The following is a 55,983-nucleotide window of genomic DNA, read 5'->3' as shown; positions in this document are numbered from 1 at the left end:
TATCTTATAGTCTACTTCTCCCTCTGGGAGAAACTGACAAGCTTCTGAGAGTTTCCTGCCCACATGGGACAGCCTTACAAGCTTCCCATGGTGTATTCATATACTAAATCCAGTAATAAGCTGGATCTCATTCCCCTGACCCTGAAAGAGCCTCCAGTGCGACATCGTTGGGAGAGCCAAGTCGAGAGAGACTTCTAAGATCTCAGGGAAAGGACGAATGGAGAGGTTACTGAGCCTGCTCGAGAAATCGACGATTAACGGGATTTTGTGATTCATGATTCTCCCATCAGATGTCACGTATACATGTGAATTGAAGGTCATCAGTCCATCAGCATCCCAAGTGATGTCCAATGTCATCCCTACACCCCTATTCTCTGGTCACTTCATTTCCTTATCCCTCAGTATAATCACATAGGATTGAGGGAGTAAGTGTCCCTATCTAAGGGATAAGATATTTTTTGTAGTATTGCTTGTAAAATAAAACAGTATATGATATATAGAAAGAAAACTGTATGGGTAGCTATTTTTATACTGAATTTATCATTTTTCAGATCTTTTTATAAAATAGTTTAGATCTAGAGTCAGACATTCTTATTCTGTTTCTAGCTTTCATCTACATTAGAAGGATATCCCAGTATTTAGGACCAAAGTATCAAACTCTTAGGAGTTTTTGGATTCATTCAATGAATGCAAATTAAGTGCTTCTGACATACTGTACCTACAGTAGAATATTTTAAATGTTACTCTCATTCCAGATGTTTGAGAGAGTGACTCCAAACGAATGAGCAACTGGCTTGAAATTCATTTAATTAATGCTAAAATTTAAAGGTTGAAAGATTTCTAAGATAATAAATGCTGTTACTGGTTCAATTTCAGTTAATGATAGACATATTTAATTTTTGAGAATAGACCATACCTACGATTAGTAGAAAACCCTGACTCAAAAACCTTTACCCCTGAAAATTTATAAGAACCGACTCCCATTCTATAAGAATAACCAGATTGTCACTTGAGATATAATATATGAAGTCTAACACCAAACGCCTCTGGTGGCCAAAGGTATAAGTCTCCAGGTGGAATTGTTTGTAATGGGTTGATAGAATTAAAACCCCAAAACTCTATAGCATAAGTTTAAAATTAAATTCACCAGACAATGCGAACCTACTCCTAAATCTCACAACTTAAATATCAATCATAAAACTATAGCTTTATTAAATGACCAAAGAAAAACTATAAAAGAATGCATATAAGAGTAAAGCATGCATTTTGAAAAGATGAAAAGGAGGAAAGAAGGAAGGGAGGGAGGAAGGAAAGGATAGAAAATAGAAAACTGCCTTTATGATAATTGATCAAAATAATTACAAGTACAGAATATGTGAAGTATAAAAAATACATTATTTTGGCAAACTAGCAAGGGGAAATACTGGACACTCCCTTGACATCCACCCATTACCTAGCATGAGATTATTTAAGACTCCCAAGAAATAACTGACGGTAACTTTGTCCGGCTCACTTTCATTGAAACCATCAATGAATAAAAAGAGTAATAGGCCTGAAGCACTCTCCCCAAATCCCCCCATATCTTACACCCCAGAAATGTGGACCACTTGGGTTAACACCTTCCGCAAAGCCAACTTCACATCTTTGTTCCTCAAGGTATAAATCAAAGGATTGAGGGAAGGAGTGACTATATTGTTCAACACCTGAACCACAGAATCCAGCCACGGGCTGGAGGTGGGTCTGAGATAGATGAGCATCACAGGCCCGTAGAACAGGAGGATTGAAATCAGGTGAGCGCTGCAGGTGGAGAAGGCTCGGCGCCGGCCCTCGGCGGAACTGATTTTCAGGATGGAAAAGACAATGCGGGCATAGGAAGTAAGGATCAGGAAAAAGCACGACAGAGTCACGACATCCACTTGGGTGAAACTCACTGTCTGCGCCAGCGTGGTGTCTGCCCGGGCCAGCGGCAGCACCACCGGGATGTCGCAGAAGAAGTTGTGCACCTCGCCGATGCCACAGTAGGGCAGCGTGAAGACGAGAGCGCTCAGCACGCTTCCGTGCAGACACCCTCCCAGCCACGTGCTCACGGTCAGGGCGGCGCACACCCTGGGGCTCATGATGACCGTGTAGCGCAAGGGGTGGCAGATGGCTGCAAAGCGGTCGTAGGCCATCACAGTGTACAGGAAGCACTCGGTGCACCCCAAGAAATGGTAGAAGAAGAGCTGGGAGGCGCAGCCCTGGAAAGAGACCGTCCGGCTTTGTCCCAGGAGGTACAGCATCATTTTGGGGGAACTCACTGAAGGGAAGAAGATGTCAAAGACGGAGAGGTTCGCCAGGAAGAAGTACATGGGGGTGTGGAGCTGGGAGGAAGCCAGGATTGTGAGGAAGATGAGCAGGTTTCCCAGCAAGGTAAAGAGGTAGAAGGCAAAGAACAGGACAAAGAGCATGACCTCCAGCCCCTCGCTGTTAGGGATGCCCATCAGGACGAACTCTGGCACAGAAGTGCAGTTCTGCATCAGGCAGCCCTAGAAAAGCAAGACAAGAGGGACGATGTCAGGCCTTGGGCAAGTGAGAAGGACTCTTCCTAGCACACCCCACCACCTTATTCCCCAGAAGTGTGGTATACACAAAGTTGTGTCTCCTGATGTCAGATGATTTGACCTAAAGGTCAGCACCAAACAGGAAGCCAGGAATAAATCTGGCCCCATTATCATTAGTTCACGGAAATGCTTCTCCCCAGTGCTGGGATGGAATTGAGCCTTAGCAGCAATTTTCAGTAGCTTCTCCCCAGCTGGCTCATCGTCACCTAAAACTGGCACATTTCAGAACCACTTTCTCTGTAGAAAATGTGTCACAGGTGACACATATCTGAATATCACACGAGTTCTAATTAGTTGATAAGTAGGACAACTATCCAAACACACATGTATCCCAAAACATGTAAGACATACACTTTAACAGAGAAGATGTGCAATTACTGATTTATTTTTACTTTCATTCTTCAGAATTTTTGTTCAAAAAATATAGTATACAACTAATGCTTGTAACCTTGTACACATTACATAGTAATGGGACTGACATAGAAGAAAATAGTGCAAACGTAATAGTAATTACTACTGCATCCCATTAATTCTCCTCAGCTAGATCTTGTTGATATCACAGATCTCACAAATGTACATTTCAATAACCTGAATATTCTTTGCTTTATAATAGTATCAATCATGTATAAATATGAAAGACAACCCTATATTATATCTTCAGATTAACCTATTTCTCCTATTTGCTAGAATTTCATTTTGTTCAGCCCCATATGACTTACCTGGCCAAAGTGGAATTCCCTCTGGTTATAAGTATTTGTTCATAGGAAATAATCCAATAAACCCATCCAATTTACAGATTGACAATCTGTGACTATTTCTTACTTTTTTAAAGTACTTCTTTCTAAGACAACGACTTGTGGCAAAGAGAAAATTCTAACACACTGAAGAAGAGAGGAAAAGATGTAATGAGTGACAAAAATAACTGATAAGCTAAACTTTAGAAACGTTTTTTGCAAAGACACTGTCAAGGGGTTAATATCCGCCACAATTCTACTGGGAGAAAATATTTCTTTTTCTTTTCTTTTTAAAAAAATTTTTAATGAGTCACCTTGAGATACAGTTACAGACTTACAAACTTTCATGATTACATTTCAATCATACAATGATCGAGTATCCATCTACCCATCCCTCCACCAGTGCCCATTCTCCACCACCAATGTTCCCAGTATCCCTCCCGCCACCCCCACCCCATCCCCCCACCCCACCCTGCCTCTGTGACAGGCACATTCCTTTTTACTCTCTCTCTTATTGGGTGTTTGCAATACAGATACTAAGTGGCCATCATGTTTGGTCTATAGTCTACTTTCAGCACACATTTCCCATCCCAAGCGAGCCCTCCAACCATCATTTACTTAGTGGTCCTTTCTCTATCCCAGCTGCCTTTCCCCCGAGCATGTGAGGCCAGCTTCCAAGCCTTGAAGTGATATTCCGGGCCCTTATCTCTATTATCCTAGGGTGTTAGTCTCCCATTCTGTTACTTTATATTCCACAAACAAGTGAAGTCATTCTATGTCTGTCTCTCTCTCTTTCTCTGACTCATTTAGCATGATACTCTCTATGTTTATCCACTTACATGCAAATTTTATGATTTCATCTTTTCTAACAGCTGCATAGTATTCCATTATACAAAGCAGTAATAATTAAAACAGCATGGTATTGGAACAAAGACAGATCCACAGACCAATGGAATAGGGTTGAATATCCTTACACATACCCTCAAATGTATTATCATCTAATCTTTGATAAGTGAGCAAGAAATAAAGTGGAGCAAGGAAAGCCTCTTTAACAAATGGTGCTGGCAAAACTGAACAGCTATATAAAAAAATAAAATATGAGCTCAGGCCTCTACCTAACACCATGCACAAAAGTCAGATCAAAATGGATTAAAGACCTCAACATCAGACCAGAATCCATAAGGTACATTGAAGAAAATGTCAGCAAAACCCTCTATGACATTGAAGCTAAAGGTATCTTCAAAGACGAAATGCCACTGACCACGCAAGTGGAAACAGAGATATACAAATGGGACTATCTTAAATTAAGAAGCTTCTGCACCTCAAAAGAAACAGTGACCAAAATACAAAGACAGTCTACAAAATGGGAAAGGATATTCACCCAATACCCTTCTGATGAGGGATTAATATCAAGGATATACAAGGAACTGGTTGAACTCTACAAGAAGAAAACTTTCAATTCCATCAGGAAAGGGGGAGATGAAATGAACAGAAACTTTCTCAAAGAAGAAATCTGAATGGCCAAAAGCCACATGAAAAAATGCTCTTCATCACTAATCATCAGGGAGATGCAGATCAAAACAACAATGAGTTATCGTCTCACACCACAGAGACTGGCCCACATCCAAAAGAAAAAAGCAACCGGTGTTGGCATGGATGGGGGGAAGGGAACTCTTCTTCACTGTTGGTGGGAATGCTGACTGGTTCAGCCTTTTTGGAAAACAATATGGACATTACTCAAAAAACTAGAAATTGAATTCCCATTTGACCCAGCAATACCACTTCTAGAATATATCCTGGATATACCAAAAGAAATGCAGTAGAAATGACATCTGCACTTGTATGTTTATTGGGAGAAAATATTTCTAAACACTACATCTTATAAGAGCCATTATACAAAATATACAAAGCCTGTTTTATTATCAAGTGTTGAGTACCTCATTTGAAAAAAAAAAACTTCAATAAAAATTATACCAGTGACCTTAAAAGACACAAAAGAAAGTACACAGATGGCAAATAAGCATAAGGAAAGTTGTTCCATGTCTCCAAGAAAAACAAATGTAAAATATCTCCAAGACTTCTCCCGAGTTTCTTTCTCTGAGCTAACCTTGCGCATCAATCACTGAACTTAGCTGGGAATGCCCAAGTTCCACACAACTCTTTATTCAGTTAAGATGGGGAAATGACAAGAAAATTGGGGAGTAGTAAGAGGACAGAGAGAAAGGAAGGGAAAAGAGTAGACAAAACAGAGTTCATTAGAAGCAGCTGGGTTTCCAAATGCATACCAGCTAATGGAAAACACAGGCTCAAAGAGGCTTCTAAGGTCTCCAAGCAAGAAGAATGTGATCCTACAGCCAAAAGTCCACTTTGCATAAAATATTGTGGCATAGAGCCAGGATTCTGCACTTCCTTCTCTTGAATCTAAGGCACATAGATTATCCTACTCAGCCCTGGACTCAAACCTCCAAATTTATAACTGTTTTCAAATTGCAGGGTTTCCTTTGAGATGCTGCTCCCAGAGCTCAATCCCCACATTAATGAAGCATGAATGAGCAAAGGGAGCAATTAAAGTCTTCCTCTCTTTCCTTCACATTGCATGTCCCTAGTATGTCATGATATAGCAGGGATACTATACATTTTACGTTGTAAATGTCATCCCTTTGATTTTTTTTAACTCTATAAATATTTTTCCCATATTATTCCTGAGCCATCACAAACCATCATTCTTAATGGTAGCATTTATTCCACTGAGAAAATATACCTGTACTTTCCAGTTCTCTTGGTTTTTCTGGGTGTTTCATTCTTTATAAAGTTTTTTTCCTATTTTCCCCAAATAAACAACTGCTGATAGAAAATAACAAAGCATCATAACCCTCTTAATTCTATAATTATCCACATTTGAGACTTTATAAAGTCTACCATAGAGATTATGAGTATTAAATTATATTTTTAAATATAAAGGTTTTGAAGATTGGAGTCAATTATCTGTTATGTCAGAACTGATGAACTGGTAATTTTAACAGTATTGTGTGCTGATATTTATAAGCCTTACTCTATGCTGTGTCCCTTTACTGCTGCTGCTGCCCTGATTGTGTGTGTGTGTGTGTGTGTGTGTGTGTGTGTCGGGGTGGGGTGATGCTGCCCTGAGTTGGGGGACTGCTTAAGCTGCCCTGACAGTGGGAGATGCTCACGCTGCCTTGCAGAACCTTCACTCATCATCATCGACTTCAGTCAGCTTTCCCAACTCTCACTTGTTTTAGGGTGGGGACGCCCGATTTTTTGCATGCTGGGGCTAATGGCTTTTCTGACTTGGAAGAACAATGAAGATATAAAGAAGTAACTTGTTATCAAGGAAATTCAACACATTATGTTTATAAATTAAAAAATTGAGGCCTGCTGCACAAGCGTGAATCCAGACCCAGCAAAACCCCTTTCGGCATGGGCAACTCCTCGCAGAATGTCTCCAGCCTGAGAACTAAGCCTCGGCCCTGTGCCCGCCCAGGAGGGGAAAGGTATTTCTCTCGCGCGCCTCTTTCTCTCTGGGGATGAAGGGCGAGGTGGCCGCCATATTAAGACGACCACAGATTGGGTTTTCAAGCCTGCAATTATCTAATATCTGGAAGAAATCTCCCTGGACTTCTTGTTAAAGTACAGAAATTCAAAACCACGCGGCCGCTACTGCGGCCGTGCGACCTTATTTGTCTTCACAGTAGGTCTGAATCTAGTGGGGTACTCCTAACAACAATAGTGAGGTTTGTGTTGAAATATTGAATGTAACCAAAGTAAACAGAATGTAAAATGAAACTTATCAGTTACAAGGTGGGGAGGGGGGCGGGATGGGAGGTGTACTGTGTGGGGTTTTTTGGGGGTTTTTTTGGTGGTGGTATATGGGCACTGGTGAAGGGATGGTTGTTTCAGCATTGTATAACTGAGACCTAAGCCTGAAAGCATTGTAATCTTCCACACGGTGATTTAATAAAATAAAATTTTTTAAAAAAATTGAGGCCTAGCACAAGTTAGAGAATTCCTAATGCATAATAACACATATTCTAGGCTTATAAGCAACCATATGTAATGGTAATAATGCTGGTACCTCATGCAGAACTAATATTGTCCTGAATAAGTTTAGAAATATTTCTGTGCTCTATATCTCAATTCCCCATCTGTAAGAGGCACTCTATCCAAGGACTACTGTAAGGAGTAAATGAGCTAATACAACAAATTATCAGATGCTTCCTTTTCAGCAAGTCCGACTTTAGGGGGGGGAGAAATTCCAAATAATAATAGTGAGGGGTTTTTTTGTTGAAATATTGAATGTAATCAAAGTAAAGTGAAATAAAAGTGAAATTTATCAGTTACACACAGGTGGGGTGGGGGGCTAGGGAGGTGAGGCTGTGGGGAGGAGGTAATACTGTGATTCTTGGTGGTGAAATATGTGCACTGGTGAAGGGATGGCTGTTCAAGCATTGTATAACTGGGACTTAAACCTGAAAGCTTTGTAACTTTCCACATGGTGATTCAATAAAAGAATAAATTTTTTAAAAAATGAGCTAAGGTGACCTGAGTGCTTGAAAACGTATCATTTAAAACCCAAATCTGTCTCAGAATAATTATTTTAGAAATCATTTTAATGATTCTCTACCATTGTCAGTTGTGCTTTTCTTTAAATCCCTTGTAACTAATTACTATGACTAAATAACACCATTATTAACAAACATACTCATTCATAAAACATTTTGATGAATAAGATTGGTGTTCCCATACTTAGTAGTTTTCAGAGTTTTTCTATAATACCTGAAACATACAGAATTACACTATTCTAGAATAAGTGACAGCACAGCAAGTCAGACATTTGCCTTGCACGCGGCTGACCCGGGTTTGATTCCTCCATCCCTCTCGAAGAACCCAGCAAGCTACTGAGAGTATCCTGCCCACACAGCAGAACCTGGCAAGCTACGCATGACATATTTGATATGCCAAAAACTGTAACAACAAGTCTCACAATGGAAATGTTGCTGGTGCCCGCTCGAGCAAGTTGAAGAACAACAGGAGGACAGTGCTATGGAATAAGCCAGAAGTAAAGCCAGTAGCTGATTTACTGAGTTCTTTACCAGAATCATTTCAGCTAAACGTTTATAAGATCCCATGAGATGGGTGCAGCTATTACATAAATGAGACTATGAAATAGAAAGGCAGGCTGCAGACCCTTTCCTTTTGAGGGACTCAATTTCTGATCCATTTTCCTAAGATAAGGTAGTTCCCTTCCCTGCTTTTTCTTTTGCCTGTTCCTCCCATTCAAGTTAACAACTTGGGTCCATTGGTCATCTCCATTTAGCAACAGGGCTTTGTATGTTTTACTTTGTATACATCAGCTTTGTATGTTTGAAACAAAGACTTCTTCCTTTGTCAATTTGTCTCTTAGACTGTGGCTGACCATTAAAAGCCCCCCCAAAGTTGTAGGGTCTGTCCATAATGGTTCCTCATGTAGTTTTTCTTTGCACAGTTGAAAAAGGGCTAAGACCCAATCATGCACAACCTTGTGACTATGCATCTCACTGTGATTCAATTAAAAAAAAATTAAGAAGAAGAAAAAGAGCTAAGAGAACTGTAAAGATGAAAGACCTAGGATGACATGAGAGTAGCAAGACTTGGAAAATAAAAATAATGGTTAATTATTAATACTTCAACAGTGAATCCTTGACCTGATTAAACAATTGGAAAGTCTATAATGTCATTGTGTCATTGCTAAGTAAGAGCTGTTAGCACTGTATGCAAAAGGGGAAAACAAAGAAATAAAACAATTTGCAGTCCACATAGGGAATAATGAAATCTGAGCAAATCTTGCATCACAGTGGGCCACATTTTGATCTATTCTCTTGCGTTACTCCTGGAACTAGTAACTCTGGAATACTGAACTCGTCAACCGACGCTAGTTGAATTGGGCTTAAAGTAACTATAATAAACAGCTTATTTTTAAGAAACTTGAATATGTAGGGACACCCATGCTTCAGTTATCACGTATCACTGTACCACTGTCATTCTGTTGCTCATGGATTTGCTTGCGCGGGCATCAGTAACGTCACCATTGTGAGACTTGTTATTACTGTTTTTGGCATATCAAATACACCACAGGTAGCTTGCCAGGCTCTGCCATGCAGGCAAGATACTCTCAGTAGCTTGCTAGGCTCTCTGAGAGGAACAGAGGAGCTGCGTGCAAGGCAAATGCCCCACTCGCTTCTATTATAGAGGACTGTAAATTCACTGAAATGAGGATCTGTGTTGAACCTTTTTACTCAGTGTATGCCACACCACCTCTCGACCATATTTGCTTATTTCTTTGATAATGAGTGGATTCGAGCAGGATTCCACTAAAGGAAAAAGAAAATATAAACTGAAAACAAAAGTTAAAAAATATATTGGGCCAGGGATATGACTTGAGGGGTTAGCGGCCATGCTTTGTGCACACAGGGACCTGGGTTTGATCCCTGGCATTGTTGGAACATCTTCCCCAACATTCCTGGTATTGTCCAATGGCCCCTGAACCATAAGTATCCCTTGACCCTTGAGCAATGCCCACTATGTCCCATAATAGAAAATTAATTAGCCAACATTAGCCAACTCAGTTTGTCTAGCAAATAACAGATGGCTGCTTTATTTAATGGTCATACCAGGTACCCTACAGGTATTAGTGGTAGTGAATACACAAATCTGCAGAGCTGTTAAAACCAGACACCACCTCACATGCATGCAGACCCATAATTGTAAATACAAGTAAAATTAGTAAAATCAGAATGGGATTTGTGAGGGAAACTGAGAGAGGAACCCAAGGGGCCTTTCTGTATTATTTCTTATAGATGAATGTGACTTCACAAGTACATCAATAAAATTTTCAATGAATAGAACTAATATTTGGCTCACCTATCATTGTTATAAAAAATACAAATGACATTGAGCAGGATTTTGTTTCATCCATATTGTCAATAATCTTTGGGATTTTCCAGAACATTGCCACGTTAAAACTAATCATGGGTCCCTCCCAAGCACCCCCTACACTTACACAATCATCCCTGACACTGCAGTACAGAGACCTCTGTGAATGCAGATGCCTCCACGTCCTGTTTGAAGACATGCCCGTGTCTCCTGATGTCCCTTTAACACCCAGTAAATGTCCACAGTATTTGGTGCAATGTTAAGGTAAGTGAGATAGTGATGTTATCAAAACCTGGAAAGAAAATGAACTGAACCCTGGTCTTGTCCGATGGCCCCTGAACCAGAAGTATCCCTTAGCCCCTGAGCAATGCCCACTATGTCCCATAATAGAAAACTAATTAACCAACTCAGAGTAGGTCTAGCAGAACTGATTCAGCATCATGCTGTGCTTGGGCCTGGGATTTTTCTTCCACAGAGTTTTCCAGCTCTTCTGGAGTACTCTATGGTCCTTGAGACCCCATTTCATAGGATTAATGGCCACTACGTGTTCCCTGATGGGGACTGGAAGGGAGTCTTGCCTCTGGTCAACAGCTGCTATTCCGGGATCCTGAGCAGATATATCCCATAGCTCTCTCCAGCCTTCTCTCTTCTTGGAATACCAGGCGGAATGGACAGAAATTACACCAATGGGATGCAAGTGACATTCAACTTCTGCATTTGAGAAGACTTCGTTTACATTTTGAATTTATGCTTCTATTTGACTGACTGCCCACCTGTGATTCCTGGCCCAAACTGAGCTGGCACAGATGCTGTCTGCAGCCCATGTCACACACTCGGTCACAGACATGACATGATGGCAGAGGTCAGTCACTCACAAAGTCGAAAACTGGGAAACACTCTCAGCATTTTGGGATGGGATCTTTTTAAAGGTGGTTTTTATCCCCCAGGTTTTGTTTGTTTGTTTGTTTGTTTGTTTGTGGCAGGGGGTCAGACCAATGTGGTGCTCATTTCCAGCTCTGTACAGCTCAGGGACCACTTCTGGCTATGCCCATGGGACCATACGTGGTGCTGGGGACTGAACTCAAGTCATACGGCCACATGCAATGCAAATGCTTCACCCCTGAACTCGCTCTCCAGCTCCACAGAGAGAGAAAAGGGGTAATTGTTAACTTACAAAAATAATTTAGGGATGTTAAAAAAATTTTTCCCTTTAGGCTGAAACTAAGAGACCTGTAAATATACTGGGGATATCTAAGTGGTTAGATCAGCAAAGCAATCCATTTAATATAATATAAACAGTGCCCGTGGTACATATGCACACCAATGTTTAGTTTCAAAGACTTTGGCACCTAGGGTGAAAAAAAGAAATGTACACATTACACAATTTTCATTTGAATAAAGACACTCTTCTTGAAAATCAAGCATTTTTCATCAGGCCCTTCCCAATGCCAAAATTTCATCAGATGAATAAGTTACATAATAGATTTTAAATATCATAAGAGACTTTTTCAAAAAATATTTAAAGATGGGAGGAAAGAGCTTTATATAAAACTTTGATTTAAATTGCAGAAGATTCTGGGAGCACCTTGGAAACTGTTTATACTGGGAATAAAGTAAGAGACTTTCCTGAGAACGTCTTTGGTAGAACATCAAGAAGAAAGCTACTCTGTCCTTTACTTGCCACAAGATGGGAGTTAAAACTGGGCTTTTGACCACTACTGTATATGAAAAAATAAATTCATTTCTATTAGAGAATTAGGATCACAGATTGCACCATTCCTAAAATGTATACTGTTCAAGCCAATGGTACTGTGAAATTATAAATACAGAAGAAATAAATCACAAGGGACTTTTCTGGATTATTTCCTGGAAGCAGATTTTTTAAAATTATTTTTATTTTATAAAGTAAATCACAATATTTTATTACATTTAATATTTTAACACCAATCCCACCACCATTAACCTTCCTACCACTATATTTCAGATGTTTCCATCCCAAACCCCAGCCCCTGCCCCAAAGTAGAACTGAAGTAATATATTTTGTATTGCTTGTTATGAAAAACCACTGAAAATGCTACAAAAAATATTTTCTTAGAGGAAAGAATGTGAAGATTGCTGTATTTCACCCAGGGGCCATTAAGACCTTCTTTAAGAGATTACTAACATGTTGTTAAAGATTGAGCCTTGTGTGCTTATATATATACATATATATATACACATATATGCATATATATACACATATATTACACATATATTTATACATATATATTTTACATATATGCACATGTAAAAAAATTATATGCACATATATGTAAAATATATTTATATCTATATGCACATATATGTAAAATATATTTCCTTCTAAGATTGTTTGCCTCCTACTTTGAACCCTATCAAATTTGGTGCGGTATTCTTGGAGTATGGGTAGGGTCCAGGATTTACTCGTGGGTGAAGCTCGGCCCAAGCATGTGGAGAGCGGCCATGAGCATGGTGATGGTTGAGTTCCAGAAGTTTTTGACTGTCCATTGGGGCGGGGTCTCACCCGCCCCCCTTTGGGGCACCCCAAATGAAACAGGCTGGCACGGGGTCTGAAGACATGGTGATGGCAAGCGTCATGTTAAGTGGGAGCAGATTTTGAACCTGAGCACGGCTGGCTTCACTTCCTTGTTCCACAGGGTGTAGGTGCTGGGGTTGAGCAGGGGCATGAGCACTGTGTAGAAGATGGCCACCACCTGGTCCACAGCATCCTGCAAGCCTGGCCATAGTCAGATGAAGATGCAAGGTCCAAAGAAGCAGATGCAATGCGAGGCGCAGATCTCCATGGCCCTGCACTGGGCAGCAGCCATGTGCATCTTCAGGATGGAGTGCACGATGGACATGTAGGTCAGTGCAATGAGGAGGAAGCAGCCCGTGGCCACCACCCCAATGTTGATCAAGATGACCATCTCATTGGCTGAGGTGTTGGTGCAGGCCAGCCTGAGGAGAGGCAGCACATCATGGAAGTAATGTTGGACATGGCAGGGCCAGAGTAGGGCAGCTGGAAGGTCAGAGCTGTCTGGACAGCAGAGTGCAGGGTACTGCTGAACCACGTGCTGGCCATCAGCAGGAATGGGGAGCTGATGGCCAGGTAGTGGTCACAGGCCATGACTGTGAAGAGAAAGCACTTGGTGCTGCCCAAGAAGTGGAAGGCATAGAGCTGGGCCACACAGCCCGAGAAGGAGATGGCCCCGCCACCCAGGGAGACCAAGGTCATGATCTTGGGCACAGTGATGGTGGAGAACCATAGATTGATGAAGGACAGGTTTGTCAGGAAATAGTACATGGGGGTGCAGAGCCAGGGATCCCCCACCATCACCCCAGCACAGTGAGCACGTAAATGGCCAGAAAGGTCCCAAAGAAAGGGGTGTCCAGGGCTGGGGCATGGGGAAGGCCAACCAGGATAAATGTGGTCACCAGGCTCAGGCTCATCATTCCTGGATACCCTTTGTCCCTTTTCCTATGGAGATAGGAGGGCAGCCAGCACTGACCTGAGAATGTCCCTTCTCCATAAGGCAACTGCATCATTCACAGGAGTTGCCTCCAGTCTTACTGACCACTGAATTAGTAAAGACATCTCTAGTAAAGGTGGTAGAATGATTCCACCTCTCTCTCTCTCTCTCTCTCTCTCTCTCTCTCTCTCTCTCTCTCTCTCTCTGCACACATAAAGACACATAGAGCACACTCATTTCTGTTACTGTATCCCTGGCTACTGGGAGAATGAAACAACTCAAACTGACCGTCTTACACTTTCTGTGGGCCAGTTCCTCTGTGTCTCAGCTTCAGGTCCCGCCAACTTGAAATCAAAGCGTCTGCTGGGTCTGTTCTCTCATCTGAGGCTCGAAATCCTCCTCCCAGTCTACAGAGGCTGTTAGCAAACTCAGCTCCTTGCATCTTTAAGGACAGAGACTCCTTGTTCATGCTGGCTGCTGGCCAGGGCATCACCCTCTGCCTCCAGAGGTCACCCTAGGCTTGTACCCAGCAGAGACTCTGAGGACAAGGTTGCTTATTCCTTCTAAACCCTTGCAGTTAAGTCTCTCCAGATTACAGGGACACTGTGTAAATGAGACAAAATGGACCTAAGATTGATCTCCCATCACACCCACAGCCCCACCCACACTCTAGGTGAGGCAATCGGAAAAGGGTACCCACTGAAGGCAGGAATATTGGGAGCTATGTCTGTATTCTGGTTTTTTTCCAGAGTTCAATGGAGACTAGATTCAAGAATTTCTTTGTGGGCAGAAATCAGCGTTTCAAACATCTGTATAAGTCCAAATCATTCTCTTGAACTTGGTAGTAATGACACAACCCACCTCACTGAGAAGCGGCTAACTCACTATGGAACACACATCTCCCTATAGCAGACTGATCTTTTACAAGGCTCTAGAACACAAGATCCATGGTAAGCATAGAAACATATTGGATCTGGGGGTTCCTAACACACATCCTTCTATCTTAAACAGCTAATGCATTTACCAGCATTATCTTGTTCAAGTATATCCCACCCTCCTCACCATCTTCTACTTTTTCTATGTAGAGATCCGGGCAATGTCCCTATGACAAGTGCATCATTCTTATTTAAAACATACTATCTGAGACAGGTAAAGCAAACCTGGATCAGGAGAAAGATCCTCTGTCAGCTTGATATCAAGAAAAGTTGGGATTCGGCACAATAAAAAATAAGGCAGCAAATGAATCTATTGATTAGATCCAAAATATTGTCAATTTCCAGGTCTCTTTTAACTGGATCTTTGAGAAGAAGCTATGAAACCAGCACACAAGAATGAGATAAATTGGGATCTCTGCTTAACCAAAGCCCAGATCTCTTCTCCAGGCAATGTGGCTTAAGCTAAAGTCTTTTTTTTTTTCAAATAAGAGTGAAAATGGCAGAGACTAAATTCCCACAAGTCACCTACAGGGCTGTGGGGACTAACACCATGACCCAGGTGAATCTCTGAAATTTCTGCTGGGCCAGCAGGATCCCATCAGCAATCTCCTATCCAGAATTGATGCGACTGAAAAACTGCACAACTGAACTGCAAGGTAGCCTGACAAGTCCAGTGTCTCTGCAAGTTCAAGTCCATGCAGTGGCAACTGAATATTTGCTAGTTATTTCTATTTAATGACATAACTAGTTAGGTGCTAGGAAATGAATTAACATGGCTATATAGGTAAAAGCGTAACTTGATTTAGCACCCCCAGGGATGACTATCACTCTTGAATTTTTAGTTGTCTTGAAGAACAGAAATACAACAGAAAGAGATTAATGAAAGGTTTTTTAATAGACAAGCATATATTTCCCCTATGAAAAGTTCATGTTATTCTGGAACTATATTCTTTATGCCTCAGAGGAAAGAGAAATTCAGTTTCCATACTCCCCCACCAATGGTCCAGAGATACTCACATCTGTTTTCTCTCAACTCGTTTCCCATAATTCAGTGCGATTCCTGTTCCTAGTCCACATGAAGAAGTCAACTAAGATCCATGCGTCCTCCACACAGTGTTTAGATATGTGCAACAATGTCAGTACTTCTTATAACACAATGAATCTTTATTCCTGAAGTCCGTTCCCTCTCCAGAAGAGCCATTCCTGTGTTCATTGTGGCCCTATTCATAATAGTCAAAGTCTGGAAACAATCTAAGTGCCCAAGAACAGATGAGTGGATAAAATAGTTATACTACGTCTACACGGTGGAATACTACACAGCCATTAGGAAAAAGATGAAGTCATGAACTTTACTAATACATGGATGGACATGGATAATATGCTGAGTGAAATAGGTCAGAAGGAGAGAGACAGGCATAGAATTATTGCACACATTTGATATATATATAGAAATACATAGTATGAGCATCATACCAAAGATAAATAATACCAAATAATATCTACCAAGCAATATCCAAAGAAAAAAAAGGCCAGGAGGGCAGATCCATCATAGGAAGCTTGCCACAGTAGAGAAGGGACCACTATGACAATGATAGTGGGAAGTGATCACCTTGACAAGAACTGTGTGATAAAAGAAGGTGAAGGATATCCTTTCAATAACAGTATTACAAACCACAGTGCCTAATGGAAAAATCTAAAAGTGTCTGCCAAGGAAAAGGCTGGGGGTTGAGAGGGAAAGTGGGGACACTGGTGGAGGGAAGTGAAGGGGTGGGTGCTGGAACAATGTATGTCTAAACCTACATCATGAACAAGTTAGTAGCTTTGTATCTCACAGAGATTTCATTTTTAAAATAGAATTTTTAAGGCCATTCCAATATAATGCCATTTGGAGCATCTAAATCCAAGTCTGGAATCTCTTGAGTGCTGGCAATACCATCTGTTTTTGAGGTATTCTACCTTAACATCTTAGAATCTAAGGACAACGTGGAAAATCATCATGAGCACATGCCTTAGAGAAAATGAGTACAAGAAAATAAACACATGCCAAAACAATGCAGGAAAAGTGCCCAAAACAATCCAGTACTCTCTGCAAGAGGCCGTAAGTCAAAGCTGATGTTAATGAGCCTTGGATGCATTCTCTGCTGCCTGCTTTGAAAACTGTTGTGTGTGTTAGGATATTTTTCCCTCCACTCCTCCCCTCTTCTCTCCTCCCTTCCCTTCTCTCACCACTTTCTTTTTCTTCTCCCCTACAACATATACCCCTGGGCAAGTTAGGGTGGGTGGTGGGTGGGGGATATAAAATTTGAACATCCTGAGAAAAAAGAGTTCTGGCGCAAGTTCCCTGTGCATGAATATTGGCAGAAACAACAACTATCTCTTCAGTACAATTAGAGCCATAGGATAGCGAGGAAGGCACTTACCTTGCACCTGGCCTACCGGGGTTTGATCTTGGCATCCCATATGGTCCCCAAATTTGCCAGGAGTGACTCCTGAGTGCCAAGCCAGGTATAAGCTCTGAGCATCTCTAGGTGTAACTCCAAAATAAACAAAACAAAACAGCCACCAATACAATTAGGGATGCAGACCCTTCTCCTATGACCTTACAGTTTTTCTCCAAGGAGCCCACCTACAGTGTTCTTCATTTGAATCATCATGATTTGAGTCTCACACTCTCCCTTCCAGTTGCTACTGATCTTCCAGAGCTTAACAGAGCATTCAATGGGGGCTGAACACATGCTTTACAGGTGGTGGGGGGCAGATTTGATTCCTCGCACTGAATATGGTCCCCTGAGTGTAAAAAACTAAAGCTCGCCGAGGGGCGAGTGCACTTGCGGGCTCTCCAGGCGGCTCTGTCTCACCGCCCGCGTCCAGTGCCCCAGAACCGCTGTGTGTGCTGTCAGTCGAGGGCAGGCGATGGAAGGAAGAAGGAAGAAGGCCAAACTGGTTGCTCCATCCGTTTATTTCATTCTCTCCCTCCGCTTCTCTCCCGCTCTCCTGGATTTCTCCCCGTGGATCTGCCCCCGTGGATCTGGCCCCCCAACCCACTCTTACAGCCTAGTTAAATCTCCACAGCATGGGGGGGTTGGGGCGTACACATAGGTGTGGTCACCATCAATAGGGTAAGGTCCTTTTCCCTTAGGGGATGCTTCTCCTAGGACTTAATTCTCTTTCAGCAGGAGGATCCACCCAAGGGTGGAGTCCCATGAGTGTGTTTCTCTTCTCCTCAGCCAGCAAACATACAAGAATTCATAATATTATTTTGTATGGACACAAAAAGAGATGCATTAAAGCTTATAGAATTGCTCCCCTGGGGCCATCTCAATCTCAGACTACAGTGCTCAGGCCAGATCAGTCTTTCCTATCCCTGGCAGGGTCCCAATCTCATAATTACTATTGGATCATGACAGCATTTGTCTATGATCAAGCTCTTAACTTATAGTTAAGAATTAGGCACTTTGGCCAGGCCCATCTCGATGCCAGGGTAGCACATAACTCACCGCTTGCCCTGGATCCTTCCCGTCCCACGTCGGGGACCCTACTTTGGGGTGCTAGGAACTGAGGGCAACTGAGGCTTAAGTGGAGAAAGCAGAGGCCCGGGAGGGAATAATATTCGAGGCCAATTAATTCCCAAGTTATAAAAACATAATATTGTCTTCTTGTGTCTATACAAAACATAGCTTTAAAGTAAATTATTCAAAAGGCACAAGAAGAGGAGAAAGGCAATATTAACTTATATAATATAAATTCAGTATCCTAGGAAGGTCTGACCTTGCAAATTAGCAGTCAGATTAAGGGAAAGCCGCGGATTAACTGTTTTGGGTAAGAGAACATGGAGAAGTGATTATAGCTAAACAAAGGGATGGGAGAGATTTGGGAACACCTTGATGGGTGAGACTGGGGTAAGCCTAAACTCTGGGTAAAACCGGGACAAGCTACTTGTGGCAAGGAGGGAAAGGGCAAAGTAATGTCATCCTACACCTGAGCACCCATGAGGAGCAACTTGCAGGCACAGTGCTGGCAGTTGTCCAAGAGCCCGGGGAGCCCCAGAGCACTGGCAGGTGTGGCCCAAAATCCAAAGAGTTGGGGGAAGGAAGTAAAAGAAATCTTTATCCCAGAAAATGTTTCAAACTATGCTCACATTAAAAAAAAAACAAATGAAAAGCAAAGACAGATCTACAGTATAAAACAAAACAACCTGGGGCCAGAATGCTATTACAGAGGGTAGGGCGATTGCCTTACATGCTGCTGACCTGGGTTCAATCCCTGGCATCCCATATGGTCCCCCAAGCACCACCAGGAGTGATTCCTGAGTGCTGAGCTAGGAGTAACTGCTGAGCATCTCTGGGCATGACCCAAAAATCAAAATGTAAATAAATAAAAAATAAAATAAAACAAAATAACCAACCAGTCTCACTAATATTGAAGTAAGATCTTTGCTATTTCACAAGATGAAGGACTCCTACTAGAACTTCCAAGTTTCATTTCCTATGGGATTTCACATTCCCAGAGTGGAACTGAGTATGCCTTGGCATTGTGTGACTGTAGAAAATCTTACTCCCCATCAGGGATGTCACAGTCAGGGAAACTTTCTGGGGGGAATCAGGCATCAGGGGTCTGAACTTCCTTCTGGCTTCCTTTTCCAGAAGCCCCTAAGTCTGACAGAAACCCAGTCCCATGAGTACTGGGAATCTATGTCCTTGAGGCAGGGAATGCTCTTAGACACAGACACTGAAGTGCTGGAGCCAACCTTTCTGCTTCCTTCAGTCCATATGGCGATGCAGGATCACACACTACACAGGCCACCAGCAATCCTGCAAAGGGAATCAGGACACTTTCAAACGGCAAATATTTTAATGAACATTTGCCGATCCGTACTTTCTGAACTTCCTCTGTTCTCAGAGCTCTGAGTGTCCATGTCATTTTCTGCATAGACCACGTGAGACAGGGTCCTCCAACAAAAGCAGGGGAGAGTTCACCTTTGGGAAAGTCCTTTTCCTCTCCAGAACTCAAATTTCACCAAAGGTCAAGTGAGGGCACGCTCAAGATCATTCCTGACGAGCCTCCCTACCTCCTCTGCCTGCTTAGCCTTCTCGACATGCCCATTGGACAGCCCTGCCCGGTGGGGCTTTGTCCCTTGTGAGTTCTAAAGACCATCCCAGAAATTTCCTCCTTCAATCTGTGCTCAATGCAAAAGACAGTTAAAATAGTTAATACTTCATAGTCCACCTTTAGCATTATCATTATTTCCAGTTCTATCCCAGTACCTTCATGGGGTGAGTAAATAAAGAGCCATTATCTTTTACATGTTAGTGAGGAATGGAAGGAGTGAGCCTTCCAATCCCCCATCAAGGGTAAACTCTCTATAGTTCCTGGTGCTGTGGGGCCAAAGAGCAGTGATGTCACCTTCCTGCAGTAGCTCCAAAGCCCACTTCAACTTATTTCCGAGTGAGCTAATTGCCCCCAGTGGGAGGCAGAAGTGACTGATGTCAGCCCCCATCTCCACCCTAGGGAAGCTCTCAGGAGGATCTGCCGATTGCCAGGAAACAATGCTCCAGAGGTCCCAGTCTAGGGACAGCCCCACCGACAGTTTCCTAAGGCCTAAATAGCAGAGGGATACGCCCAGGGATGTGTACAGAGAAAGCACAGCCACCAAGCCAGCAGGGCATGTCACTGAGCCTTCATAGAGGGACCTCCACGAGAAACTTGAGCAACTGAGAAACAAGCAGAAGTCAGCTCAGCAGATTCCTCTCCAGGTAATGGCCACCAGCAGAGAAGATTCCAGAAGGGAGGTGCAGAGAGTAGCCACAGGGAGTCTCCTGAATGTTAGAGTCCCAGGAACAGAGGAAACAGCTGAGTCCTCTCAATGGCATGACACTTGACAAATCAGAAGTAGGGAAGGGAAGACAGGCCACATGGCCACCCCATTTCCTGACCTTCATGGGGCTCAGCGTTGGCCTTCAGGCAAGTTCATCTAGTCAGAGTTTGAAATGGCCACTAAAGCTGGCCCAGGGCTATTGATGTCCTTCGCCCCACGACTACTGGTAAAAACTGCTTCTTCCCTTGATCTCAGTGAATCTGACCTGTGTGGTATTAATGAAAGCATGTACATTAAATAACTGAAGCAGTTACTTTTTTTACTGTTTTTTTATTTTATTTTTTATTGAATCACTGAGATACAGTTACAAAGTTTTCATATTTGATCCACCACCAAACCCCCACACACCCCCCTCCCATTTCCCCTCTGCCTGTGTGGCAGACATTTTTCACTTTACTCTTTCCTTCTTTGATCACAATCAATTTTCAACAGGGATCTCACTACCATTATTTGGAGGTTTTCTTCCAACAGGCAGACATGTTGGATGGCATCAAAAGATTGTATGTTTTCATTTTTCAGAAAAGGTCGTGCGGTCACTATCGCGGCCACGCGGTTCGGAGCTGTCCCAGTCCTGCATCCCGGAGCCGTGTTAGTTGCTGCTCAGTGTCGCCGGGGCTCCGTCTGGAGAAGGTGTACCGGCTGTACCTCCTCCATCTGGATCCCCGGTGTCGCTGGCCCGGGCTCAGGTCCGGAGCATTCTCTGGCCGCGTGGCTTACCGGAACGCCCAGCTTCTTCTCTCGCAGTTACATTTTTTAATTATTATTGAAGCCCATGAGATACACAGTTACAAAGTTGTTCATGATCATGTTTCAGTCACACAGTGTTCCATCACCCATCCCTTTGCCATGCACATTTCCCACCACCAATGTCCCCAGCTTCCCTCTGGCTTCCCTCCACCCATTCTGCCTCTGACAAACACTTCCCTTGCCCACCCCCATCTCACTCATTGAAGTAGTTCTTAATGGGAAAACTTGCAATGTTATACCTTTCTAAGGGAAGACAAATTTTATTATGGGCAGAGAGATTAAGAAAAATGAATGAAATTTGATAGAATAAATATATATATATACATTATATGTGTATATATGATATTATATAGTTCAGAAGAGAATGAGAAAAAAGAAAATTTGATTATCTGGGACATACAAAATTAAAATATGAGACTGGTATCAATGCAGAAGTAACATAGTTTTGGTGGTAGTGGGCATCTTTACCAACTCTTCCTTCACCCTCTTATTTTTATTTCTACAAATGAAAAAACTGAGATTAGAGAGAGCAGTGCAGGATGCTGCAGCTGGTAATGAGAGTCTTGGTCTCACATTAGGTCACGGGTGTTCCCAAAGGTTATGCCAGTAAGTTCAGCATTTTCTTTAGGCAATGATGCACAACAAAGGTCAGTAACCAAGGAAGTACCAAGGGCACTACTATACCACAGTGCCTAAAATAAAATTGAAAAAATAATAAAACTCAGGCGGGGCAGGGGGAAAGAATATCCTCTGAAACTCTCTCGGTATAATCTATAACTACAGAGACTAGTTTTCATTGTTTTGTTTTGTTTTTTAATTTCTGGATCTCACTTGGCAGTGCTCAGAGGTCCCTCTTATTAGCACTCCGTAGACCAAATGGGATGGCAGAGATTGAACCCAGGCAAGGGCCTTGCCCCGCTGTACTATCATCTCTCCAGCCCCCAGACTACTTAGTTTCTATCTGGCCTGCACTGTGACTTGGGGGTTCAGAACTCAGGAAATTGCTATGTCCATAGAAAACCTATTTCCATGGTAACAGAGAGGAAGTGGAGAGGGGAAAGGTCCTGGCCATGTGATGTGCGGAGTGGAAGGAGCAGATGACACAGGTGGCTCTCAGAGCCTCGGGCCGCCTAAAGCCTGGCTGCAGTTCCATTCCATCCTCACCCCCTGCCTTCTGAGTGGTTCCAAGTGGTCCCGAGTCCTTGAGAAAGTGACTCACCATTTGGAACGTCTGATGCCACTTCATCCTTCAGGCTGTTCATGAAACATGGCTGGGGGAGGGGGGTGATGCCTGGGTGGGCTTCACCATGCCAGCCCCTGAGAGGTCTGGAAGAGCTTTGACACTCCCCTAGTCTAATCCAGATCTTCTCTTTTCTCTGTGGCCGACACTGGTCACTGACAGTGCTGCGAGGACTCTCTGTGACACCGTGTCAGATGGAAAGGCTTCACTAACAGATCAGAAGCACAACCAAGGTGCAGAAACAGTGATTCAGTCTAGTAACAGCCGCACATACAGTGGATGGGAAACAATAGCTAACATTGCCATGTGTTACTGTGACCCGTCTGAATTTATTTCATCCTTACAACAATCTCATTAAGTAGGGATGAATGATGCATGTCCCTACTTAGAGAAAAAGACAGAGAAAAGCGGTTTTTCCAAGGTGGCACATGAGTATACTGGTAGGGTTTTAGCATCCGGTCTGAGGCAGAGTTCATACTCTTCAGACACAAAATATCTAGATGGAGGATGGGCGTTGAACAGGTGGGTGGGAGGGTAGGTATACGGGTGGGGAGATGGATGGAGAAGCAGACGAATGCACTTAACCCAAAGCAGAGAAAAGGACTTTCTCTGGGGCTGATATTTTGACTTGCTAAAGGATTTTACATGCCATGGACATTTTTAATTAGAATTAATTTTTAATAGATATTTCAAGTTATTTAACATATTTAAAGATGTTTGAAAATTCTGAATATTTCATATTCATTGTAGAGCCCAGGTAGTACTGTCGCACTGTAGCACTGTCGTCTCATTGTTCATCAATTTACTTGAGTGGGGACCAGTAAATCTCTCTCCATTGTGAGACTTGTTGTTTCTGTTTTTGGCATATCAAATATGCCACGGGTAGCTTGCCAGGCTCTGCCGTGTGGCGGGACACTCTCGGTAGCTTCCCGCCTCTCTGAGAGGGACGAAGGAATCGAACTTGGGTCAGCCAGGTAGTACTAGCTTTTAAAAACCCAGCTAAATAATTATGGAGCACACTTATATTAGGAACTATAACTTGATCTCTGGTCTTCTTTTAGGAAGATAATCTGTAACCTACCTCTCTGTAAAACGGTCAGAGATCAAAGTGAAGGGAAACTAGAGTTCGTGTGTCTACAGATTCATCAGGCCTGAAGGAAATGAATCTCTTTTTCCTGACATAGAAAGCTCTCTGTGCCATTCTTCCTCCCTGCTCCTGAAATGTCCACATATAACTTGCTACATAAATCTCAGCCTGAACAGAACAATTGCTCCCTGGAGCCAAGCAGAATCTCAAAATCAGAACATAAGGAGGAGTGAGGGAGAAAGAAGGGCTGGACGGAAGCAAAATCTCTGATCTCTCCTCTCTCTTTCTGAGATCTCCTTCTGGGACCCTTTCCCATCTGTACTTGGGAATCACACAGAACCTACTAACGATGTCTGGAGACCCCGAGGAGCACTGAGTATCCCCTTCCTCTTGGCAGATGTGAACAGCGGGAAATGCAAAGTGGAAACCTAACCTCGGTGTCTTACTTCTACCTGGTGGGCCTGCACCACCCACCGGAGCTGGGCGTGCCACTCTTCCTCATCTTCCTTGTCATCTTCCTCCTCACCGTCTCCGGCAATGGCATCATCATCCTCACTGTCCTGGTGGACGTCCGACTCCATCGTCCCATGTATTGGTTCCTCTGTCACCTCTCCTTTCTGGACATGACCATTTCCTGTGCAATTGTCCCCAAGATGCTGGCTGGGTTTCTCCTGGACAGCAGGGTCATCTCCTTTGGGGGCTGTGTGATCCAACTTTTCTCCTTTCACTTCCTGGGCTGCACGGAGTGTTTCCTATACACGCTCATGGCTTATGACCGTTTCCTGGCCATTTGTAAGCCTCTGCACTATGCCACCATTATGACGCGGAGCGTCTGTAACTACCTGGCCTTTGGCACCTGGATGGGAGGCACCATCCATTCGCTTTTCCAAACGAGCTTCATATTCCGACTGCCTTTTTGTGGGCCCAATCGGGTCGACTATTTCTTCTGTGATATTCCGGCCATGCTGCGGCTGGTCTGCGCTGACACCAGCATCAATGAGCTGGTCACCTTTGTGGACATCGGCTTCCTAGCGCTCACCTGCTTCGGGCTAATTCTCACTTCCTACGGCTACATCGTGGCCGCCATCCTGCGCATCCGTTCTGCCGATGGGCGCCGCAACGCCTTCTCCACCTGTGCGGCCCATCTAACTGTCGTCATTGTTTACTATGTGCCCTGCACCTTCATCTACCTGCGCCCGGGGTCCCAGGAACCCCTGGATGGGGTGGTGGCTGTCTTCTACACTGTCATCACTCCCTTGCTCAACCCCATCATCTACACGCTCCGGAATAAAGAAATGAAGGCAGCACTATTGAGACTGGGTGGGCGCAGGGACACACAATCTCAGTGACTCCCCCAAGTGGCAGATGTGAATCACACATGGGATTTAGGGGCCCGAGAAGGATATCAGATGACTGGGGAGGTCAAAAACCAAAAAAGGGAAAGGATTCATCCAGAAAGAAGATGACTCCTAGGTCCAGAGAGGGCAAAGCATGAAAGTTCCACTTTGCACCTGGCTTTTGCTCATGATTTTGTCTATTTCTCCCCAGATGCCATAGGAAAACCAAACAAAGTAAATCAGCAAGGGGAATATCCAAAAAAAAGAGCCAAGCAAAAATATCCAACATGGCGCCGGAATGAGAGTAAAGCATTTTGCCTTGCACATGATTGACCCTGATTCGATCCCCAGATGGTCCCCTCTGCACAGCCAGGAGTGATTCTGAGTGTAGACCCAGGAATAACCCTTGGGCATCACCAGGTGTGGCCCAAAAAACAAACAACAGACACACACACACACACACACACACATATCCAACATGAATATTGTTGCTTCTAATCCCAGAGTTGATGCAGTATCTTTTCTGACAGATTACAAATTACCTTCAAGTGAATCATGATTTACCCCTCACCATTAATCAGGTGAGAGAAATAATATTATTCCTGTGAGGCCAAGGGATTCAGAAGTTTATTCATACTCCCCTTGTTCATACTGCCTTTTATTCTGACAAAAAAAATGTCAGTAGAACTTGAAGGGGAGAGGGCCGATACAATATGGTACTCACATTGTACCACAATGTGAGACTTGAGTACCTCCAATCTCCTGAGCTTACCTAGGACCTGCTTTACTAATTCTGAGGGAGGTATGCCAAGGAGAAGCTACCTGGAACTAAGAGGAGACTTGCTTGATACTTCCATGGGCGAGGTGGAACAGATCCCAGAGATGACATGAGAACACGTGCCAGCACACTCACATGTGCCCATGACTGTTGGTATGAACATGGAGCAGCGGCATGGGCACGACGACCCAACACCCCTTTCAGTCTATTTGTGGGAGTGTTGTCAGACCTAAGCAGGGGCCTTCACTCCTGGGTGATGGTCCTTAGGACAGTGTGGCTTCTGCTGATGTTTCAAATGAACGTGGACTTCCTGGAAGTAAAGAGCCCATGAAGGGCCTGTACACTCTGCAAATATGATTTCACTTGCTCAAGACACTGGGATAATGAAACATGACTAATTTCTACAGATCAAAAACTTCCTAAGATAAAATATGAGTGGTCATTGAATTCTACAGCTGTCTGCTCTCACAGCAAAGACACAAGGCTAAACATCAAAATATGCATAAATAAACCAACCGACTAAAAATATATTCATCATAACTCCAAAACTACAATATTGTAGTCTACTTAAAATGAATTTACAAAATTATGAATGAGTATATTTACCACAGGAGGTAGAAAGATAAAAAGTATCTGACATAAAAGTGATTGGGGGCCAGAGAGACAGCAGAGTGGGTGGGGTGATTGTCTGTCATGCAGCCTTCAAGTGTTCCATCCCGGTCATCTCACATGGTACCCGGAAGAAAGCACCACCAGGAGAAAGTGCAGAGCCAGGAATAAACCCTGAGCTTCATGGGTGGGTGGGGTAAAAAAACAAACAAAAAAAATGACTGAGATATTTAATATACAAATATTGTTGTAGTACACAGAATGGAGAAAAGGATTATGAGACCTAAGATTTGGAAATCTAACTCCCGGCAATTATAAAATAATCTATAGCTTGATGTTCCCGCAAAATCTAGTGAGAGGGAAGAAATAAACAGAATTTTGCTTGTGACATAAACTATGTAAATACCTAGGTATAAACCTGAGAAAATGCTCCAGAGAGGTCTAATTAACTATCTCTTTTTCAATATTAAGTATCCCTCAGAGATCGAACTTATAAGAAAACAAAGTTCAGTGTATAAGAACTAAAAGAATTTTTCCTACATCTGTCCTCAGTTTGACTAAAAAAAAATCTAGAAATGGACACACCAGCCAATGATGAGTACCACAATAAGCTAAAGGCAAATGCTAATTTTTAAATTACATAATGTACACATAAAATTGACAATGTGTAATGAAGGGTAAGGTATGTATGTAACAAATATGTATCACGATAAAGTGAATATAAGACAAGGTTTTTGAAAAGCAGGAAAAATTTTTGAATCTCTTAATGTTATTTATGAACAGTAAATAACCATTACAATATACTGAAAAATACCTGATACATCTGTCACTGTCACTGTCATCCCATTGCTCATCGATTTGTTCGAGCGGGTACCAGTAACGTCTCTCATTGTGAGACTTGTTACTGTTTTTGGCATATCCAATGCACCATGTGTAGCTTGCCAGGCTCTGCCGTGTGGGCGCAATATTCTCGGTAGCTTGCCAGGCTCTCCGAGAGGGGCAGAGGAATCGAACATGAGTCGGCCACATGAAAGGCAAATGCCTTACCGCTGTGCTATCGCTCCAGCCCACCTGAAACATCTAACAGTAAAAAATAAAACAGTCATAGTTAAAGCAGATAAAGACAGAACAAATAAAAATATTATGGACAAATAGAACTTATAACTGAAATTTAAAACACAAAGTATTTTCTTTTTTTGTTTTTAATTTTTTATTAATGAATCACCATGGGGGGTACAGATACAGGTTTACATATTCTCATGCTTGTGTTCCAGTCATATACAGCTTGAGTATCTATCCCTCCACCAGTACCCATTCTCCACTGTTGACACCATCATCCCTCCCACCCCCTCCCACCCCATTCCCTTCCCCACCTTGCTTATTGGCAGAGCATTCCCCTCTGTTCCCTCTCTCCCTTTGGGCATTGTGGTTAGTAATGGAGGTCTTGGGTGGCCAATGTGTTAGGTCTATGGTCTGCTCCGTGCATGCCTCTCCCATCCCGAACGGGTCCTCCCACCACATTTTTGCTTGGTATTCCCTTCTCTGTCTGAGCTGCCCTTTCCCCCAGCATGTGAGGCTGGTCTCCAAGCCATGGAGCAAATCTGGTACTTATTTCTGTTATTCTTGGGTGTTAGGCCTCCATTCTGTTGTTTTATATTCCGCAGGTGAGTGCAATTCTTCTATGTCTGTCTCTCTCTTTATGACTCATTTCACTTAGCATGACACTTTCCATGTTGATCCACTTATATGCAAAGTTCATGACTTCATCTTTTCTGACAGCTGCATAGTATTCTATTGTGTAGATGTACCAAAGTTTCTTTAGCCAGTCATCTGTTCTTGGGCATTCGGTTTTTTTCCAGATTTTGGCTATCATAAATAGTGCTGCGATGAACATACATGTGCAGATGTCATTTTGGCTATATCTTTTTGCCTCTCTGGAGTATATTTCCAGAAGTTGTATTGCTGGGTCAAATGGGAGCTCGATTTCTAATTTTTTGAGGAGCGACCATATTGTTTTCCAGAAGGGTTAAGCCAGTCGGCATTCCCACCAGCAGTGTAGGAGGGTCCCTTTCTCCCCACATCCTCTCCAACAGAGGTTGTTTTTGTTCTTTTGGATGAAAACACAAAGTATTTTCAAACAGTATCTGTGATCATAAATTAATGTGTTGTAACCAAATGAAATGTATTGCAGAACTTGGATATTTATCTCTGAATGACACATGCCATAGTAATAAATGCAAAATAAGTAAAACCAGAAATATTTCCAGATACAATAAAAGTCTGTTTACATCAAAATTCAAAATGAGGTGGGGAAAATATAAGAAACTCCAGGAACACCTTTTTGTGTTAGAAAATAAGAAAATGTGTGAAAAAGCTGGAGCATCTCAGTGAGGTCCAAGGACAAGCTGAAGGTGCTCCAAGAGGTCAAAGCTCGTACAATCTGAGCAACAAAACAATTATAACTTGTAAAATAAAATATACATCCATGAAGACCTACTAATAACCAGAGAAAAAAGTTTTCCTTACAGAGAATTTCAATTAATAACATAAAGGATTGAGGGAATTAAAAAAAAAAACACCTTCAGGTACACAAAAAAGTAATAAAGCTTGAAGTAAAAACACCCAATTTATTCTAAAAGATGATGAACGTGGGACCAGAGAGATCATATGGTGGACAGGGTGCTTGCCTTGCACATGGCCAAACCGGATTCACTCCCCTACACCCCAGATGGTCCCCCAAGTCCCAACAGCAGTGAGCCCTGAGTATTTCCATTGTATAAACTATCTTCAATACAGTCAGGAGCAAGCCCTGAGCATTGCTGGTGTGCCCCAAAGCCAAAAGAAAAATAAATAATAGAAATAAAATCATGATAAATGTGTGAGATACATAATAATGCATTTCTCAAAGCATCTTTCCCAAAGGCACTGGTCATAACTAATAACAGGGCACCCTGATATCAAACCTACCCTCTAATAATGGCAGAAAAGGAAACTACATCACTTCCGGGGATGTCCTGCCTAAGCAATCTTCTCAGGAGAAAGCATCAGATCTGCACTGAAAGATGTTCTGAAAACAAAGGGGTAGAACTCACCAAAATAATCAAGGTCAGGGACTCAAGGAAAGAATGAGGGTCACAGCTTTGAGATGATGGTGGTCCTGTGTTGGATTCTGAAATAGGAAGTGGAGATTGGGGGAGACTGGTGACATTTCCATCTGGTCTCTAACTGGGCTGACATTCAAGTTCTATGGCTGAAGTCCTGATTTCAATAATGGCACCATGCCTAATGTTAGCATTAAGGGAATGCACACATGCACACGTGTGCACACACACATACATATATATACACATATATAACATATATACATATAATACAATGTATATGCAGTCTCTGCTCTTTTAAATGTTTCTATTTAAAGTTCATCATTCCAAGATCCTAAAAGCTTTTAAAAATATAAGGTCTCTGAAACCATGAAGTCATTGAACAAGCAATATTTTTACATTTTTTAAATCATGCTTTGCATTACTACATTTCCTTTAAAATCTCTTACAGTTTATTAGAGTATGCACTGCAAACCATAAAATCTGCCTGCTCCTGTAAACAAGAACGATCACTAGTACATTTCCAAAAATTGAGTGACTGTCATCACGTTCTAATTTTAAGATGGCCCGGAACCACTTAGAGTCATTCCCTACTCTCATTGCACACCCAGGGACCCATTTCTCCACATTCTCCTTCATAGATTTGTCTTTACAGGAAATTTTATCAAAAGTGAAAGCAATATTATGTGACTTTTACTTCTGACTCATTAGAGTCATATAATTTGGTGGATCTACTTTATATTCTTATTAATTTTTTATTACAATAGTACAATGCTATCGTTTGATACATACAGTGTTTCTATGCCATGCCCACCAGCATTGCCAGATCCCTCCACTTCTATCCCAAAGTCCCCTCCCCTCACCCCAGCACCCTCAGATCACAGTTCTGTTGAGTTAGCCTACTGCTTTTCAGGTCCATCCATTGTATAAACCATCTTCACAACAGAATGCCACAGCATTTATGGATCTACTTGCTCACTGGTCACAGAACAGAGAGTATGAATGTTCAACAGATTTGGCTATTATGAATAATTATGCAATAAACATTTATGACTATATGAACATAGGTTTTCATTTCTATATTCTAGAATTTTAGAGAACATTAGATCACAAGGTAAATTCCTATTTATTTTTCTGAGAAACTGACAAAGTATTTCCCAAAGTGTGCTTAACCATAAGATTCCATCTTAGAAACGTTTCAAATTTTTCAACATGCAATAATGCTAATGTTTTAATTTAAAAAATCATATCTGGCTGGGTGATGTGTCTCAGTGACAGAGTGCATGTGTGAAGAAATCATATCCGTCTTACAGAGTGTAAAGAAGCAAACCTCAACCTGATTAGTAGGAATACTGCAATACATCTACACAATCAATGCAAGGGGTACTATATTGTACTGATGAACTAAACATTAGAATGGATATTTTTGCAAAATAGGGATTGCACCATCATTATATTTGTTCAAGATGAATTTTTACCAGAAACATCACAAGATTTATTGTACAGTTGAAAAAGCTATAGAATATAAACAAACTTTGGCTAATCTTTCCATAGCTGAATCATCCCAGGAAAGCAGGGGCTCTGGTCTGATATCTCTGGAGCCTTCTCAGGGTGAGAGCAATGAGTTCCCGCCCTGTCAATGTCCCCCACACCCAACATGCTCCAGCATATAAGTGGCCCAGCTTCACACGTCAACAACAAATCTTGAAGAGGCATTGATAAAATGCTGATTTGTCCCAGTTCCAGAGGTTCTGGATTTTATGGCCACATATATGGCCACGTGATACCTCCTAACTTCACAGCTCTGACAGCCCAGTAGGAGCACAGCAAACTAGCTGGGAAAGTTGCACAGAAGCCCACCAAGCTCAATGAGCACAATCAATAACACAGAAGACTCAACTAGCACCAAACAGCTTAGCAAATCCTCCATTATTTTAGTAACATATTTGTGAGACATATGTTGTAACAAGCAATAAAAATAGATGATTTTGTGCCTGCTAAGGGAGCAGGCTTGGCAGGGGTGGGAAATTGGGGGCAATGGTAGGAAAAGGACACACTAATGGTGGGGTTGGTGTTGGAACACTAAATATCTAAGACATGTATACTATTAACAATTGTGTAAAACATGGTGTTTAAATAAAGTTTCAAACATTAAAATGAAAGAAATTAAAGATTATCAGCTATGTGCTCTAGTCTACCTTAAGCAAAACAATAGCTACCACAAGTGATAAATTCTCATTTTAAATTCAATGAATGGAAAAAAGAAAAATTAGCAACTGATTCCTGTCTTATGGTCATAAGCGGCTGACTAGGTATTTGAACTAATTTATAGGAAAACAAATAAACTTGGACCTGTGCTATTTCTATTTTATCACCAAAATGTTTATAGGAACTAGAGAACTCATGAGAGATCTTTACTGAGTTCTTCTCAGGGAGATAAGACATAAATGTGTAGGGCATTAAGGCAGCACATGTCAATTATTTGGGACAAATTTCTATTTAAAATGCCACAGCTTTGGAAATGAATCAGTGTAAGACAAATAATTTCTAGAGAGCACGTAGCACTGTAGCACTGTCGTCTCATTGTTCATCGATTTGCTCAAGCGAGCACCAGTAACATCTCCATTGTGAGACTTGTTGTTACTGTTTTTGGCATAACAAATATGCCATGGATAGCTTGCCAGACTCTGTCATATGGACAGGATACTCTCGGTAGCTTGCCGGCTCTCCGAGAAGGACGGAGGAATCGAACCCGGGTCAGCCACATGTAAAGCAAACAACGTACCTGCTGTGCTATTGCTCCAGCCCTAGAAAGCATGTAGAGGAAATAATGTTTAAATTTAATCATAGAAAGCAGAAGAAGTGTATAGGGGGAATTCGTTTCATGGTCAAAACAGGATGCTATGATGGGTTCAAAGAAAGCAGTAAACTGATGAAAAGAAGTTGCAAAGAGCTTCCTGGGTGAAAGGAATTTCTCTGGGGACTGACTGTAACAGTGATGGAAAATGGTTTACAGTGAATCTGCATATTTGATGTAGATATACTCTCTGCCTCAACAATGAGAATAGTAGAGAGGAGAAATTAAATTCATGTATAGATTCAGTAAGACTTACAAAAAAGCTTCTAGCATCATTTGCCACAGGCCAGGAGTTCTCGGACATAGACTACCAATGTGAAAATATAGATTTAGCTTATACAGAGTCAAGAAAAGATTATATCCATGGAAAGTGAAAAGCAAAGAGGCAGCAGAAGTTACACAACACACACACACAGCACACACATGAGAAAAAAAAATCTTTCACAAAAATCCATGATATCTAACAGGCTTCACAGGTAAAGGATTGCAGAGTCAAAATTAAAGCTTCCCTCAGGCCACCATGATAAAGGAGATAAAGGGCAGGCAACCATCTCCCAAAGGCATGAAACACAAGGCTTCACAGGAAGAGTAAGAAGTACTGAGCAATTTGTCTGGTAATTACACAATCAACCCCCAAGGACTTCAAGCACTGGAGGGTTGTCTGCTAGGAGGTGAAATTCTAAAGAACTCCCTGAAGGTGAAAAAGAAATGGGATGGCAGGTTCCTGGCTGATGTAACAGCTCAAAGCTCCAGACAAGGCTCCCCTTAAGGTAAGAGATAAATCCCATGTTACAGCAATAAAACCTGCCTGGCCCCATCTGCAGAATGGCACAGCAAAGAAAAGAGAAGTGTTGCAGCTGGGGAATTCATGCACAAAAACCTAGATATTCCAAGAGAGTAAGATTCATAATCCATACTCATCTTGCCATTACTTAGGCCTTGCATTCCTCCAACAAACCCGTCTGGTCCTTTCTGTGTCTCACAAAGATTTATAGATTCCAGACTGATAGGATCCATTTGAAGAAGCAGGAAGGAAAACTAGAATGGACCACACCAATACCTGGAACCTGTTTGTCTTTCTCCTACTTCTGGGACAAGATCAAAATGACGTGCTCCAATAGCTCAGGTTTACTAACTAGCGGTGTTGGTCTTGTGCAAAGGCACTAACTAGCCTCGGTGTGTGAGGATGGCCATAAAGACAGAGGATCCCAACCAGACGGTGGTGAGCTACTTCCTGCTGGAGAGTCTGATGTACACCTCAGAGCATCCTGGCCTCTTCTTCCTCCTCTTCCTCATCACCTACAGCATCACAGTGATTGGAAATCTCCTCATTCTCCTAACCGTAAGCTCTGACCCTCGCCTCTCCTCCCCCATGTACCACTTTCTGGGGCACCTCTCCTTCCTGGATGCATGCCTGTCCACAGTGACAGTGCCCAAGGTCATGGCGGGTCTCATCACTCCGGAGGAGATGGTCATCTCCTTCCATGGCTGTGCAGTCCAGCTTTACTGTTTCCACTTCCTGGCCAGCACCGAGTGCTTCCTGTACACAGTCATGGCCTATGACCGCTACCTGGCCATCTGCCAACCCCTGCATTATTCAGTGGCCATGAACAGGCGCATATGCACGGGGCTGGCAGGGGCCACTTGGGCCACTGGCGCCGTTCACTCTGCCATCCACACCTCCCTGACCTTCCGCCTGCCCTACTGTGGACCTCACCACATCGCCTACTTCTTCTGTGACATCCCTCCTGTGCTGCAGCTGGCCTGTGTAGACACCACCGTGAATGAGCTGGTGGTGCTGGCCAACATTGGTGTGGTAGGTACAGGCTGCCTGATCCTCATTATCACGTCCTACGTCTTCATCGTGGGGGCCGTGCTGAGAATCCGCACAGCAGAGGGTCGCCGGCGAGCCTTCTCCACCTGCTCCTCCCACCTCACCGTGGTGCTGCTCTACTACCTGCCACCCATCTGCATCTACCTGCAGCCTAGCACCAGTGGGCCGGGGGCCGGGGGCCCAGCCGTGTTTTACACAATCATCACACCCATGCTGAACCCTTTCATCTACACTCTGCGCAACAAGGAGGTCAAGCGGGCTCTGAGAAGACTCGTGTGTCGGGGCTCCCCGGGCTCCCCAGCACATAGCCCAGCCCCCTGATCATCTGGGGCAGCCTCTCCACTGTCTGTGGGAAAGCATCTGCCCCAGATCAAAACCACAGGGGAACTCTATCCCTTCAGTCGGGAGCAAATCCGTTTCACCCAATTTCAGCTCTGCCAGGGACGATTCCCTCTCCCTTTATCCAGTGACCTCCCTTGATGTCTTGGTCAACTCTTGTTCTATAAAATCTCAGGACTAGTAATGCGAGACAAAAGATCGATGGCTCAGAGGTATGTAAACTGCTCTTCATAGACTCTTTTATTTTAGTAACTTATTATTTTTACAAAATAACTTGCCTCACATATATAATAATGTTAACAGAAGACTGATAAAGAAATTGAGATACAGACTAAGAATGAAGTTGGCATATTTATCATCCAGCATAAGAGATAAAACTATAACTTTAGGAGGCTACAAAAAACAGACTAAAAGTTTCTCTCAAGAGGTCATTTGAAAAGTGTCATTATCCTTGTTTTGATTTTTTTTCACTTTTTGTGGCTATACCCACAAAGCTGTTTGTCCAAAAAGTTTGTAAAAATGTATGCAGCAAAATTGGAGCAACGGGATGACAGTGACAGTGACAGTGATTCAAAAACCATCTTTACTAGTCTTTGGTAGAAAAATGACAGGAAACATCTCAAAAGTTTACAATATTTCCTGTATTTCTAACTATGAGGTTTTTTAAAAATACTAATGCATATAGTCTGGGGTCATTGTGTTTTCATTTAAAAAAAGAAAAACTTCTGGGGTCTCCAGAGCTATACTGGACAATACTTGGGGTGCAGTACATGTGTTCAGATCAAACATAGGGTCTTATATATTCCAGGTATATGCTTCTCACCTTTAAGTATGCTTCAGATCCCAACAGCAAAAATATTAAACAGTAATAAAACCTAATTTATTATTTTTTTCTCTGTGGATTCTGATTTTTATCTTTTTTGTGGGTAGGGGGTGCTGGGAATTGGGACTGCACCCAGGAACACTCAGAAAATATTCCTAGCAGTGTTCTGTCAACTGTATGTAGCACCAGGAACTAAACCAGGGCCAGCTGTATAGAGCTGTCTTACCTCCTATTCTATCTCTCAGACCCCTGCTGAATGTGAAATATTTGCCTAAAATACTTTCTTTAGATAATATATTTCAGAGGCCAGCGCCATACTATACAGGTAGGAAACTTGCTCTTCATGCAGCCAACTGGGGCTCAGTCCCTGGTAGCCCATTTGGTCCCCCAAGCCCACCAAGACTGAGCCCCAAGGACAGAGCCAGGAGTAAACAAATATCTTGGCAGGTACACTTAGGGTCTGATACACAAACATTCAAAATATAAGAAAATCCAGCAACACCTTACATTAGAAAATAAGAAAATGTGGGAGAAAGCTGGAGCAACTCACTGACGACCTAGGAGAAGTTGAAGGTGCTCCAAGTGGTCAAAGCTAGCACTATCTGAGCAACAATACAATTCTATGATAACTTGCAGAATAAAATTTACATCCATGAGCAGCTAGTTATGTAAATAACTGAATATACAAATAAATGACAAAGAAACATAGTTATAAAGCATTTCAATTTGTAACATAAAGGATTGAGGGAAATACCTAAAAATCATCTTTAGAAATACAAAGTAAAAATGCTTGGAGATAAAACACCCAATATGTTCTAAAATCAAGATGAATGTGGGGTTGGAGAGACAGTATTGTGGACAGGGCGCTTCGCCTGCAGTGGTAGACTTGGATTCAATCCCCAGAACCCCAGAGGTACCCCAGGTCCCATCAGAGGTGATCGCTGAGTACAAAGCCAAGAACAAGCCCTGAATATTGCCAGGTACAGCCCCCCGCCCAAAAAAATAATGCAAATAAAAGAAATCTTAGAAAATTTAAGAGATACATAATAAGCATTTGACCAAGCATATCACCCAAAGGCATGAATCATAACCATAATAAGACTCCCTGACATCATACCTACCCTCTAATAACGGCCAGATAAGAAAACTACATCACTTCCAGGATGTCCTGCCTAAACAATCTTTTCAGGAGAAAGCATCAGATCCAAACTAAAAAATGTTTTGAAAACAAAGAGGTATCATTCACCAAAATAATTCGGACTTGAGGAAAGAATGAGGGTTACAGCTTTGAGATGATGGTGCTCCTGTGCTGGATCCTGAAATAGAAAATGGAAATTGGAGGAAACCGGTGACATTTCCATATGGCCTAGCTGGGCTGACATTCAAGTTCTATGGCTGAGGTCCTGCTTTCAATAATCTTACCATGCCTAATGTTAACACTAAGGGAATGCATATATTCGCATATATATACGCAATACAAAGTATATGCAGACTCTGCTCTTTAAAACTTGTCTAATACGTTTATCATTCTTAGATCTTAAAAGCTTTTAAAAATATAAGGACTCTGAAATCATGAAGTCATTGAACAAGCAGTATTTTTCCATTTTTTAAAAAATTATGCTTTGCATCACTCCACTCCCTTTAAAATCTCTAAAAACTAATTAGAGTATGCACTGCAAACCATAAAATCTGCCTGCCCATGTAAACAAGAATGATCACTAGTACCTTTCCAAAAACTGAGCAACTATCATCACATTCCATTGTTAAGATGGCACAGAACCACTTAGAGTCATTTCCTAGTCTCACCCCACACCCAGGGATCCTTTCCTCCACATATTCCTTCCATAGATTTACCTTTACAAAGACTTTTTTTTGCTTTTTGGGTCACACCCGGCAACACGCAGGGGTTACTCCTGGTTCATGCACTCAGGAATTACTCCTGGCAGTGCTCAGGGGATCATATGGGATGTTGGGAATCAAACCTGGGTTGGCCGTGTGCAAGGCAAACACCCTCCCCATTGTGCTATTGCTCCAGTTCCCCTGTCTTTACAAACATTTTATCAAAACTGAAAGATATGTGCTTCTTTTTGCATGACTCCCTTGATTTCACCTAATTTGGCGGGTTTATTTTATATCTTATTAATTTTTTCATTACAATAGTATACTATATTATGTTTTATACGGACTGGAGCAATAGCACAGCAGTAGGGCATTTGCCTTCCATGTGTCCAACTGGGGTTCGATTCCTCCGTCGCTCTCAGAGAGCCCAGCAAGCTACCGAGAGTATCCTGCCCACAGGGCAAAGCCTGGAAAGCTACCCATAGCGTATTCGATATGCCAAAAACAGTAACAAGTCTCCCAATGGAGACATTACTGGTGATCACTCGAGAAAATTGATGAATAATGGGACGACAGTGCTACAGTGCTATGTTTTATACAGTGCTGCTACACCATGCTACACTTCTTCTAGGAGATTAACTCAAGGACAAAATCTCATTTGAGGGTTCAGCACTCGAGATTACTAGGAGATCCGATCAAGGGTGAATCCCATCTAGAGTGTATTACATTCTCTTTTCCTCAGCCAGTAATCCATTTAAACAATCATACTAAATTTACTTCTTACTAATATTTCTAGTAATTTTGTAAAAACACAGTAAGATATATTAAGCTTAAAGGTTGGCTCTTTCTGGAAATATCTTGCAATATATTCCAGACTACAATCCTCAAGCCAGGTTAGTCTTTCCTAACCCCAGAAAGGTCCTTATTCAGTTACTTCTGTTTGGGTCATGACAGAGTTTGTCCCATGACCATGCTCTTAACTCATTATACTTCTTATGGCACTTAGCTTGTCCCTTTCCAATGCCAAGTAGCTTGCAAGCTTACAGCTTGCCCTGGGTCCCTCCTTGTCCCTTGCTGGGGCCCTCCTCTTGGGGGTACAAGGAAGTACGGGAAACTGAGGCTTAAGTCAGGTAAATATGACAGATGCCCAGGAGTAAATATTATTTGGAGTCCATTAACTTCCATGTCACAAAGCATAGCATCAACTGCCTTCCTGTGTCTATACAAAAAGGACATTGCTAAACCAGGCAAAGGACATAAAGCAAAGAGAAGAGCAATATAGCATCATTGGTGCCTGATGGAATTGGGTGTGCCTCAGGAGCACTGTTGTGGAGTAACAATAAACCAAACTCCCCGCAGAAAAAGCAGGACAAACCAGTGTTATTCAATAGACACTGGTGGAGGGAATCTCACAGTAACCACAACATGGTTGTGGGATTGTGTTGGAACATTGAATACTTGAAACAAATTTATTATGAACGAGTTTAAAAATCATGATGTTTAAAGTTTTCAAAGTTTTTAAAAGGAATTTGAGGCTATTAACAATGTTCTCCTGTGTACCCTAGGTAAATAAGGCTACCACAAATGATAAATTCTCATTTTAAATTCAATTAATGAAAAACAGAAATATTCAGCATCCTGATACCTGTCTGAGAAGTCATAAGAGGTTGACCAGGGATATAAATTTAAGTTTATAGGGAAACAAATAAATCCGGAAATCAGTTATTTTTGTTTTATCCCAAAAATTTTCATAGGAACTAGTGAACACATGAGAGAATTTTCCCTGAGTTCCTCCAGGGAGATGAGACATACATGTGTGGGGCACTAAGGCAGCACATGCCAAGTATTCAGGACTCATTCCAATTCAATATTCCACGGACTTTGGAAATGAATCAGTGTAAGATAAATCATTATTAGAGGGCATGTAGAGGAATTACCTTCAGTTTAATCAAAGAGATAGAAGTTTAGAGGCAAATTGTCATATTCAAAACTGCAATGCTCTGATGAGTTCAGGTGAGATAATGGTAAACTGAAGAAGAAGAAGAAGAAGAAGCAAAATAAATTATTGGTAAAAGGTATTTCTTCTTCTGCTGACTGAAGAAGATAAAGACTCAGGGATGGAAAATTGGTATATTTAACACAGATATATTCTCTGCCTCAGCCATGAGAGTAGTAGAGAGGAGAAATCAAATCAATATGTAGATTCAGGAAGATTGGCAAAGGGACATCTAAAACATCGTTTCTCATATGACAGGACTGAGAACTGGGACACAGAGAATACAACTATGACATTCTAGGTTTAACGTATGCAGAGGTCAGTGACATTGCATCCATGAGAAGTGACAAGGCAGTAGGGGGAAATGTATTATAAATAAGTGTTGACCAAATAATACAACATATAAGTAGGCTTAGAAGATAAAGGATTTCAGGGCCAAAATTTCAAGGTCTTAGAGATAAAGAAGATAAGCAGCAGGCAACCATCTCCCAAAGGCATGAAACAGCCTATACAGGAAGAGTAAGAAGCACTGAACAATTTGTTCTGATAATTATACAACCAAGCCCCCAAGGACTTCAAGCACTGGAGGGTTGACTGCTAGGAGGTGAAATTCTAAAAAACTCCCTGAAGGTGAAGAAGGGATGGGATGGCAGGTTCCTGGCTGATGTAACAGCTCACAACTCCAGACAAGGCTTCCCAAAAGGTAGGAGATAAACCCATATTACAGCAATAAAATATGTCTGGCCCCACCTGCAATGGCACAGCAAAGAAAGGAGAGTTGTTACCATTCGGGAATTCATGCACAAAAAAACTAGATATTCCAAGAGAGTAAGATTTATAATCCATACTCATCTTGCCGTTACTAAGGCTTGCATTTCTCCAACAAACCCTCATGGTCCTTTACATGTCTCACAAAAATTTATGGATTCAGATCAATAGATTCCATGTAAAGGGGCAGGAAGGAACACTGAAACAGACCACACACCAATACCTGGAACCTGCCTGTCTTTCTCCTACTTCTAGGACAAGATCAAAATGACGTGCTCCAATAGCTCAGGCTGCTCTTGGTTTACTAAGTAGCGGTGCTGGTCTTGAGCAGAGGCGCTAACTAACCTTGGTGTGTGAGGATGGCCATAAAGACAGAGGAGCCCAACCAGACGGTGGTGAGCTACTTCCTGCTGGAGAGTCTGATGTACACCTCAGAGCATCCCGGCCTCTTCTTCCTCCTCTTCCTCATCACCTACAGCATCACAGTGATTGGAAATCTCCTCATTCTCCTAACCGTAAGCTCTGACCCTCGCCTCTCCTCCCCCATGTACCACTTTCTGGGGCACCTCTCCTTCCTGGATGCATGCCTGTCCACAGTGACAGTGCCCAAGGTCATGGCAGGTCTCATAACTCCGGAGGAGATGGTCATCTCCTTCCATGGCTGTGCAGTCCAGCTTTACTGTTTCCACTTCCTGGCCAGCACCGAGTGCTTCCTGTACACAGTCATGGCCTATGACCGCTACCTGGCCATCTGCCAACCCCTGCATTATTCGGTGGCCATGAACAGGCGCATATGCACTGGGCTGGCAGGGGGCACTTGGGCCACTGGCGCGGTTCACTCTGCCATCCACACCTCCCTGACCTTCCGCCTGCCCTACTGTGGACCTCACCACATCGCCTACTTCTTCTGTGACATCCCACCTGTGCTGCAGCTGGCCTGTGTAGACACCACTGTGAATGAGCTGGTGGTGCTGGCCAACATTGGCGTGGTGGCCACAGGCTGCCTGATCCTCATTATCACATCCTACGTCTTCATCGTGGGGGCCGTGCTGCGGATCCGCACAGCAGAAGGTCGCCAGCGAGCCTTCTCCACCTGCTCCTCCCACCTCACCGTGGTGCTCCTTTACTACCTGCCACCCATCTGCATCTACCTGCAGCCTAGCACCAGTGGGCCGGGGGCCGGGGGCCCAGCAGTGTTTTACACGATCATCACACCCATGCTCAACCCTTTCATCTACACTCTGCGCAACAAGGAGGTCAAGCGGGCTCTGAGAAGACTCGTGTGTTGGGGTTCCCCGGGCTCCCCAGCACATAGCCCAGCCCCCTGATCATCTGGGGCAGCCTCTCTACTGTCTGCGGAAAGCCATTGCCCCACATCAGGACCACAGGAGAACCCTATCCCTTCCGTTGAGCGCAAACCTGATTCACCCAACTTCAACTCTGCCAGGGACATTTCCCCCTCCCTTCATCCCAGTGACCTACCTGATGTCTTGGTCAACCCCTGTTCTATAAAAATCAAAGACTAGTAGTGTCCATGGAAACATCAAGACAAAAGATCGATGCCTCAGAGGTACGTAAACTGCTCTTCATAGCTCTTTATTTTAGTAAATTATTATTTTTACAAAACAAATTGCCCTACATATAGAATACTATTAACAGAAAACTGGTAAAGAAGTTGAGATACAGACAAAGAATGAAGTTGGCATATTTTTTCATCCTGCATAAGAGATAAAGCTACAATTTTTATGAGGCTACAAAAAATAGACTAAAAGTTTCTCTCAAGAGGTCATTTAAAAAATGTCATCTTTCTAAAGCTGTTTGTCCAAAAAGTTTGTAAGAATGTATGCGGCCCAATTGGAGTCATATTCAAGAACCATCTTTACTAGTCTTTGGTAGAAAAATGATGGGAAACATCTCAAATGTTTATAATATTTCCTATATGAGTTTTTTAAGAAAACATTATGAGAAGCTGAGAACTCACTAATGCATATAGTCTGGGATCATTATATATTTTTAAAAAACCATTCTGGGCTTTGCAGAGCTACATTGGACAATACTTGGGGTATGGTACATGTGCTCATATCGAACATAAGGTCTTGTACATTCCACGCACATGCTTCTCACCTTTAAGTATGCTTCAGACCCCAACAGCAAAAATATTAACACTAATAAAATCTAATTTATTAATTTTTTCTCTGTGGATTCTGCTTCTTGGTTTTTATTCTTGTGTGTAGGAGGTGCTGGGAATTGGGACTGCACCCAGCAACACTCAGGGCACTATTCCTGGCAGTGTTCAGTCAACTATATGTAGCACCAGGGACTAAACCAGGGCCAGCTGTATAGAGCTGTCTTACCTGCTGTTCTATTTCTCAGGCCCCTGCTGAATGTGAAATACTTGCCTAAAATACTTTCTTTAGATAATATACTTCAGAAACCAGTGCCATTGTATACAGATGCACGCAGTCAACTGGGGTTCAATCCATGGTAGCCCATACTGGCCCCCAAACCCATCAAGACTGAGCCCTGAAAGCAAAGCCAGGAGTTAAAAAAAATCCTTGCAGGTACACTTAGAGTCTGATACGACAACATTCAAAACTTTCAAAATATAAGAATACCCAGCAATATCTTGTACTAGAAAATAAGAAAATGTGGGAAAATGGGGCTGGAGCAATAGCACAGTGAGTAGGGCGTTTGCCTTGCACGTGGCCCACCTGGGTTCAAATCCCAGCATCCCATATGGTCCCCCAAGCACTGCCAGGAGTAATTCCTAAGTGCAGAGCCAGAAGTAATCCTTGTTCATTGCTGGGTATGACCCAAAAAGCAAAAAAAAAAAGTGGGAGAAAGCTGTGAGGACCAAGGAGAAGCTAAAGGTGCCCCAAGTGGTCCAAGTTAGCACAATCTGAGCAACAAAACAGTTCTATAATGACTTGTAGAATAAAATATACATCCATGAGCCCCCACTGATGTAAATTACTGAATATACAAATAATTTATGAAGAAAGTTTTAGTTATAAAGTATTTCAATTTATAACAGAAAGGATTGAGGGAAATTTCTAAAAATCATCTTTCAAAATGCAAAGAAGTAATAATGCTAGGAGATACAACACCCAATGTATTCTAAAATCATGATGAATGTGGGGTTGGAGAGACAGTATTGTGGATAGGGAGGGCACTTCTCTTGCAGTGGTAGACTTGGATTCAATCCCTGGTGCCACAAATGGTCCCTTCAGTTCTACGAGGAGTGATCCCTGAGTACAAAGCCAAGAGCAAGCCCTGAGTATTGCCAGATACAGCCAAAATAATAAAACTAAAGGAAATAAATAAATAATACAAATAAAAGAAATCATGGAAATTTAAGAGACACATAATAACCACTTCACAAAGCATATTCCCCAAAGGCCCTGATCATAACAAATAACAAGGCACCCTGACATCATACCTACCATCTAATAATGGCCAGAAAAGGAAATTACATCACTTCTGAGGATGTCTTTCCAAAACAATCTTCTCAGGAGTAAGCATCAGATCCAAACTGAAAGATGTTTGGAAAACAAAGGGGTAGAACTCACCAAAATGATTAAGGTCAGGGACTTGAGGAAAGAATGAGGGTTACAGCTTTGAGATGATGGTGCTCCTGTGCTGGATCCTGAAATAGAAAATGGAAATTGGAGGAGACCGGTGACATTTCCATATGGTCTAGCTGGGCTGACATTCAAGTTTTATGGCTGAGGTCCTGCTTTCAATAATCTTACCATGCCTAATGTTAACACTAAGGGAATGCATATATTCGCATATATATATACGTGATACAAAGTATATGCAGACTCTGCTCTTTAAAACTTGTCTAATATGTTTATCACTCTTAGATCTTAAAAGCTTTTAAAAATGTAAGGACTCTGAAATCATGAAGTCATTGAACAAGCAGTATTTTTCCATTTTTTTTAAATCATGCTTTGCATCACTCCACTCCCTTTAAAATCTCTAACAGCTTACTAGAGTATGCACTGCAAATCATAAAATCTATCTGCTCATATAAACAAGAATGATCACTAGTATCTTTCCAAAAATTGAGCGACTATCATCACATTCCAATGTGAAAACGGCCCAGGACCACTTAGAATAATTCTCTACTCTCACTCCACACCCAGGGATCCATTCCTCCACATATTCCTTCCATAGGTTTGTCTTTACAAACATTTTATCAAAACTGAAAGATATGGGGGCTGGAGCAATAGTATTGTGGATAGGGTGTTTGACTTGCACCTGGCTGACCCAGGTTCAATTCCCAGCATCCCATATGGTCCGCCGAGCATGCCAGGAGTAATTTCTGAGTGCAAAGCCAGGAGTGACCCCTGTGCATCGCCATGTGTGACCCAAAAAAGAAAAAAATCTGATAGATATGTGAATTTTTGCATGACTCCCTTGATTTCACCTAATTTGGTGGCTTATTTTATATTTTATTAATTTTTATTACAATAGTACTATCTTACTCTCTTATACAGTACTGCTACAATATACCCACCACCACTGCCAGGTCCCTCCACCTCTATCCCAAGGTCCCCTACTCTCACCACAGAACCCTCAAATCACAGTTCTATTGACTTAGCCTAATGCTTTTCAGGTCCATTCATTGCATAAACCATTGTCATTACAGAATGATGCCATAATGGCATCATAAATGGATCTACTCACTCACCAGAGACAGAACAGAAAACATGACTGTTCCTAGAACTTGGTGATTATGAATAATTCTGTGATAAACATTTAAGATTATATAGATGTACATTTTCATTTTTCTAATGTAGAATTGAAGGGAACATTAGATCACAGGGTATATTTCTATTTATTTTTCCAAGAAACTGGCAAAGGATTTCCCAAAGTGTGCTTATCACCTTAGATTCCCAAATGTTTACATTTCAGTACATGCAATAATTTGTACCATTTCTTTAAAAAAAATCACATCCAGGCTGGTTGATGTGGCATAGTGATGGAATGCATGCTACACATGTGTGAGGAAACTACAGCCATCCTCCTGAGTGTAAAGATCAAACCTCAACCTAATTTGTAGGAATGCTGCAATATATCAATATAACCAAGGTGAAGATACCTGATGTGTTTACACTGATCTACTAAACATTAGAATGAATATTCTCATGAAGTATTGCACTGTCATTATATTTGTTCAAATGGAATTTTTACCAGGAACGCATAGGATTTGTCACAGAGAGAAATAAACTGAAGAATATAAAGAAATATGGTATTATCTTGCTGCTGCTAAATCATCCCTGGTAAGGTAAGGCTCTGGGCTGAGATCTCTGGAGCCTTCTTAGAACGGGGCTGGGAAGAGTCTCTGCCCTGCTGACAGGTCCAGTGGCGCACTCACATCTGACATGTTGCAGCATATAAGTGGTCCAGCTACACACCTTGACAACAGATCTAGAATAGATGCCAAGATGCTGAATCATCCCAGTTCCTGGTACACATGGCCACACAACACATCCTAATTTCACAGCACTGAACGCCCAGTAGGACCACAGCAACTTAGATCGGAGAGCTGTATAGAAGCCCTAAACTCAGTGAGCTAAAACAATAACACAGAAGGCTTGACTAGCACCAAACAGCTCAGCCAATCCTCAATGACTTTAGTACGCTGTGGTAAGACACATGTCGTGACAAGCAACATAAAGTATTTTGTGCCTGCTAAGGGGGCAGGTGTGGGGTAGGTGGAAAATTAGGAGTGATTGTGAGTTTAAAGAGCGTGAGTGCACATTTGGTGGCCAAGTACCATTCCCCTGGCCAGCCCATGGTGATAGATGAAGAAAAGGAGAATGGGGGAACAGAGGAACAGAGCCCCAGGCTGTTTGGCAATCAGAAACTGTTTATTTCTCTCTCTTCTCCTTAGTCTCTCTTACAGCTTCATGGTCCTGCTTCTCTCTTACAGCATAGACATTTCTCCCTTTACAGAGTAATTATTTCTTCCTTCGCATAGTTAGATCTCCTCCCTTTATGTCAATATTTTTCTTTCGCCAATATTATAGTGTCACTATTTTCTGCCACCCTATCCCTTACAGCATAGCTATACAGAAATCATGAAGGGTGGGGGTACACATAGGTGAGTTTGAACATTGTCATAACAACAGATGTAAAGCCCCTCCTTTAGGGAAGTTCTACTAGGAGATTAACTCAAAGACAAAATTTCATCTGAGGGTTCAGCATGCGAGATTACTAGGAAATCCGATCAAGGGTGAATCCCATCTAGAGTGTATTATTTTCTCTTTTCCTCAGCTAGTAATCCATTTAAACAATCATAGTGAATTTACTTCTTACTAGTATTTCTAGTCACTTCGTATAAACACAGTAAGAGATATATTAAGCTTAAAGGTTGGCTCTTCCTGGGAATATCTTGCTATATATTCCAGACTACAATCCTCAAACCAGGTTAGTCTTTCCTAACCCCAGCAAGGTCCTTATTCAGTTACCTCTGTTTGGGTCATGACAGAGTTTGTCCCATGACCATGATCTTAACTCATTATACTTCTTATGGCACTTAACTTGTCCCTTTCCGATGCCAAGTGGCTTGCAAGCTTACAACTTGCCCTGGGACCCTCCTCATCCCTTGCTGAGGCCCTTCTCTTGGGAGTGCAAGGAAGTACGGGAAACTGAGGCTTACGTCAGGTAAATATGACAAATGCCCAGGAGTAAATATTATTTGGAGTCCATTAACTTCCATGTCACAAAGCATAGCATCAACTGCCTTCTTGTGTCTATACAAAAGGGACATTGCTAAACCAGGCAAAGGACATAAAGGAAAGAGAAGAGCAATATAGCATCATTAGTGCCTGATGGAATTGGGTGTGCCTCAGGAGCACTGTTGTGGAGTAACAATAAACCAAACTCCCCGCAGAAAAAGCAAGGACAAACCAATGTTATTTAACAGACACTGGTGGAGGGAATTGCACACTGGTTGTGGGATTGTGTTGGAACATTGAATACTTGAAACATTTATTATGAACAACATCATAAATCATGGTGCTTAAGTAATGGTTTCAAAGTTTTTAAAAGGAATTTAAGGCTATTAACAATGTTCTCCTGTGTACCCTAAGTAACAATGGCTACCACAAAGAATAAATTCTCATTTTAAACTCAATCAATAAAAAATAGAAATATTCAGCATACTGATACCTGACTTAGAAGTCATAAGACGTTGACCAGGGATATAAATTTAAGTTTATAGGGAAGCAAATAAATCTGGACTCAGTTATTTATGTTTTATCCCAAAAACTTTCATAAGAACTAGAGAGCACATGAGAGATTTTCCTTTTTCTTCTTCCCAGGGAGATGTGATGTACATGTGTGGGGGCACTAAGGCAGCTCATGCCAAGTATTCAGGACTCATTCCTATTTAATATTCCACTGGCTTTGGAAATGAATCAATGTGAGGTAAATAATTTTTAGAGGGCATATAGAGGAATTACCTTCAATTTAATCAAATAGATAGAAGTGTAGGGGCAAATTCTTGTCATATTCAAAACTTCAGTGCTATGATGAGTTCAAGGTGAAATGATAGTAAACTAAAGAAGAAGTAGCAAAAGGGAATCTTAGGTACAAGGTTTTTCTTCTGGTGACTGAAGGAGATAAAGACTCTAACAGTGATGGAGAATCAGTATAGTTCACACAGATATATTCTCTGCCTCAGCCATGAGAATAGTAGAGAGGAGAAATCAAACCAATGTGTAGATTCAGGAATATTGGCAAGGGGTTTCTAAAACACCATTTCCCATAGGATAGGACTGAGAACTGGAACACAGAGAACAAACTGAAATTCTAGGTTTAATATATGGCAGATGTCAGTTGAAGTTGGAGCGATAGCACAGCAGTTGGGCCTTCGCCTTTCACGTGGACAACCCAAGTTCGATTCCTCCGCCCCTCTCGGAGAGTCCAGCAAGCTACCAAAAGTATTGAGCCCACACAGCAGAGCCTGGCAAGCTACCCGTGCATATTGGATATGCCAAAAACAGTAACAATAAGTCTCTCAATGAGAGACGTTACTGGTGCCCGCTGGAACAAATCGATGAGCAACGGGATGACAGTGACAGTTGAGGTTGTATCCATGGGAAGTGAAGATGCAGGAGAGGGAACATGCATTATAAAGAAGTGTTGACCAAATACTACAACATGAAAGTAGTCTCAGTAGATAAAGGATTTCAGAGCCAAAATTTCAAGGTCTCAAAGATAAAGAAGATAAGCAGCAGGCAGCCATCTCCCAAAGGCATGAAACAAGGGTATACAGGAAGAGTAAGAAGCACTGAGCAATTTGTTCTGATAATTATACAACCAAGCCCCCAAGGACTTCAATCACTTGAGGGTTGGCTGCTAGGAGGTGAAATTCTAAAGAACTCCCTGAAGGTGAAGAAGGGATGGGATGGCAGGTTCCTGGCTGATGTAACAGCTCACATCTCCAGACAAAGCTCCCCAAAAGGTAGGAGATAAATCCCATGTTGCATCAATAAAACCTGTCTGGCCCCACCTGCAGAATGGCACAGCAAAGAAAGGAGGAGTGTGGGAGCTGGGGAATTCATATACAAAGTACTAGATATTCCAAGAGAGTAAGATTTATAATCCATACTCATCTTACTTAGGTATTTCATTCCTCCAACAAACCCTCATGGTCCTTTACATGTCTCACAAAGATTTATGGACCCAGACCAATAGGTTCCATCTGAAGAAGCAGGAAAGAACACTGGAACAGACCACACACCAATACCTGGAACCTGCCTGTCTTTCTCCTACTTCTGGGGCAAGATCAAAATGACGTGCTTCAATAGCTCAGGCTGCTCTCGGTTTACTAAGTAGCGGTTCTGGTCTTGAGCAGAGGTGCTAACTAGCCTCAGTGTGTGAGGATGGCCATAAAGACAGAGGAGCCCAACCAGACGGTGGTGAGCTACTTCCTGCTGGAGAGTCTGATGTACACCGCAGAGCATCCTGGACTCTTCTTCCTCCTCTTCCTCATCACCTACTGCATCACAGTGACTGGGAATCTCCTCATTCTCCTAACCGTGGGCTCTGACCCTCGCCTCTCCTCCCCCATGTACCACTTTCTGGGGCACCTCTCCTTCCTGGATGCATGCCTGTCCACAGTGACAGTGCCCAAGGTCATGGCGGGTCTCATCACTCCAGAGGAGATGGTCATCTCCTTCCATGGCTGTGCAGTCCAGCTTTACTGTTTCCACTTCCTGGCCAGCACCGAGTGCTTCCTGTACACAGTCATGGCCTATGACCGCTACCTGGCCATCTGCCAACCCCTGCATTATTCAGTGGCCATGAACAGGCGCATACGTACTGGGCTGGCAGGAGCCACTTGGGCCATTGGTGCGGTTCACTCTGCCATCCACACCTCCCTGACCTTCCGCCTGCCCTACTGTGGACCTCACCACATCGCCTACTTCTTCTGTGACATCCCTCCTGTGCTGCAGCTGGCTTGTGTAGACACCACTGTGAATGAGCTGGTGGTGCTGGCCAACATTGGAGTGGTGGCAGCAGGCTGCCTGATCCTCATTATCACGTCCTATGTCTTCATCGTGGGGGCCGTGCTGAGAATCCGCACAGCAGAAGGTCGCCAGCGAGCCTTCTCCACCTGCTCCTCCCACCTCACCGTGGTGCTCCTTTACTACCTGCCACCCATCTGCATCTACCTGCAGCCTAACGCCAGTGGGCCGGGGGCCGGGGGCCCGGCTGTGTTCTACACAATCGTCACACCCATGCTCAACCCTTTCATCTACACTCTGCGCAACAAGGAGGTCAAGCGGGCTCTGAGAAGACTCGTGTGTCGGGGTTCCCCGGGCTCCCCAGCACGTAGCCCAGCCCCCTGATCATCTGGGGCAGCCTCTCCACTGTCTTCGGGAAAGCTGCTGCCCCAGATCAGAACCACGGGAGAACTCCATTCCTTCCCTCAGAAGCAAATCCGTTTCATCCACCTTCAGCTCTTCCAGGGACATGTTCCCACCCCCCATTCATCCCAGTGACCTCCCTTGATGTCTTGGTCAACTCTTGTTTTATAAAATGAAAGAATTAGTACTGTCCAGTGAAATACATAGACAAGAGATCAATGGCTCAGAGGTACGTAAACTGCTCTTCATAGTCTCCTTTATTTTAGTAAATTATTATTTTTTTAATAAAAAAATCCTTGCATTACACATGCAATAATCTTAAAATAAGATTAGATAAAGAAATTACATAAAGAAATTGAGATGCAGACAAAGACTGTAGTTAGCATATTTAATCATCTCCCATCAAATTACAAAGTACAGTTTTTAGGAGACTACAAAAATAGACTAAAGTTTCTCTCTCAATATCATTTGGAAAGTGTCATTATCTTCGTTTGGTTTTTGTTTTCCTTTTTTGTGGTCACAACTGGCAGCGCTCAGGTGTTATCCCTGGCTCTGCTCTCAGGGACCATCATTGGCAGGACTCGAGTTCATCTGTGTTCAGAGGGATTGAACTCAGGTCAGTGACATACAAGGCATGAATCTTACCTACAATCTCTGTGGCCCAAAAATTTCCATTATGCACCATCTTGCTACCTCTTTATTCTCCTCTTCGTCTACCCTTATTATACCTTTATTCTGAGAAGTCACCTTTAAAGTGCACTACTATATATTGACTGGGAAGCCAGAAATTGAAAGAGACATATAGTCGAATAACCCATTATTGCACTCCTGGGCATCTATCCATGGGAGAAAACACCACTTTGCTTGGGTGATATCATTGGAGATGGAGAGGAGCTTCACAGAATTAGATGTGAATTATCTTGAAGGTGGAGGTGTTTGAATTGGAATGACAACCATAATCATACCTGCATCACTTGTGCTAGCTTCTCCATCGCTAATATTTCTTCTTAGAACCAAATTTTAAGGCAGATGTTATCATTTTCCATTTAAAGTTTACAGAAACCACAGGAGGCAAAGGAACTTTACCAAACTCACACAACTAAAGATAGTTGCTTGTAGAATTTCAACTCAAACCTGCATGACTTCAGACAGAGACCACATGTTTCAATTTAGGAAGAATCCAGGCAGAGAGTTTGATCTACTCCTCCTCACTGAAGTCTCCCAGTGACATCAGAGGTACACAATCTGAAGATGAAACTGGTAAAAGATAAACCACATCTCCAAGAGACAAAGAAATGCAAAGAGGCAGCATTCTTTTGAATTTCACAGCCAACATCCCTTGCCCTGTGTCTCAGAGCTGTTACTGTGTCTGTGGAAAGGTCCTAGCAGCCCAGGTAAACTCATTCACCATATCAGAACAGCCAGAACAGCCTGTAAGCATAGGTGGATGATACAGGAGCCACAGTGAGAGAGGGAGCTAGGGCTGAGTGCCTGCTGGAGTCCAGTACATTCCTCTAGCTTGCCAAATGACTGCTTCCTGGAAGTGGGAGGATAAATAATGGAAGAAGATTGGACTACGCAAACCCAGCCTCCTACTCCTCCCTTCTAAACTTTGACCTCAACACTTTACTATCTCTCTGCCCAGTCAGAATCCTTCATTCTCTCACACTCTGTTCCTTCATCTTCCCATCTGGCTACATGGGCTCTCCATCACGCTGGTTTACTGATGGGCATCGTACTGGTACCCGCAGATTCCCTGCCTTCAATTGCTAGGGAATAGTTCACGTGCATGACTTGATTGTATAAGAATTACGAAGGGCAGAATCCCCTTATACTTCTTTTTTTTTTTTTTTTTTTTTTTTTGCTTTTTGGGTCACACCTGGCGATGCACAGGAGTTACTCCTGGTTCTACATTCAGGAATTACTCCTGGTGGTGCTCAGGGGACCATATGGGATGCTGGGATTCGAACCCAGGTTGGCCACGTGCAAGGCAAATGCCCTACCAGTTGTGCTATTGCTCCAGCCCCTCCCCTTATACTTCTTAATGTGCTTCAATCAAAGGCAGAATCAACAAAACATTTCAAGATCCAGAATTAAAACAAGACTCATACGCATTTTTCACAAAGGTACTCAAGTCCAAAAATATTGATTTTTATTTGGTATGGGAAGGAGAAAATGGGGATACAAGTGGTTTTTCTCTTTCATATATGTCTGTCTTTGTGTTTAAATTTTAATTTGGGAACTTCAGAGCAACTACATGAGGCTGTTGGTGCAAGAAGGTTGTAGGAATGTCAGAGGCTGGGAATCATGTTCAAGAACCATCTTTACTATTCTTTAGTAAAGATATTTAGTAAAAGTCCTGGTTGAATAACAGGACACATCGTAAAAGCTTACAAAAGTCCCTGTATTTCTATGAGTTCTTAAGGAAAACATTATGAGAAGTTGAGAATTCCCTAATGCCTGAAGTCTGAGATCATTGTAATTTTTAAAAAATAATTTTGGAGGTCACTGGAACTATACTTGGCAGTGCCTGAGGTGTGGTGTGTGTGCTCAGATCAAACATGGGCCCCGTACATCCCAGGCATATGTCCACACCTTTGGTCATATATCTGCAACAGAAAAAATGTTAATACTAATAAAGTCTAATTTATTAACTTTTTCTTTTGTAGATTGTTCCTTGTATGTGTGTTTTGTGTGTGTGTTTTAAGGGGCAGCGGTTGCAGGGAATTGGAACCACACCCAGGAATACTCAGGCACTATTCCTGGCAGTGTTCAGTCAATTACATGTAGCATAAGGAGTGAAACAGGGCCAGCCATATACAAGTGTCCTACTTCCTATTCCATCTTTCAAGCCCCCGATTGTATGTAAAATATTTGCCAAAAATATTTTCTTTGGATAATATACTTCAGGGGGCAGCACCTCAGTATAGCAGGTATGGCCCTTGCTTTGTATGCAGCCATTCGGGGTTCAATCTCTGGTACCCCATATGGTCCCCCAAGCTCACCAAGCCCACCATGACTGATCACTGAGAGCAGAGCCAGGAGTAAACCCTGAGCATTGATGGATGTGGCCCCAAAACCAAAACAAATAATATATTTCATAGATAGCTTCTCTTATCTGTGTCCAGAGTTTTGTAATGTTAGATTTTACATTGTGTAGATGTACTAAGTTTCTTTAACCACTCGTCCGTTCTGGGGCATTTGGGTTGTTTCCAGATTCGGGTTATTGTGAACAGTGCTGCAATGAACATACAGGTGCAGATGTCATTTCTTCTGTGCACCCTCGGGATATATTCCCAGAAGTGGTACTGTGGGATCGTATGGGAGCACAATTTCTAATATTTTAAGGAATGCCCATATTGTTCTCCAAAAAGGCTGGACCAGTCTGCATTTCCATCAACAATGAGAGTCCCTTTCCCCCCACATCTGTGCCAGTACTGGTTGTTCTTTTTCTTTTTGATGTGTGCCAGTCCCTGTGGTGTGAGATGATATTTCATTGTTGTTTTGATTTGCATCTCCCTGATGATTAGTGATGTAGAGCATTTTTCATGTGCCCTTGGCCATTTGTATTTCTTTTTTGCGTAAGCTTTTGTGTATTTCTTCTCCCCGTTTTTGATGAGGTTGAAGGGATTTTTTGTACAATTCTACTGGTATACAAGATGTGTTTGGGGACTACTTCCCACTGTATGCTCAAGAATACCACTGCTTGGCAGTGTTTGGAGTATCATGGGGTTCTAAGTATTGAATCCAGGATCCACACATGCCAGATATGCCTCTGGCCCACCCGGGTTCGATTCCTCCACCCCTCTCAGCGATTCTAGCAAGCTACCGAGAGTATCTCTCGCACACTGCAGAGCCTGGTAAGCTGCCTGTGGCCTATTTGATGTGTCAAAAACAGTAACAACAAATCTCACAATGAAGACGTTATTGGTGCCCTCTCAAGCAAATCGATGAGCAACAGGATGACAGTGATACAGACTTTACATGTAAGTTTATTATGACTTTTAAGTTACATTCTGCAAAAGATTCATAACACTAATCAAAATAGTTCTGTTTTTTGCAAATGGATGTTCTATAGACACAGGAGATATTTGTTAGGAAGACTGTCCTTCCTCTACTGGATGCTTTGGAAAAATTATCTGACTACTTATGCTTGGGCTTACTTATGAGCAATTTATTTTGCTATTTCTTCATCCCAATAGCACAGTCTATACAACAGAGTAGTATAAAATGGTCTAAAGTCAGAACTGGAGAGAGATCCATTCGTTGAGCACATGCCAGTTCAATCTCTGCATCCACAGGGTCCTCCTCTGTCGCACCAAGATTCCACAGGAGGCAGCAGTGCCCACCATGTCCCAAAATACAAAAATTTAAAGGATTAATCATCATCATCATCCCATTGATCGTCAAATTTCTCGAGCGGTCTCAGAAACATCTCCATTCATCCTAGCCCTGAGATTTTAGAAGCCTCTCTTTACACGTCCTTTCCAATGGTGCCGCATTGGAGGCTCTTTCAGGGTCAGAGGAATGAGATCCATCATTGTTACTGGTTTTGGCATATAAATATGCCATAGGGAGTTTGTGAGGCTCTCCCATGGGGGCAGGAAACTCTCAGTAGCTTGCCAGGTTCTCCCAGAGGGAGAACTAGGCTAAAAGAGGTCGAGTGGCAACAAAGTGGCCACATTCTTCCGGGAGCTTGGTGTTTGTTATAGTCTCTGGATTTTGGCCGTTGGTGGGATTACATGGCACCAGGGGCAGTCCCTGGGTGTGACTGCTAGCTACTGGCAAATTGGAATCTGGGCAGAAGAGGCCCAGTCCCGATCTGAGCAGGCTTGGATTAAATATCTTAAAAATCAAGTATACATCCTCTATCTTTATTCTCTCCTATTTAAAGTTATTTAGGATTTTCAGGTCCACTTTAATCCTACACAAATTCTAAAAACACCTTGTCAATTTATACCATAAGTTCAGCTGAGATTTTTAGACTGGACTGACAATATAACTCAATATGAACTTAATCACAACTGAGTATATCAGGAACAAACTATTGAGACAGGCAATATCTGGACTAGAATTGTCACTGTTACTGTCATCCCGTTGCTCATCAATTTGCTCGAGCAGGCACCAGTAACATATTCATTGTGAGACTTGTTGTTACTGCTTTTGGCATATTGAATACACCACAGGTAGCTTGCCAGGCTCTGCCGTGTGGGCATGATACTCTTGGTAGCTTTCCTGGCTCTCTGAGAGGGACAGAGGAATCGAACCTGGGTCAGGCACGTGCAAGGCAAACGCCTTACCCGCTGTGCTATCGCTTAGTATATCCAAAGGAATATACTAGTGAAAAAATAGTTACAAAAAGGTTACCTACCATATTATACCATTTCCATAATATTCTTAAAATCACAAAATGATCAATGAATCAGATGCTAGGTGCCAGCAAGAAGGAACTGAGAGAGGGAGGTAAGGATGGGTATAAATGAAAAATGTCAAAATCTTGGATGTGATGCTACATTATTATTATTGTGAGATGTTATCAAGAAACTGAATTGATAACTAGCAGGATCTCTATAAATCTCTATTATAATTACATTGAAATCTTTAATTACATTAAAACGGAAACTTTAAAAGCTATCAGAGGGGCTGGAGTGATAGCACAGCAGGTAGGGTGTTTGCCTTGCACGTGGTTAACCCGGGTTCGATTCCCAGCATCCCATATGGTCCCCTGAGCACTTCCAGGAGTAATTCCTGAGTGCAGAGCCAGGAGTAACCCCTGTGCATCGCCGGGTGTGACCCAAAAAGCAAAAAATAAAATGCAATAAAAGCTATCAGAGAAGGATTACACAAAAGTAGCTGTACAAGAGAAAATGGCCCCAGTAATATTATCACTCTCATATTGAAAGTTGATAAAATGTTCCACTAATAAACTTTAACTGCTGTCACTACTGTTTTAACTTGAGACAGCTAAGTTTTCTATCACCATCACTGTATCACTGTATCATTGTCATCCCGTTGCTCATTGATTTGCTCGAGGAGGCACCAGTAACATCTCCATTGTGAGACTTGTACTGTTTTTGGCATATCGAACATGCCACAGGTAGCTTGTTAGATTCTACCGTGTGGGCGGGATACTCTCGATAGCTTGCCTGGCTCTCTGAGAGGGACAGAGGAATCAAACC

General features: G+C 42.5%; 6 protein-coding genes across 6 annotated transcripts; 4 read left to right on the top strand and 2 right to left on the bottom strand.

Annotated features, from left to right (window-relative positions):
- Window positions 1-1,583: 1,583 nt before the first annotated feature.
- Window positions 1,584-2,516, bottom strand: LOC101555190 (olfactory receptor 958-like). Its single transcript, XM_004605106.2, has one exon. It carries the CDS (start codon window positions 2,514-2,516, stop codon window positions 1,584-1,586), a length of 933 nt encoding a protein of 310 aa, XP_004605163.1.
- Window positions 2,517-8,702: 6,186 nt separating this feature from the next.
- Window positions 8,703-13,735, bottom strand: LOC101554916 (olfactory receptor 10G9). Its single transcript, XM_012931866.2, is given in 4 exon segments — window positions 8,703-8,757; window positions 12,905-13,283; window positions 13,286-13,618; window positions 13,621-13,735. Coding segments are annotated over 4 exon segments (882 nt in total).
- Window positions 13,736-24,049: 10,314 nt separating this feature from the next.
- On the top strand, window positions 24,050-24,985 carry LOC101554649 (olfactory receptor 10G6). Its single transcript, XM_012931865.2, has one exon. It carries the CDS (start codon window positions 24,050-24,052, stop codon window positions 24,983-24,985), a length of 936 nt encoding a protein of 311 aa, XP_012787319.1.
- Window positions 24,986-33,504: 8,519 nt separating this feature from the next.
- LOC101554381 (olfactory receptor 10S1-like) lies at window positions 33,505-34,473 on the top strand. Its single transcript, XM_004605104.2, has one exon. The coding sequence runs from the start codon at window positions 33,505-33,507 to the stop codon at window positions 34,471-34,473; it is 969 nt and encodes a 322-aa protein (XP_004605161.2).
- Window positions 34,474-40,276: 5,803 nt separating this feature from the next.
- On the top strand, window positions 40,277-41,245 carry LOC101554117 (olfactory receptor 10S1-like). Its single transcript, XM_004605103.2, has one exon. The coding sequence runs from the start codon at window positions 40,277-40,279 to the stop codon at window positions 41,243-41,245; it is 969 nt and encodes a 322-aa protein (XP_004605160.2).
- A 7,572-nt stretch (window positions 41,246-48,817) lies between these two features.
- Window positions 48,818-49,786, top strand: LOC129403694 (olfactory receptor 10S1-like). The gene has a single exon (XM_055133931.1). It carries the CDS (start codon window positions 48,818-48,820, stop codon window positions 49,784-49,786), a length of 969 nt encoding a protein of 322 aa, XP_054989906.1.
- The last annotated feature ends 6,197 nt before the right edge of the window (window positions 49,787-55,983 follow it).

This window comes from Sorex araneus, chromosome 3 (assembly GCF_027595985.1).
Source record: "Sorex araneus isolate mSorAra2 chromosome 3, mSorAra2.pri, whole genome shotgun sequence".
Classification (NCBI taxonomy): Eukaryota; Metazoa; Chordata; class Mammalia; order Eulipotyphla; family Soricidae; genus Sorex; species Sorex araneus.
The sequence above is the reverse complement of the archived record's forward strand: the minus strand, read 5'-3'. Positions and strand labels throughout refer to the sequence as shown.

Bases quoted from the DNA above. Each gene is read 5' to 3' on its own strand.
- LOC101554649 (XM_012931865.2), top strand. From the start codon at position 24,050: ATGCAAAGTGGAAACCTAACCTCGGTGTCTTACTTCTACCTGGTGGGC.
- LOC129403694 (XM_055133931.1), top strand. From the start codon at position 48,818: ATGGCCATAAAGACAGAGGAGCCCAACCAGACGGTGGTGAGCTACTTC.
- LOC101554117 (XM_004605103.2), top strand. From the start codon at position 40,277: ATGGCCATAAAGACAGAGGAGCCCAACCAGACGGTGGTGAGCTACTTC.
- LOC101554381 (XM_004605104.2), top strand. From the start codon at position 33,505: ATGGCCATAAAGACAGAGGATCCCAACCAGACGGTGGTGAGCTACTTC.
- LOC101555190 (XM_004605106.2), bottom strand. From the start codon at position 2,516: ATGCAGAACTGCACTTCTGTGCCAGAGTTCGTCCTGATGGGCATCCCT.